The 54,452-nt window shown below is 39.3% G+C and overlaps 1 protein-coding gene and 1 long non-coding RNA gene across 4 annotated transcripts; one reads left to right on the plus strand and one right to left on the minus strand.

Moving 5' to 3' along the window:
• Positions 1–2,566: 2,566 nt before the first annotated feature.
• LRRC58 (leucine rich repeat containing 58) lies at positions 2,567–45,448 on the plus strand. Of its 2 annotated transcripts, none has more exons than XM_058731273.1 (4): positions 2,567–3,189; positions 13,705–13,833; positions 14,481–14,758; positions 44,861–45,448. In XM_058731273.1, the coding sequence occupies exons 1-4, from the start codon at positions 2,690–2,692 to the stop codon at positions 44,917–44,919; spliced, it is 966 nt and encodes a 321-aa protein (XP_058587256.1). In that variant the 5' UTR covers positions 2,567–2,689; the 3' UTR covers positions 44,920–45,448. The 2 variants fall into 2 exon arrangements, with proteins under 2 accessions (XP_058587256.1, XP_058587255.1); XM_058731272.1 differs by lacking the exon at positions 44,861–45,448 and adding an exon at positions 17,746–23,713 and having other exon boundaries at positions 2,570–3,189.
• Positions 24,211–27,672, minus strand: LOC131512492 (uncharacterized). Of its 2 annotated transcripts, none has more exons than XR_009262155.1 (3): positions 25,843–27,094; positions 25,482–25,637; positions 24,211–24,782 (listed from the first exon to the last, which is right to left on the minus strand). It is a non-coding gene; the product is annotated as an uncharacterized LOC131512492 (long non-coding RNA). The 2 variants fall into 2 exon arrangements; XR_009262154.1 differs by lacking the exon at positions 25,843–27,094 and adding an exon at positions 27,230–27,672 and having other exon boundaries at positions 24,212–24,782.
• Positions 45,449–54,452: the final 9,004 nt, after the last annotated feature.

Below are 54,452 nucleotides of genomic sequence, written 5' to 3' on the forward strand. Positions count from 1 at the left end.
ATTTAGCCTTATAATGACCCTATGAAACAGACAATGTTCTTCATAATTAGATGAAATTAAAGCTTAAAGGTATTAAGTAACAAAATCAGGATTAAATGAAAGAAATCTGATTTCCAGAGGGGGGAGATCTGAAACCTATATCTCATAATAGCCAAAGCCCATGCTTTAACTGCATCAGTATGTTGCCTCCCAGCTAGTATGGTTTACGGAAGGATCCTCCATTCAGCTGATTTCCTGGCTTTTCTGCAGTTATTTGGGCAATAGGGCCATCTTAATCAGGTATGCCAAAACCTACTCATGCTTTATTTCATTTACTATTTTTTTTAATGTTTTAATTTATTTTTGAGACACAGAGAGACAGAGCATGAGCAGGGGAGGGGCAGAGAGAGAGAGAGAAAGAGAGAGAGGGAGAGAGACAGAATCCAAAGCAGGCTCCAGGCTCTGAGCTGTCAGCACAGAGCCCAACACGGGGCTCAAACTCTGGACTGTGAGATTCTGACCTGAGCCGAAGTTGGACGCTCAACCGACTGAGCCACCCAGGTGCCCCAATTTTATTCACTATTTATTAGGCACATACTATGTCTCAGTGTGGGGTAAACAGAGTTCCTGCCCTCAGGAAACCTAGAAAGAGTGGCCAAAGAAGGAAATGCCCTTCATTTGGTTTCCCTTCTTTTTTTCAATAAAAATCCTAATCAGGAGACCTATCCTGAAATATACTCAATTTTACCCAAGAGTAGCCTGATGGTTAAGTTTTAATAAGTGGACAAATATGCCATGTACTCTCGCAATTCCTTGAAATCCATATCCCTTTCCCTAGATAATGCATTGTGCTGTGCTGTCTCCTTTTCCCTTCACACTCTCCAGTGCCCCCACTGCGTCTCTGGCATCTCCTTCAGCTAGCCACAAGACACAGCCCATCACTGTGAATGAGAACAAGCCACCAATGCTCCTTTACCTTCCACGGGGTTTTTAGAACTCTCCAGGCTGCCTGGATAGTTTTAAGGCCCACTATACTGTTGGGGGATGCTGCTTAGACTTATCTGGCCTCAAGGAAAAGAAATACAACCATGGTTGTTGAGATAGGGCTCATTATGAGCAAGAAGGGGATTCTCACATGAAACATTTCTTCAAAACTTTCTGTCAGGCAGCTTCGTTCTCTATTATTGAGGCTATCTCCATCTTTCCCCCTTTATTTTATTGATTTGTAACCTTAACTATTTCTGAATCACATTCAAATAGTTTTTTTCTCATTTTATATGACATTCCTGTCACTTAATTTTTATCACAGACATATAAACATTTTTAGAAGCATAAAACTGTATTAAGTAATTGCAATTTCCACATATAAGGGCCCTGCCAGTATGTGATCTTGATCCAAAGCAAGGTCTAATTTTTTAAGAGGACCCTTTAGAAACAGGTTTCAAAAGCAGGGACACTATAGGTTTTAAAAACATTCGATCTCTGGTTTAAACTGTCCAAGTATATCCTCCCACTATAACTCAACCAGAAATTAAAATTTGGCAGCCAGTAAGAGGCATAAAGTTTCTCACACAAATAAGTGTCAAGAAAAAAGTTACTTTATTCCTTTAGGAGGAAAGCAAATTAATGTCATTGATTATATACTAATTTTATACAATTAGTAAAAAAAAAATGCTTGATATTTTTCTCATTTCTACTCATGACTTTTCAAAATCATAAAAAGTAATTTCAGAGGAGACTGAGTTTAGGGCAAATATGTTAATTATAAGTACTAAATTAAAGCCAGCGTCAGGATTTTGCCAGTTAATTGCAGTTTTAACCTGCAGTAAAGTCTCAATGCTTGGTTCTTAAACTAATCAGTTAATTTTAGCTATCCGAAATTAACAAACCCCCTTGGCTCCCAGATTCATTTCTAGCCACTACAACTTAAAAACCACGGAAAAGCTTCTGTAGCTAAAAAATAGAAACACCATTACTTGATATACCTTATTTTTATCATGCTTAAAAAAGAAATGAATCCTGTAGGGTAAACAGAGCAAGTATTATCAATACTTTATGGATGGAGAAACGGAAATGAAATCCCTTGTCCAAGGACACATAAATTATTTAATAAGAGAACCGGAGGAAGGATCCAGGGGTTCTGATTTTCTAGTCCAGCTGTCTTTGCATTTTGAAGTCAGCTTGGTTAATCCCCGGCCTCTAAATTCCTGGGATTGCTGTACTGAAGATGACTCATCACTAAATTCCTGTGTTCTCACTGAATCCTGCAGCGTAGAGGGCCCACTCCTAACCTGGGAACCAAGGGGGCGGTGCACCATGACGCGCGAACCCTCGAGGCCAGAAAAGCAAACAGTCCTAGGTCTGTTTACCGAGGCAGTCCCTCACTCTGGGGACAGGTCATTGGGACCTCAGGGACTATAAACCCTCCGAGGTTCAAGGCTCTACCTGGCAGCCACCCGGCCCCTGCCCCCACGCCCGCGCCCTATCTCCGCGCTGCGCGCCGCGTGAAAAGCAGCCCAGCCCCCGAACGGCGCGCGCACCCCGCCGCCTAGCGTCGCGTGACCCGGCGGGGGCGCGCGGGGTTAGCGCCAGCTCGCGCCACTTCCGACGCAGCCCTCGGTTCAGGTTCCGGGGCGCGGCGGAGCTCCCGGCCTGTGGGTCGCGCGCGGCGCCCTTCGGTTCCGGGGCCACGCGCCCCGTGGCGGCCGCGATGGAGGAGGCCGGAGCGGCGGTGGTCGCCGCGGGGGAGGCTGAACTGAACATGTCCCGCCTCAACGTGTCCCCCGAGATGCTGGAGTTGGAGCTGGAGGCGCGGGGCGAGGAGCGGCGCGGCGCCAGGGAGGCGCTGCTCCGGCTGCTGCTGCCTCATAACCGTCTGGTGTCGCTGCCGCGGGCGCTGGGCAGCGGCTTTCCACACCTCCAGCTGTTGGACGTGAGCGGCAACGCGTTGACCGCGCTCGGGCCTGAGCTGCTGGCGCTGAGCAGCCTGCGCACGCTGCTGGCCAAAAACAACCGGCTCGGAGGGCCCGGCGCGCTGCCCAAGGGCCTGGCCCAGTCGCCGCTCTGCCGCAGCCTCCAGATGCTCAACCTCAGCGGGAACTGCTTCCAGGAGGTGCCCGCCTCGTTGCTGGAGCTGCGCGCGCTGCAGACCCTCAGCCTGGGCGGCAACCAACTGCAGAACATCCCGGCCGAGATCGAGAACTTGCAGAGGTGAGCTGGGCCGTGCCCCCAAGAGTCGGGGAGCCTGGGGCGTTGTCCTGGAGCCCCGGAGCGCTAGGCCTGGTCTTGGCGTCGTACAGTTGTCACGTAACCCGTCTTCTTCCAGGCCCGCTCCTTAATTCTTTGGCAGTGAGCACTGCCCGGCCATCTCAGCGAGTTTGTACGTGAATAAATAAGATCGTTGTGTGTGACAGCGTTTGGAATTGTGTTTGCCCCAAGCTGATTTTGAAAGCAGTTTTTCGTTTTTCTTTTTTCTTGGTTCCGGGGGAGTGATCCGAACTGAGTAGGTACACAAATGTAAATCTGAGGTTGTCATTTCCTTGCTTTGTCTGGTGTTTTTCCATACTTATAGATCAAAGTTTATGCCGTTTAGCATGACAAACAAGATACTCTGACCAAACCCTTGCTTTCCACTGCTCTGTATCGTTTCTCTGTAGCAACACTAGCACTCCTATCCTTTCTCTACTTTCCTTTCTCTGTCGCAATACTAGCACTACTACCTGTGAAAATAAGTGAGCCGTGCAGTTTACCAGCACCTTATGGACACTTACTAAATATGTGTTGAATGGATGCAGTGCCTCTGTACATGTGCAGTTCCCTTTGCCTGGAATGTTGCCTGCACCTGCCAAGCTCCTATTCATCCTTCAGAACCTATCTCCAGGGTTATCTATTTTTTCCTCTACTGCTTCCTGAACAACAATTAGTTATTGACTAAACTGTCCTTTTGTACCTCATTCATCCTGCCGTTGCATTTACCTTATTGATTGTAATTCTTTGTTCACAGGTCCGCCTCATGCACTACATTATTCAGTAAATAAATGTTGAATTAAATGGAAGGAGGAAGCAGAGGAAATAGGATAGCAAAAGTCTCCTAAAAGTGCTCTGCAAGGGTGTGAGAAAAAGAGCAAAAGGAAGTGTATTGTCCAAAGTGGAAAAAAAAGTATCCATCATCTGTAGAATATTTTCACATCTTGTTTTGAGTTTTCTAAGATAACAGAATATTAGAGCTAGAAAGAGTTAAATAGTGAAAAGAACATTAGCCTGAGAATAAGAACTCTTGGTGTCCCAGCCTTAGGCAGGTCACTTAACATATCCTGACCACAGCTTCTGAATCTGCAAAATAAGGCATTTGGACAAGATGTCCCTTCTTGACTCATCAACAGATATTTATGAAGTACTTGCCATGTATTAGGCACTGTCCTAGGTACTGGGGATACAAAGGTGGACATGATCCTATTCTCATGGAGCTAACACACTAACAGGAGACATTAAACAACTAACGTGTAAACCTCATTATTTAATTACAGTTGTTATAAGTTCTATGAAGACAAATGGAGTGTGTTGAAATAACAGAGGGACATGACTTAGTTTGGTTCTTGAGGAAGTAATCTGAATTGAGCTTTTGAAGGAAGAATAAGAATTAACTAGGAGAGGGTGGGGTGGGATCAGTCCAGGTAAAAGGAACAGTGCATGTAAAAGCCTGAAGGCAAGAGGGACTGAAGGCCAACATTTTGAAAGGAGGACGTTGTCCTAGAGCACAGTGAGAAAGTGGCCAAAAGGGAAAGTGGCAAATGTGAACTTGGACCATTCCCAGGCCATGTTGGATCTTCAGGCCATGGTAAAGTTTGGATTTTATTCTAAGTACCCAGTAGAGAGGTTTTTTGCTTTTGGTTTGTTTGTTTTTTAGTTTATTTATTTATTTTGAGAGACAGCAAATGCAAGCAGGGGAGGAGCAGAGAGAGAGAGGGAGAGACAGAATAGAGAATCCCAAGCAGGCTCTATGCTGTCAGTGCAGAGCCCAATATAGGGCTCATTCCCACATCCCTGAGATCATGACCTGAGCCGAAATCAAGAGTCGGATGCCCAACTGACTGAGCCACTCAGGTGCCCCCACATGAGAGAGTTTTAAGCACATCTGTCTTGATGCTGCACAGCAATGGAGTGGGGAGAGGGTGGATAAGATAAGAGACTTTGAGGGCTGGTTAGAAGGAGGTCATTCTAGGAGAATGAGAGATGATGATAGCTTACATGTTGATGATGCTAGGAGAGCTAGTACGAAGTAGAAGTGTTGGAAAGAGATTTATACATAAAATTGACAGTTCTTGGTTTCCTCATAATTTTGAAGTTCCATAATTCCAACCATCTCACTTAAGTCTTCTTGATATACTAAAAAACCAATTATTACTTCTATCACATTGGGGGAAAGGTAGGCAAAAATCATATTTATTGAGTACTTATAATGCTGTAGGCTCTGTAGTAGGGGCTCTAAATATGCTTTTTAATTCTCACAATACCTCTATGAGATGAGAGGAAGAAACTGAGGCTCTGAGAGGTTAAGTTATAAGAACCCAAAACTAATGAGTGGTGGAATTGGATTTGATCTGAGGGATCTCTGACTCCAACCCCAAGAATTTTCCACAGTGACAGAGTAGGGCTAACACCTAATCCTTCTGACTTCTATTGCATATGTAATCAGGAGGATTGGTCAAAACTGTTTGCCTGGTTGACCTGGTTTTCTGGGCTAATAAACTGTGCTTTATGGTCATTGTACCTTTGGCTCAGTTGTGTGTAGGATCTTTTTTGTCTGTGTTATCATTTTTCAGTTGTATGCTCTAATTTCTCTTTACTAATCAGAATCAGTAAAGGTTTAGGCCATGCTCCAAATTTAAATTCTAGTTGAGTGTAGGCTAAAAGGGTCATGTAGAAATACAGTCTTAGAAGTAGAAACAACCTGGGCAATGTCCTGATTCACCCCTTTTTATTATTTTTTTTTTTAATTTTTTAATTTTTTTTAATGTTTTTATTTATTTTTGAGAGAGATCAATCAGGGTAGGGGCAGAGAGAGAGAAGGGGACACAGAATCTGAAGCAGGATCCAGGCTTCGAGCTGTCAGCACAGAGTCTGACACTGGGCTCGAACCCACAAACCATGGGATCGTGACCTGACCCGAAGTCGGATGCCCAACTGACTGAGCCACCCAGGCACCTGTTTATTTTTATTTTTTAAAGTTTATTTATTTATTTTGAGAGAGAGAGAGAGAGAGAGAGCACAAGTAGGGGAGGGCAGAGAGAGAGAGAAAGAGATCACAAGCAGGCTCCATGCTGCCAGTGCAGAGCCCCATCCAGGGCTTGAACCCATGAAACCACGATATCATTACCTGAGCCGAAACCAAGAGTCAGACACTCAACCAACTGAGCCACCCAGGCACCCTACCCCTTTTTATTTGATCAGATGAGGACAATGAGATTTAGTATCAGTCACTTAGTTGAAACCAGCTAGTGACAATGAGATTTATGTGGTTCATGTATTTTAAAATAAAGCCCGTCGTGAGTGATAGTATTTGAAAATGATGCAGTATGAGGATGCCACCTCAAGAAAACTACTTTCTTTATCCACAAATGTATGGTTCTTACTTTCTTTTTTTTTAATTTTTTTTTTAACGTTTATTTTATTTTATTTTTTTTTTTGAGACAGAGAGAGACAGCATGAACGGGAGAGGGTCAGAGAGAGAGGGAGACACAGAATCTGAAACGGGCTCCAGGCTCTGAGCAGTCAGCACAGAGCCCGATGCGGGGCTCGAACTCACACACCGCGAGATCGTGACCTGAGCCAAAGTCAGATGCTTAACCAACTGAGCCACCCAGGGGCCCCAACTTTTTTTTTTAATTTTTAAAAAATGTGTATTTTTGAGAGAGAGAGAGAGAGAGAGACAGCGTGAGTGGGGGGAGGGATGGAGAGAGGGGGGAGACACAGAATCCAAAGCAACCTCCAGGCCCTGAGCTGTCAGCTCAGAGCCCGACATGGGGCTCAAACTCAAGAGCCATGAGATCGTGACCTGAGCTGAAGTTGGATGCTTAACCAACTGAGCCATCCAGGTGCCCCTGGTTCTTAATCTGTCTGTGTTTCTCTTCCGGTTTTCTGCCTTTTTGTTCAAAACTGTCTCACTATAATTCCATCTCCCTGTAACCAACCATAATGTAGAACTAATTTATATTTTTGTTATTTTTTTTTCTTTTTAACATTTGTTCATTTTTGAGAGACAGAGAGACACACAGCATGAGTGGGGGGAGGGGCAGAGAGAGAGAGGGAGACACAGAATCCAAAGCAGGCTCCAGGTCTGATCTGTCAGCACAGAGCCCGACACGGGGCTTCAATTCATGAACTGAAAAGCTGAAAGCTGAATGGGGAAAATATGCAGCCAAGAATACTTTATCCAGCAAGGCAGTCATTCAGAATAGAAGGAGAGATAAAGATTTTCCCACACAAACAAAAACAAAAGGAGTTTGTGACCACTAAACCAGCCCTGCAAGAAATATTAAAGGGAACTCTTTGAGTGGGAAAGAAAGACCAAAAGCAACAAAGACTAGAAAGGAACAGAGACCATCTCCAAAACACCAACTCTATAGGTAACACAATGGCACTAAATTCATATCTTTCAACAATCATTATGAATGTAAATGGACTAAATTCTCCAATCAAAAGACACAGGGTATCAGAATAGATTAAATCCACAAGACTGATCTACATATTGCCTACAAAAGATTCATTTTAGACATAAAGACACCTCCAGATTGAAAGTGAGGGGATGGAGAACCATCTATCCTGCTAATGGACATGAAAAGGAAGCCGGAGTAGCCATACTTAGATGAACTAGATTTTAGAACAAAGACTGTAACAAGATAGGAAGAAGGGCATTATATCATAATTAAAAGGTCTATCCAACAAGAAGATCAAACAATTGTAAATATGCCCCCAAATTGAAAACACCCAAATACATAAATCAGTTACTAACAACCATAAAGAAACTCACTGATAGTAATACAATAATAGGAGACTTTAACACAACACTTACAGGAATGGACAGATCATCTAAGCAGAAAATTGATAAGGAAACAATAGTTTTGAATTACATACTGGACCAGATGGCCTTAACAGGTATATTCAGGACATTCCATCCTAAAGCAGCAGAATGCACGTTCTTTTCAAGTGCACACAAAATTTTCTACAGAATAGCTCCATACTGAGTCACAAATCATGCCTCAACAAATACAAAAAGATCGAGATCATACCACACATATTTTTAGACCACAACACCATGAAACTTGAAGTCAGCCATAAGGAAAAATTTGGAAAGACCACAAATACATGGAGGTTAAAAAAACATCCTATTAAAGAATTGGGCTAACCTATTTCCTGGGCTAACTAGGAAATTAAAGAAGAAATTAAAAAGTATATGGAGGCAAATGAAAATGAAAACACAGTAGTCCAAAATGTTTGGGATGCAGTGATGGTGGTCCTAAGAGGGAAGTATATTGCAATTCAGGCTTATCTCAAGAAGCAAGAAAGGTCTCAAATATACAACCTAACCGTACACCTAATGGAGCTCCAAAAGGAAAAGCAAATAAAGCCTAAAGGCAACAGAAGAAGGGAAATAATAAATACTAGAATAGAAATAAATGATACGAAACAAACAAAAATTTAAAAAATGGGTGCCTGGGTGACTCAGTTGGTTGAGCATCCAGCTCTTGATCTCAGTTCAGGTCTTGATCTCAGGGTCCTGAGTTTGAGCCCCACATGGGGCTCCACACTGGGCATGGAGCCTACTTTAAAAAATAATAATAATGATAGAAGAAACCAAAAAACCCAGTAGAACAGATTACCAAAACTAAGTGCTGGTTCTTTGAAAGAATTAATAAAATTGATAAACCCCTAGCCAGACTTATCAAATAGAAAAGAGAAAGGACCCAAATAAATAAAGTCACAAGTGAAAGGTGAGAGATCACAACCAACAACTCAGAAATACAGACAATTGTGAGAGAATATTATGAAAAATTATTTGCCAACAAACTGGATAATCTGGAAGAAATGGATAAATTCCAAGAAACGTGCAAACTACCAAAACTGAAACAGGAAGAAATAGAAAATATGAATAGACCCATAACCAACAAAGAAATTAAAACAGTAATCAAAAATCTCCCAACAAACATGAGTCAAGGGCCAAATGGCTTCCCAGGAGAATTCTACTAGACATTGAAAGAAGAGTTAATACTTACTCTTCTCAAACTGTTCCAAAAAAATAGAAATGGAAGGAAAACTTCCAGACTCATTCTACGAGGCCAGCATTACCTTGATTCCAAAACAAGCAAAGACCCTACTAAAAAGGGGAATTACAAGCCAGTATCCCTGATGAACATGGATGCAAAAATTTTCAACAAGATACTGGCAAATCGAATCCAACAGTACATTAAAATACTTATTCACCACAATCAAGTGGGATTTATTTCTGGGCTGCTGGGGTGGTTCAGTGTTCTCAAATCAATCAGTGATACACCACATTTATAAAAGAAAGAGTAAGAACCATATGATCCTCTTGATAGATGCAGAAAAAGCATTTGACAAAATACAGCATCCATTCTTGATAAAAACCCTCAACTGGTAGGGTTTGATGGAACATACCTCAAGATCATAAAGGCCACATGCGAAAAACCCACAGCTAATATCATCCTCAGTGGGGAAAAACTGAGAGCCTTTCAGCTATGGTCAGGAACAAGGCAAGGATGTCCACTATTTAACATAGTACTGAAAATTTTAGTCTCAGCAATCAGACAACAAAAAGAAATAAAAGGCATCCAAATCAGTAAGGAAGAAGTCAAACTTCCACTATTTGTAGACGACATGATATGCTGTGTAGAAAACCTTAAAGACACCAAAAAATTGCTAGAACTAATATATGAATTCAGGAAAGTTGTAGGATATAAAATCAACATACAGAAATGTGTTGCATTTCTATACACCAATAATGAAGCAACAGAAAAAGATCAAGGAATTGATCTCATTTGCAGTTTAACCAAAAACCATGAGATACCTAGGAATAAACCTAACCAAAGAGGTAAAATATCTTTTCTGGAAACTATAGAACACTTACGAAAAAAATTGAAGAAAACACAAGGAAATAGAAAAGCATTCCATGCTCATGGGTTGAAAGAACAAGCATTGTTAAAATGTCTATACTACCCACAGCAATCTACATATTTAAGGCAATCCCCATCAAAATCCCCACCTGCATTTTTCACAGAGCTAGAACAATCCTAAAGTTTGTATGGAACCACAAAAGACCCTGAATAGCCAAAGCAATACTGAAAAAGAAAAACAAAAATGAAGGCATCCTGATTTCAGATTCCAGGCTAAATTATAAAACTATTGTCATTAAGGCAGTATGGTACTGGCACAAAAACAGGTACATAGATCAATGGAACAGATAGAAAACCCAGAAATGGGCCCACAACTATATGGTCAACTAATCTTCGACGAAGCAGGAAAGAATATCCAGTGGAAAAAAGTCTCTTTAACAAATGCTGTTGGGAAAACTGGACAGCGACATGCAGAAAAATGAAACTGGACTACTTTCTCACACTGTACACAAAACTAAATTCAAAATGGATGAAAGACCTAAATGTGAGCCAGGAAACCATAAAAATCCTAGAGGAGAACGCAGGCAGCAACCTCTCTGACATCAGTCATAGCAACTTCTTGCTAGACCTGTCTCTGGACGTGATTGAAACACAACAAATGAACAAAAGATATTGAGATATACTGTGGTATTAGAAAACACAAGTCTAAATATATCAACAATCAAGTTGTGTATGTTTGTAAAGAGTTCACTTGAGGGGCGCCTGGGTGGCTCAGTCGGTTAAGCGGCCGACTTCGGCTCAGGTCATGATCTCGCGGCCCGTGAGTTCGAGCCCCGCGTCAGGCTCTGTGCTGACCGCTCAGAGCCTGGAGCCTGTTTCAGATTCTGTGTCTCCCTCTCTCTCTGACCCTCCCCCGTTCATGCTCTGTCTCTCTCTGTCTCAAAAATAAATAAACGTTAAAAAAAAAAAAATTAAAAAAAAAAAAAGAGTTCACTTGAAATAACCCAATGAGTTAAAAGTAACAAGATAGAAAAAGATGTATCAAGTAAATCTCTACCATTTTGCATCTGTGCTACTGCATTAGGCTCCAGACTGTTCATCCTGCTTCCTCTCCTCCCATCATACTCCCCTCTCCCCACCACTTACCATGCTACTTTTCACACAGTAGCCAAGTGGTCTTTCTAAAGTGTAAGTTAAGTTAGACAATTAGCCTTTGTTCAAAACCCTTCCTACATAGGATAAAATCCTTACTAAGGCCCAAAGGTCCCTCTGATCTGGCCTTCCCAGGCTATCTGTCTGACCTCTGACCACCACTCTCCCACTTCTACTACACTGATGTACCCACACTGGCAACACACCAAGCATTTTTCAGCCTCAGGGATTTGTACTCATTTATTCTATTCAGATCTCCATTCACATGTCATCTAACAGAAACTTTCCTGAGCACCCTGTCTAGAATTTCACTTTAATCACCATCTGATTACCTCCCTTTTTCTTTATAACACTTAAACATATCTGTCATAATCTATATGTGTTCTCTGATTTATTTTCTATCACTAGATTGTAAGGTCAAGAACTTGGTCTTATTTGTACCATATTCCTTGGAATAGTGCCTGGCACATGGTAGGTGCCCAGTTCATATGTGTTAACTAGGTACTTTATATTATATATTACTCTATTTTGAAGAAGAAGAAATGGAGGCATAACGAGAATAAGTAATTGGTCTAACTTCTTATTCTGGTGAATGGTGGATTAAGTGAAATAAATACTAACAAATAAAAGAAGACAGTATTGATAATGAAAAGAAATAAATTTTAAGGCAAAATGGATTAAAAGGGAAAAAGAGAAATGCTTCATGTGAGTTAAGGAACAGTTTAACAAGGATTTATCTGTATTATAGCTCCTGTATTTTCAGAGGGAAAGAACAAAACTTGGTAATTATAAAGGGAAGAAGGAAAACTATGGTTCTGGTAGAAGACTAAGCAGCAGAACAAGAAGGCCAAATAATGAGATAACTGTAAAAATTTGAATTGCAGTTAATAAGCTCAATCCTAGTAGCTACACATTCATTGTACATGTGTAAAATATGAAAAAAAATAGACCATGCTCTAGGCCACAGAGAAACAAGGTTATGCAGAACATATATTTAACAACAAAGCTCCCAACAAATTAATAAGAGAAAGCCATATAACCTATGGTAAAAATGGGTAAAGGATATGAACAGGCAGTTCTCTAAAGATACACAAATGGCCAAAACATACAAAATTCACTAGTAACTAGAGAACTGCAAATTTAAAGAACAGAATTGTGTCATTTTTCATACAAATAATAACAAAAAATTAAGGGAGATGATGATAATAAGTGTTGGCAGGTTTACGTGGTAAGAAGTGCCCTTAAATGCTAATTGTGGATTTGTAATTAGCTGTAGCTCTGCAGAGTAACTTGGCTTTACCTTTTAACATTTCCCTTTTAACCTGATTTCCTAAAATCTTACCCTGGAACTCTGATTAAATTTGGACGGGGCTTCGATTTTGTAGCTTTAAAAGTACCCCAGGGAATTCTTACCCTGGAAGTTTGGGTATAGTAGGTATTTTCTCTTTAAGACACACTTAAAGGTGTCTTAAAGAATGTTAGTGTCTACTGAGTTAACAGATTTAACAGGAAGACAAAACAGTAATGAAAAAGATCTGTATGTATACATTTTAATTATATTTATATACATTGTAAGAAATGATTCTGCCACTCCCTGCCGAAATCTTTTGGAGAGAGCCTTTCTGCAATCATCACCACAAAAAGTAGCAGTACGTTTTGGTGCAATATATTTTATGTCTGAAATATTGTTAACTTGATGGAAAATAAGGTGACTGTCTGGAACTTTAATTTCATGATAGTGGTCAGTTTTACATAATTTATTTAGATAGTTCCTGAAGAATGCATTTGCAATAGTAAGAACAAAGAAGAAATGTAGAGTTCAGCCATGTTTTTCCACTGTCTTCAGAAAAAGGTTAGTAGCTTTCCCATTGCCTCACAGTGCATCAAACCCAAGCCTACCATCACAGAATTTGGGCTTCATGTAATCTGGCTTTCCTTCAGCCTTCTCTCTGGGTTCTTCAATATGAATTCTCTTCTTCTGTGTTAAAAGATGTGTTTGTTGTCCCAAAAAAGCTCTCCCCTCCAACCTAAAGTATTTTCTTTCCTGCATTTGCATGGGCTAAAGTCCAGCCAAAGTCATAACACTTTTGCAAAACCTGTCTCAGTCCCTACTACTGTGTCCTTTTCTTCTCTACTTTTAAAACTTCTCTATTATTTATGGACTGTTCTGCTTACTTTGGTATTTTAATCATGTTATTCTTATTTATGTCCTTGTTTTGTGTTTAATTATAATATTGTCTAACGATGGCATGTCTTACCTGCTTACCTGTCATATAAGCTCCTTGAAGGTTGCTTTATTTCTCTAGAGACCATATAGCACTTAGCACATCCCTAAGTAAAACATTTGCTGAATTAATAAATAAATATGTTTGTTGTAATAAAGACATTGGAATTTCTTGTCCAGTTTTTGTTTGTTTACATTTGTTTTTATTTGTTTTTACAGTTTAGAGTGTTTATATCTCGGAGGAAACTTCATCAAAGAAATCCCACCAGAATTAGCAAATCTGCCTTCTCTAAGTTACTTGGTATTATGTGACAACAAAATTCAAAGTGTGCCTCCTCAGCTTTCACAGTGAGTAGTTTCAGGCAATCTAAGTACACACAGAGATCCAGGCTTAGGAATTTTTGTCCTAAGTATTCATCCCACGTATTTTATATGTAAAAGAGAATTAGACATTCTCAAAGTAAATGATACATGAGAATTATAGTTTTGAGTTTGCTGTGAGTTGAGTTGCTTATTTTTAATACTACTTTTAAATGCCCTGGTTTATTCCTCAAAATATTTGGTTAGCCAGTTTTCTCTAATCAAAAATAGAGTAATTTGGCATAGCTTTCTTCAGGGTTTATGGAATTTTAATTGATTTTATATTTGATATGAAGCATTCCTGTTCTGATGAAATAATGTGAAAGAACTTGCTTTCTGTTGCATTTTAAATCTTTGTAGGTATCTGAATGATAAGGCATACTAAAAAAAAAATCTTTAAATCTAGCATTTGTATCAGCCTGGCACATCAGAATACTAATTCTACACTCTCTAAGATTCCATGGGCAAATGTCATTTCATGATATTTACAAGTCTGCCCTCTAGTTTTAGTTCCTTTTTATTTTACTTCATTGACCTTAATTGCTCATTCTCTTGGGGAAATCAAGCTCTTCGCTTAACTCTCTCGGTAGTTAGCTTGCTCCCTGCCATTGATTTTTATACTACCTTCATTGTAGGTTGCATTCACTTCGTTCCCTCAGTCTTCACAATAACTTGCTGACATACCTGCCTCGAGAGATCCTCAATCTTATTCATTTGGAAGAATTGAGTTTGCGAGGAAATCCATTGGTTGTTCGTTTTGTTAGAGATTTAACCTATGACCCTCCAACTCTCCTGGAATTAGCTGCACGGACCATTAAAATTCGAAATATTTCCTACACTCCCTTCGATCTTCCTGGGAATCTTCTTAGATACTTGAGTTTAGCCAGCAATTGCCCAAACCCAAAGTGTGGAGGTAAGTTCATTCAGTATATATGTTTCCTGTTCCTTGAGCTTTTTTTTTTATATTGATGACCGAAATGTTTTTAATTACTTGTCTTATTTCAGAGAAAGGCATTTAATCTGTTTCTGTTTCCTTCATCCTTTCACCCTTTTACCAAAAAGAAGACATTTCTCCCATCTCCCCCTTCCTTCCTTCCTTTTTGTTTTTCATTGGTTTTGCTTTTTTGCTTGTTTGTTTGTTTGTTTGTTTTTACAATTCATACAGAAGGAAAACACCCAGAAAGTCTCAGCATGTCTTTGAACTGTCATAGGATAGTAGAGTAAGACAGTAAAATGAGAGGAAACACAAAAGAAGCATTAAACAGTCCTGACAGTTTAAGTTTGCGTGAAAATCAAGTGAGATCATTAGTGAAACCGCTTTGAAACCTGTAGATTAAGAACCTGTGGAAATGTAAGATTATTTAAGGTTTATTTCTTTATTTTGAGAGAGAGCGTGAACAGGGGAGAGGCAGAGAGAGAAGGAGAATGAGAATCCCAGGCAGGCTCTGCACAGTCAGCACGGAGCCTGATGTGGGACTCAAACTCACAAACCGTGAGATCATGACCTGAGCTGAAACCCAAGAGTTAGACACTTAACTCACTGAGCCACCCAGGCGCCCCAATAGTCCTAACAGTTTAAAAAGAGTCTCCAAAATGTGTAGCCACCTTTCATATTTATTTGAAGGACATTTTTGTAGACCCACTGTTCTGGGTATCAGGTACCTTCATAGAACATGATTCAGGATGTAGGAGAATGGGCTGAATGTGCCAGTTTTGGAATGTACCCTGGACTTATATATTCTTGTAAATCCCTGGCTCAAAATTTCTTGAGTTTAGAATATTTGGAGAGAATTAAAGAAATGGTAGACTGTAAGGCAGAGTAAAATAGGAAATCAGAGTACTATTGGAAATCAGTGGAGGGAGAGAGTATATTTAATTGGGTCTGGAAAAGATGAGATGATTCTTGAAGTATGAGTTGAATTTTGATATGGTAAAATTGAGGATAGGAAACTTTTCAGTTGGAGAGAGCAAAATTGGAGACAAAACAGTATGGGGCACACTATGGTTTGAGTAATAATTGCTCAAATGTGCAGTTAGGGAAGTAATGAGAGAGGAGTAAAAGACACATTGAGGCCTAACTATGAAGGGCCTCAAGTGCCAGGGTATGTGGGTGGGAGCTGGTGACTGATAGCAGGTCATTTTATTTTGGCTCTCTCCTAAAAGACTTCTTTTTAAAAATCCAATATATGAGGCTACAGAAAGGTTTTTACTATTGTAGGAGAAATGTAGGTGCTAAGGAAATGGTGCATAATGATGATCAGAGCCAAATGAGATTATCCCTGAAAGTCCCATTGTGTCTTGAACTGTTTGAAGGTTAAAAGAGAAAATGATTTAGGTTCCTCAAAGAATATTAAAAAATAAAAACGACACTGTTGGTTTAAAAAGGAAAAAAAAAAAGACAATACCCTGGGCCGTTTCTGGCCACTCACTCTTAGAAATAGAAGGTGTTGTGCTGTGCCAGATTAGATGTGCTTATGCTCTTCTCTGTGGTTCTCCTTTCCCAAGTTGGCTTTGACAGTGGTAAGGGACAGTATCCTTTTAAATGCTTTTTCAAAATGACTTCTTTAGTATGTTGGTGTGTCCTTTATCTCAGAAACAAAAATACTTTAAAAATTATTAGTTTAAAAGTTAAGATTATTAATTATAAATTGAGCCTTTGATAGTTTCCCCTCAGACTCATTAACTCTTGAACCCTAAGTTAAACAAAAATAAATTTATATTTTGTGAGGGTTTTTTGTCTTTGTAGAGTCTGAGATCTCAGAAATGACAAGGTAGTATTGTACTGTTTTAGCGCATGGTAACTCTATAATGCTTTATTTTATTACTTCCATCTGTTTTCAGGATGCTAACACATTTTAGGGAATTTATTATCAATATTAACTGACCACTTTATTGCATTTATTTTTTTTCCTAAATTGTTCAAAGTAACATACCATGAAACACCCTTTTTAAACTATGAATTATTCTTATAGTATCAGAAAACTTTAAAGTTAATGGGGAAAGTATTAGGAAAAAGTTAAATAGAAATCATTATTTCTCCTTTTCTTGAACCACATCTTTTCACTTTAGTCCCTTGTGTGATATACACAGAGTAGTTGGTGCCAGAGGAATCTTAGAAAAAAGAGGTTGAGATTTGCTGCAGAAAGGTGATGGGACCCAGAGTTGTAGATGTTCCAGTTAATACTGAACCCTGAGCCACAGCAACCTCTGCTTTCCTCTCAGCTCTAGCTGTATTTTTACTTAGCTGAAAGACCCCAGATTCAGGAGCACTAAAGTAGGAATCAAAAAAGGGGAATACTAGTTTCAGTCTACCTAACAATATATAATTGCGTGAAAATCAAGTGAGATCATTAGTGAAACCGCTTTGAAACCTGTAGATTCAGAACCTGTGGAAATGTAAGATGGCATTTTGCCTTCCCAGTGTATATGAACAGGAATACCAGAAGTCATCTCCTTCCTGCACATTTTGTAAATGACAACTTAATCTTTTAAGATCATTATTAAAGCAGTTTTATGGGCTTTTTTAAAGCTTCTTGACTGAAGGGTAGTACCAAGGAGTAACTTGGGGAACAGAGGAAGAACACAACGGTGGGTATCCTGTAATTTCTCCATCAGCCACTGTCCACCAAGTCACCCAGAGAAAACAAGCTAAGTAAACAGTATCCCTTTAATGCCAGCTCCCTTTAAGTTAAATCTTATCTGGCCTTCTCTTTGCAGCCAAATTGCCATCCCTAAGACCTTCTGCTATTTCTGTAAATACCTATAGAAGCAACTACTGCTTCTGCTTAAAAGAGAAGACTGTATATGACTTTTCTTCAGAATGCTGGAGAAGGGGTTGAAAAAGAAATGGCTCTTTGCTTTGTAATGATTATTTTGTACTTAATTCCTTCTTCTTTCCAGGAGTCTACTTTGACTGCTGTGTCAGACAAATTAAATTTGTGGACTTCTGTGGGAAGTACCGCCTCCCACTGATGCACTACTTATGTTCCCCAGAGTGCTCTTCCCCTTGCAGTTCTGCCTCTCACAGCTCCACATCCCAGAGCGAATCTGACTCAGAGGATGAAGCTAGTGTTGCTGCACACAGAATGCAGAAAGTTCTTCTTGGTTGAAAAGAATGCAGGGTGGTGTGAAACACTAAAAGAACTGAGCAAATGTGGTTAGAAAAGAAAATTGAAGTTCACTGGAAACCAGATCTTCATCTTGAATGTCTGTGAAAGAGTCGGAGATGACGGAAAAGATTTTGTATTTCATCTTCTTATTCAGCAGGAATGAGTCCAGTTCCATGTTTGGATTCTTTGAATATAATTTTACTCTGAATGGCAGTTTCAAATTTAGCTGATTCTTTGCAGTTTTCACTCAAGTTTTTCATGAATCATACAGCACATTGGAGCATTCTGAAGAGCAGTGTTATAATAAACCATGAGTGGTGTGACTTGTGACAGTTGAGATGAAGAAAGAAGTGATCAGAGCTGTAATTATTACCAGAATTGTCCTTGGGTTTAGGCTGAACACTATCCCATAACAGGAACTGCCCTCCCTTCTTGTATCACCCGTGTGTCTAGATTACAGAGCCATTCAGATAAGTTCCCAGATGGTTACATAGGACCTAACCCTTTCTGACCTACTAATTGGTAAAGTAAGGAATATAACTTTTATGTGGGATTTTGAAACTCTTCAGTACTGCTCTTTTGTTCTATATGATTGTGGTTTCCCTTCTGTAATCCAGCAATGACTGTTATAGTGCCTTAATCCTAGCAAGGTTTTAGAAACTTATTCAAGGAATGATGCCAGAGTAGCCTGTATAATCTGACATACTATGCAGAACGCTTTAAAATATACTTTAACAGAACTAGGTAAACAACTATATATCTGACATCAGAACTCATGGCCACCTTAACTTGAATTTTTTGTTTAAACATGAAGTGATCCCTTGTAAGCAATCACTTTTGCATTTAATGGGAGGCAACAGTCTTGATTAATCTTTTCATTAAGACAGATAATAGCTTTTGATATAAAAATCTGTCAGATTTCTTTTGACAGAAAAGAGATGTAAGCTCAGAGAACTTCTTTGTATCTTGCATTAAAGGAGTGGGAAGATGATTTAAAAATTTTTAGCTCACCTCTGACTCCTTTGCCTGTGTGTACTGAACTGTAACTTTCTGTACATTTTAAAGAAAAACTAGAAAACTACTACAACAAGCCAAATAAAATTGTGGGCAGCACTCATTTATGTAAAGACTTTAAAGCAGTCTCGAAATCGTGTGAAATAGAGCAATTTCTAAAACTAGTTTAACCATAGAATACTTTATGAAAGTAATGTATTGATAACAAGAAATTTATTGAAGACATCTAAAGTATAGCAGAAAAATGTGTCACAAATTAATTGCTATTAGAAATGACCAAATTTTTATTAACTAGTTTAATATGCAATAAAAATTGAATGATAGTACAATTATAAGTTGATATTATAAAATGCACAACACATACTAGCAGTCATTAGATAACTGACCAATAATAATAACATGATGTTTTGTTGGTAAATGTTACCTATACAGTCGTACGCAGGTCAGAAACACATTGGAACATCAGAGGATCTCCTTTTCTGACTTCTTGGCTTTCATGACTGGGGCACACCATTTCTTAAAACCAGATTGTTGTATAATAATAATAATAATAATATGTACATATGTTATGGTTTTGTCTCATGTTATTTTTTATTTTAGAAGAAAATATACTGTAGGATAGTTCAGACTTTATTATTTTATTCATGAAACATCATGAGAGTTTCATGACTGCAGTTGTGAAACGCTGCTATAGAGTGAATCCCTTCACCTCGTTATAATGTAGTAAGATTCTTTTTCCTTTTGATTCAGAAATTGTCTATGTCTGTAGAAGTAATCTAGTATGTTTCTGCTGCCTAGCAATGTAGTACATGGGTGATTATATCATAATATGGAAGTAATGGAAAGCCTTTGTTTACTTTTCCACTTGAGCCACAGCAAGCTGCATACTACAAAATTAGGAAAGGTAAAGATGACTTAGGCAGTGCCTAAGTGGCAAACCCAAAATGTTTGTAACTGAGTTAATATCAATACATAAAATATTTTCATAGAAAATAATGTATTCATAGTAATATATCCAAATTGATAGGACCAAATTTTTCTGGCTTAAATGCCTCAGTTTACTAATTTATTACCAGCTTGACCTAAGTAACAGCTTGGGTAATCTTCTGAGAGTTAGTCTTCGTAAAATAAATGGGTAGGTATGTCAGTATAGTATTTAACCATACTTACCTCTTTCCAGCTTCCCAGAAAGAAGTTATACTGATTGGTCTTTACAGATGTAAATAGGTCCAACCAGAAATAGTTTCTGGACTTTGCTTTATATGTAGATGTATACCATAATATACAACAAAATGTTTGTTGTACGTGGACATTTGAAAATCTAAGATCAGTGTGTAGCTGTCTTTAGTGACTTTTTCAAAACTCTACATTTCAGTTGTTAGTTTTATCTTTTTTGGTTTTTTGTTGTTGTTGTTTCGTTTTTAGGAGTTAAGGTGCCAGTGTTGCAGGGGGACCTTGGGCTAGTCTTGTCCCTTGAACACAGATCAATATATTTTTTCTTTTAAATCTTTGACCTAACCTTTTATAAGAGCTGCTAATAATTTCTAAGATTTTTTGTTTCTCTCCTCTACCTTACCTTTTTTTCATAAATGGTGATTGGTAGAAATTAGAAGATGAGATGCAAGGGACTTGATAATTTAACAACCAGATAATCAATTCCCGAATCATATAGCTATGTATTTTAAATGTAGTCTCTCTCTTTAGTTGCTAAGTCATCTGTTTGTGTTTAAACTAGTTAATAAACTTTATTTTTTGAGATTTACAAAACCTGCACTAATTTTCATAGTGAAATAAGTTTTTGATACTGCTCTAATTTTAGTGACCAGAACTTCTGTGTATCAAATTACTTCACCACAGCATTAATGTGTCTAGAATGGAATTTTTCAGTGTTAATATTTGAAATGGAAATGGGTACATTGAACATTCTTAGTAATCTTTATTCTTAGAATCCAATTCTCAGCATCACCAACTCAGTTTGAATAGTCCTAGGATTTTAGGAAATAGGAAGATTAGCTGATAGAACATTTTGCTTCCATGGTGCCAGGGGTTGGCTGACCTAACGACAAGCTAGTCGAGGTTCTTAGTATTCCTTGTATTTGAGTACCAGAGGTATATCTGAGGGTTTACTGTTCATATTTTACTTCTATATGTATGCCAGAGGAGTCTCTTATTCTGAAATTTCTATTCTTTGGAATTTTAAGTAACCAAATTTAAAAATAAAGATGCATTGTAAACTGTACCTCAAATTTGAGAAATTTTTATGTTGATGTAGATAAAAGTTAAAGGCAGTCCACGCTGGTGCAGTGTAATACTGCAGACCAATTCTACCAAACATTGTAAATATCAATTTAAGCAAAGAGTAGGAAAAGGCTGTTTGCTGGAGTGTTAAATGAAAGAAATCTTTATAACAAAGGGCAGGAAAAGAGAAGTCACCAGACACCCCAGGATAGCCCTGAGCCAAGAAAGTTCTTTAAAGTAATAGTGAATTGTTTTAAAATCATGTGGCCCATTGACAACCATCTGAAAGTCTTTATCACTAAGTTTCTTTGGTTTCTGCTATTGGGAGATTATCCACATCCCTCTATGATGACAAGCCAGCAAGTAAATAGGATTTTCTTAGAGCCAACTTTGCTCTTTCCAAAGGGAGAAAGTAATACCTCATTAACCTGAAATTTATGGTACAGCCTTAGTTAGTGTTTACCTTTTCACTATGTAAAAAAAGAAAAAAAATACTAAGCAAATAATTGGTGCAAATAAAGTTTGATCTTTTAAGCATTTTAGCAGTATTTATTTATATAAAATGTTATTCTAAGTAATAAAACCCTTTGTAGGCAAAACAGCAGTTATAATATGTGTATGTAATTAGTTAAGCTGCATTTATTTAGAAATACCTAATTTTTACTTAAATGACCCTCTTCTTCTCCAAATTAGAGATTGTATTATGTTAGTATAAATATTATTCTGCATTTAGTCCAAAATAGCTTTTAAAAGTTCTGCTGGGTGTTAACAATAAAGGCTGATACGTATGTTTTTAGGCAACATGATCTGTGATACGTATTTCTGATTCTGTCTGTGTAGAAAAGAAGTACCTGTCACTGTTTCTGTATTAAGCACCATACTCTGTATAACATTAATGTGATGAATTTAATAGAATCCACTTCTGTATTTTCATTATAGCCATGATCTTTTTAAAGGCAACAGTGTCTTCATGTATGCTCAGAAAGTGTATGCCTTAAATCCTTCATTGTAGACCCAAAGTTTGGGGCACTGTCATTTAGTAAGTGGTTTATGACAGCCTAATGACCTTTTGCATTTGACTTGAGGGAGGTAGACTGTGAGTGACCTGAGGAATTCCTTCCCCTAAAACAGGGCCTAATGTCTATGAGTCTAGAGCTTCTGGAGAAAGAATCCTAATCATGCATACTATGGGAGAAGGTCAAGCCCTAAGGATCAGGGTCCTCTGAAATAAAATCAGTGAAAGGTATATTCTTTTTTATATTATTTTGTAAAGTAAATTTATCTGCTACCACTAAGGGTGACAGCATATAAAGGCTGTCATGTTAATAGCATGATGCAAAGATTTTACTGCTGTGAGGCCTAGGATATTTTGTGAGTGGTTTCTTTGTAACACTAGGTTGCAAGGGGCTATGTTTTAACATTTTTCATGTAAATATCTCCATTTTTCTGTCTCTCCGTGGTCCATATTTGTTGCGAATTGATGTATAAAATAACAGTTCACTAACAACAAACATTATTGAATTATTACTCACAGGGTAATACTGATTTAGGTGCTACTAGACTTTTACCTGGGATTTGTTAGTCTCAGTTGGTCCTAAGGTACAGTATTCAATCTAGTAAATATTAAAACTTACTAGTTTAATGAAGGTTATGTATATACCACTGTACCAGAAAGCCATGGTTGGATTGACTGTTTGCATTCACCAGAACTTACTTTCTGTGGTTGTGAATAAATGGGATAAAACTTTTATTCTAAACTGTAGTTAGAAGAAACTGGGATAAGATTGAAAATGCTGTTGCTGGTACTATAAAACATTACTAAATTGGTTAGTTCTTCTGTCTACAACTGACGTTTTAAGAGAATCCTTTTAAACTCAAATGGTTGACATTGATGTGGTCATTGATGTGATGTATGTTATTTAGAAGGAATATTAATTTCAACAATCACTTTACAACAGTTTAATCATGGAGAGACCTGTGTGCCTATAATTGGTGTTTGTTGCATTTCTGAGCCCACTTTGTATTCATGAGAAATGAAAGTATAATGGGAGAAATATTTTAAATTACCAGTGTTTTAACTTTTTATAAAGTTTGGGACTTTAAAGTATCAACAAAGGATATTGAAAATATATGTACTTTTGCTTTAGTCAGATTACTTTTTATTGTCTGATTTCTTAATTTTATCTACTTGAAATCTTGTGAATTACAAATATCTATAAATATATAGATATCTAAAACTTAATGATAACAATAAATGTAATTCAGCAACATGATTCAACAATTATATTTCCTTTTCAGAATAAGATACAGTTAAGTGCGTCAAATTTATATATTACTTGGTAATGGCAAATGCTCTAAAAATATATTTAAGCTACTTCAATTCTATACCTCCTTTTTCCCCCCACAGGACTCACAAGAGAATGTGATGTTATATTAACCCTCTGTGTGAATTTTGCCTTATTAAACATTGTGCCTTATTTTATTAAAAGTGCTTTCTTGGAATTTGATTCTGTATTCTGTAAAAGTGGCAGTATTTTAATTTAATTGAACTTTTAAAAAATCTAAAATCCTTATAATGTTGGTATTTGCCTGATTACTTGCTGTACCACTGCTCATCTATTTGTTGAACTTTTTCAGTACATGAATACATACATTAAATTAAGCATGTATTAGCATTCACTCTCTGTGCTGGATGCAAAGGATAAAAGATGAATTAGACCAGGTACCTTTCTACCACAGTTCCTTCTGCTTCCACAGTCTTATCAGACTTATGGATGCATGTTCTAATAAGAAGTTGGTGAGCCCATTTTGCTGATGAAGGTCAGGTACTCCATTTCATTTAGTCCAGAATCAAACAATCTTAACACGAAGTAGTATAATACTAACAGCACACTAATATTACGGTACTTAGTATTGTTCTTTAATGCCATTATTTTGGTGGCCCTATAACACCTGACATTTTTCTAGATTCCAAAATTGGAAAGAATATTGTGGTTGGTTATGAGTTGAGGTAAGCAGAGTGGGTAGAAAAGACACATTCTTTGCAAAACAAAACAGGTAAATGTTTCAAATTTGCTGAGATGGAAAAAGCTTACCACTTCCCTGGTTAGTATATAGGAGGGCTTCTTGGTTAAGATAGGCTCAGAAATTGAAGGGCAGAAGAGAAAAAAACATTGGGTGTGTTAGGGTCAGGCGTAAGGCAGGGTAAAGATAGGAGTCAGAGGCTAAAAAATTTTAGCGGTCAAAGGCTTTATTTGGGAACTAAGGTCTCGCGGGCGAGGTTCCGTGACTCAGGGAGAGAGAGTGAGGAGTCAGGGAAGTCGCCCCCAGGTGTGGTGGGTGAGGTTTTTAAGCTGCAGCGGTTCCAGGTTTAGGTCCAGGTGGGCCTTTTTCGCATCAGGTCATGCTGTCGCTCGGTGATTGGTTGACCTCCAATTCGTTCTGGCACGCTACTAGGGGCTTTTCATTGGGTTGCGCTGGCAAGATGGCCGTCCCCTCTACTGTGGTTCCAAGGACATCCTAACATTCCAACCTCTTATTGGTGATAATGGGCGACGGATCTGATCTGGCTGCTTCCTGCGAGTGTAAGGGCGACGTCATGGTATGTGGGGTCTGAGGTTGGAATGCAGAAATATGGCCGGACCACCATCTGGTGAAATGCAACCTGGGAAACTTCATGAATTCGTTTTCGTACGAAACGGAGAAAACAAGGTAAGAGCATAAGTATTATACAGATAGCAACTAGTGGTGTGACTATGGTGAGGAGCCAAGTTAGGAGGGGTGATTGCCACTAGGAGGTTAGGGGGTCTGAGGATCCTGGGCGGGTGGATAGAGTTTTGTGGATTTCCTTTAGGTGTTCTATATTGGTTTCAACTAAGCCTGATTCATTGAGGTAGTAGCAACATTCCTCCCTCAGGAACAGGCATGTTCCCTCTTTTTCTGCTGTCAGGAGATCTAGGGCTTGTCGGTTTTGTAGAGTGACCTGTGCTAGGGAGTTGATATGCCTTTGTAAGGCAGATAGGGAGGTTGCTGAGGCTTCTAATTTATTGAGGATGTCTCGGCCCAACAGGGGGATGGGGTAGGAGGGGATGACTAGGAAGGAGTGGGAGAAGTGGAAGCCATCCAGGCAGCAGGTGAGTACTGGTGTGCATGGGGGAATGGAGAGGGTGCCATTTATGCCCATGACCGAAACAGAGGACGGCATGGTGGGGCCGGAATAGCTCGGCAGGACGGAATAGGTAGCCCCCGTGTCCAACAGAAAGGAGATGGACTTACCCGCTACCTGGAGTTTTACCCTGGGCTCAGCGTGGGTCACCGGAGTTACTGAGTCTGGGCCTCCTCAGTCATCATCCTCCATCTCCAGCAGTTGGAAGGCAGAGTCCAATCGGGGTGAAGCCTCGCCACGTGGGGGAGTTGCTAGTCTGTTGTCCCCTGGGTTAGGACAATCGGATTCCCAATGGCCCATTTGCTGGCACAATGGGCATGGACTGGTAGGCTTTTTGGGATAGGGACACTGATGAGACCAATGGCCTTCTTGGCCACATTTAAAGCTTTGCCCCGGAGGGGGCTGTGGTCCAGAGGGCTTTATTGTGGCTGGCCTCAGGGCAGCTACCAAGGCTTGGGTCTGTAATTGTACCTTTTGTTAGAGACAGGCCTATCGCCGTTGTTCTTGAGCTTCCTCTCGGCCATTAAAAACTTTAAAAGCCATCTTTACCAGGTCGGCCATGGGGGTTTGAGGACCATCTTCGGCCTTTTTTAGGTTTTTTTTTTTAATATCAGGGGCTGATTGGGAAATAAAGTAGGTGGCCAATACTGTGGCCCCGGTGGGGGTGGTAGGGTCTAATCTGGTATACTGGGTAAGTGCCTCTGTGAGCCGGCTAAGGAAGGCTGCGGGATTTTCACTGGCGTCCTGTATTATTTCTTGAAGTTTGTTAAAATTTACTGATTTGGTTGAGGTTGCCCTCATGCCTGCTAGTAGGCACGGGATCATCTGGTCCCGGCGCCGGTGACCATTGCCTGCATGTTGGTAGTTCCAATTGGGGTTGGCCGTCGGGACAGCATCGGCCCCTACAGGCATAGTGGGGTCGGTCATGTGAGTTTGGTCTGCATGTTCCCTGGCTGCAGCCTGGATGCACTCCCTCTCCTCAGGGGTGAGGGTAGAGGTGAGGATTACATAGATTTCATACCATGTGAGACTGTAGGCTTGGGCAAGCTATTAGAATTCCTTAATGTATTGGGTGGGGTCAGACAAGAATGACCCTAGCCGCTTTTCAATGGTGGACAAGTCTTGGAGGGAGAAGGGAACGTGAAGGCGAACCAGGCCTTCAGGTCTTGCCACCTCACGGAGAGGTAAGATGGCCGCTGGGGTCTGTTCGCTGGGAGGGGCCTGAGCACGAGTTCGGGATGATATGGGAGGCGAGGGCGGACGGCTGGAGGTTGGGAGTACGGAGGGGGGCGAGGGCTGGTGCGCGATGTGGCTAGATCCTCTAACGGGTCGAAGATCGGGGAAGTTGGTGAGGTGGGGTCGTCAGGGGGTTGTGGGTGGGCAAGGAGCATGCATGCAGAGGGGCAGGAGGAACATAGGTTGGGGTGAGACCTGAGGTCCCAAGAGGCCATGACGTAGGGTATTTCTATCCATTTTCCCGGCCGATGGCAGAAATTGTCCAGATGGGTTAAGATTTGGTATTGTAAAGACCCCTTGGGTGGCCATTGAGAATCATCTAATTTGTAGAGGCCAGACTACAGTGCAAAGGTGGATGAGTCGGTTACGACGAAGTTCACCTTGTAAGCCCAGGAGCCGGAAGTTTTTTAACAGACATTGAGGGGGAGGTAAGAGATCAAGGCGGTTTAGCCTCGTTATTCGCCATTGGCGTGGCAGGGCGAGGTGTCCCTCGCGCCGTAATAAGGGGCCTATTGGCGTGCGGGCCTTGCAGCATGCGGAGGAAAGGAGACTGACTTGCGAGATGTCTCTCGTGGGTGTCAGCCGTAGTTGGAGGAGGGAAGGAGGGGTCTGTCCTACTTACCGCCTCCTGTAGGCGCTTGAGAGTAGGGTGGTTGGCCTCTGGCTTGGCAAGGAGGGAGCTCAGCCAAGGGAGGCGAGCTACTACCTCTCCCCGGGTTTCGGCACCAAATGTTAGGGTCAGGTGTAAGGCAGGGTAAAGATAGGAGTCAGAGGCTAAAAAACTTTTAGCGGTCAAAGGCTTTATTTGGGAACTAAGGTCTCGGGCGAGGTTCCATGATTCAGGGAGAGAGAGAGGAGTCAGGGGAGTCGCCCCCAGGTGTGGTGGGGTGGGGTTTTTAAGCTGCAGCAGTTCCGGGTTTAGGTCCAGGTGGGCCTTTTTCGCATCAGGTCCTGCTGTCGCTCGGTGATTGGTTGACCTCCAATTCGTTCTGGCACGCTACTAGGGGCTTTTCATTGGGTTGCGCTGGCTGGCGAGATGGCCGTCCCCTCTACTGTGGTTCCAAGGACATCCTAACAGGGTGTAACTGACCTCTTTCCTGAAGAAAAATTTTCTTTAATGGCTTATAAACTGTAGATACTAAATAGGAAGGCAGAACATTTCTGGGGATAGTAACACTTGGACATGTCCTATCCACATCAGTCACTTCCAACTTCATGAGCAATTCAATTCCATCAACATTCTCTAGAATGTTAGAGCTAGAAGAAACTTTAAAGGAATGAAATGGACTCACTTGTTTGAGAGATGAAAAAAATTTAAGCAAAGAGAGACTTGTCCAGGAATCAAAATGTCTGAATCTTGAATCCAAGCCTCTGGATTCCCACTTCACTGCTACTCACTATAACATTCTCCTTTATCTAATACCGTATTCTATGACAGGATATCATAACACTATTGGTACTGAATTGTTACTTGCCAGCCACATTCAATGTGATGCTGCTGTACTACATCTCAGAGTATTCACAATTTTAGATCTGGTAGGAAACCATAGATAATAGTAAATATCTGGGAGCTTGTTACTGTTTACAAAGCACATTCAAGAACCTACCTTAATTAGTCCTCATGACACTTGGGGTAGGGTTAGATTTGGTGAAGTTTGTTGGTGTAGTTTCCCTTCTCTGAGTTTAAAATAAATAAATTGACATGGACTTGAGAAAGGAATCTAAATGTCAGCTTTACCATACCGGAATTGAGCTTCTTACATTCTCCCTGAATCGAATGTAACCAACCAGAATCACAGACTTCCCCTGCAAGGGGCTGTCTACCCCCGGATGGCATTCCACAAGGCTGAGCAGAACATGATCCAAAGGAGGTCAGGTCAAACATAAACCCTATAGTGCTGCCCAATAGAGAAAGCTGAAAAATTATCATCAGACTTGGGCCATCTAAGCAGATGAATTAGTCTTTCTCCCACAGGGAGGAAAAAGATGCTAGAAAGCTTTCTTCTGGGCAGCTGCTCTCAATTCTCATTGCACATTAGAACCACAATGGAACCTTTCAAAATATATAAATGCATGGACCCCATCTCCAGACCAGTTGAAACATGATCACTAGAGGCAGAGTCTAGGCATCAATAGTTGTGGAGGCTCCCAAGTTGTAGGTGACTTAGTTGCCCAGCAAGGGTGATAATTCTTTTTTTTTTTAATTTAAAAAAAAATTTTTTTTAACGCTTATTCATTCTTGAGACAGAGAGAGACAGAGCATGAATGGGGGAGGGGCAGAGAGAGAGGGAGACACAGAATCAGAAGCAGGCTCCAGGCTCTGAGCCATCAGCCCAGAGCCCGACGCGGGGCTTGAACTCACGGACCGTGAGATGGTGACCTGAGCTGAAGTCAGATGCTTAACCGACTGAGCCACCCAGACGCCCAAGGGTGATAATTCTTAAGTGAAAGTCCCCTCATGATGACTTGAGTTCAGTGGACTGGGGTTTTGATAGATGAAGAAAGGGGCCCAAAGTGAGATGCGCCCAAGTTCTCTTAGATAAATAGTGACAGAGCTGGGGCTAGAATCCATTTATTTTTTTAATATGTGTGTTTCTTTTAATTGAACACCTACTTTAGACCAGGCACTGACTGCTACTCTAATGGGGTTTTTTTTGTTTTTTGTTTTTTGTTTTTTGTTTTTTTTGTTTTTTTGTTTTGTTTTTTTTTTTTTTTTTTTTCTTCTCCCCGTCAGCCACTCTCTTTTCCGAACTGAAAGTGTTTTGAGGGTGTTTAAGATGGTATATTCAAGTGGATTGGCCATATTGAAGCCAACATCAACTACATCAGAGTGTCTGCTGAATCATGGAAAACAAAAGCAGCAAACAGATCAACTTCACAAGAAACATTCATGAAAGGATGACTTGGTCAAATATTTCAGGTTATAGCCACAAGGCAAGAGATAGCCTTCCCTTTCGGTGAGGAAAACCTTATCAAGTTGTGCTCTGGTTCTTTTGACCATTGATAAAGACATGGCTAACATCTTAAGCAGCAGTGAGGAGCAGACTGACATTACCAAGAAAGATAAGAAAATGTAGGCATCTGCCTACGGTCAATCCATAAACATAGATTCCATGATAGGAAATCAAGTTCAACTAAACTACACATTTTTATAAGCACTACACATAATTTCTACAACAGTTTGTTTTTGATCTAGCTATGAGGCTGTATGATTGTTTTACTACTTAAATCTGAATAATCATGCACTCTTAATACCTTTGTAAATAGAGAAGATTTAAATGGAAAAGCAAACCTGTTCATAAATGCCATGGAAACTCATGGAAAAGAAAATATTCCATGATGCCATGGAAACTCATGGAAAAGAAAATAAAAATATGTGAAATAAGTTTAACTTTGAAATTAAGCTTAGGTTACAGCCAAAAAGCTACAATTTTAGAATTTTGTCCTTATTGTTCATTTTAACCTCTTTCAAACTTGACAGTGGTCTCCAAGTTTCTTCCTTATTTTAAGTCTAATTTTATCTGTGCTCAGAACTCTTTCTATTTTTGTAGCTCTCAAATATTTGTAAGTTCTTGCATTATTCCCTATACCCTTTTTAGTCATCTCTAGTTAGGTCTTTTCATCTTTCCTTCTAGACTGGTGCACATACAGCCAGGGGCAGAGTTAGTAATAAGAACTTTACCCCTGAATCTGCAGTTAAAATTCTACCCTTTATAAAGCCTACAAGGGTCTGTTGTAGTGAGTAACATGTCAATGAGTCTCTCTGAAACAATCTTTTTCATTTCTGCTGAGGGCAGCATGTCATATAAAAAAGACGTGTGTAATTGACTAATGGATAAGAAGGAATTAGATGAATACCAGGTGTCTATGACTTAAACTGCAGTGTAATTATAATTAATTCTTAATTCTGGCTTGCTAGAGGAATTTCTCTCTAGTTCTAAGTGATCACAGAATCAGTGAGAGTTTGAGAAGTCATCATCACACCACTTTACACAAGAGGACAATTCAACTATCCGGGTGAGAACCTATCTTATTTTTAAGTACCTCAGAGAAGATTTTACTTCTTTAGCAATTGTGAAGCTTAACAATTGTCACTGGAGGAAGTATTTCCTAAGGTTCTTGTGATTTGTGCTAGCCAGATTAGATATGGAGACAAGTTTTAAATTATTTATATCAGCAGAGAGGTGCAACGACATTAGTAATACAAAGTATATGCAAGAGTGTGTGCACGCACATATGTGTGCATGCATGCACACATGTACATGCATGCTACTCATTATATTCCTTGTGTACCTTTGGCTCCAAAATGTTGCTTCTCCCTTCCTCTCATTACATCCTCTCTGTCCTTTCTCCCAATCCAAAATTCCTCCCATCACTCTAAAAACCAATGTACACAGGAGTCACACTTCTAATAAGTGTGCAAAACCTCTTAGGAAGAGGAAAATGAGAACACAACAGGATCACAGCTCTATGCAATGGAGACCTAAATCCAATAATATAAGAACTGGACATCAACCTGGTAAGTTGAGAAAAGAGAATTCTTCACAGTGAAGCCTTCAACCTTGACACTAAGCAGCACCCAGGCTAGTGTAGCTACAGGAGCTGAGGTATCTAGGAGGAGGAAAGAAGGACAAGATGCTTCCCAGCCACTCTTGGCTGATTATTTAATGGATGCCCCAGTAAGGAAGGATGGTGATTGATAACGTGAACCACAGTGAAGTTATATATGCATATTATTTGTAAGTTTGCATATTAATCATTGTAAACTTATCCCAAAGAGAAGATTCACTCTTTTACATATTTTTGTATATCCTTATGAACTCTCAGGTAATATAATCTCTTCAAGGTGCTGTTAAGGAGAGGAACTTAAGGGGTGCCTGGGTGGCTCAGTCTGACTGGCTCAGGTCACGATCTCACAGTTCATGAGTTTGAGCGCTGCACTGGACTCTGTGCTGACAGCTCAGAACCTGGAGCCTGCTTCAGATTCTGTGTCCCCTTCTCTCTCTCTCTTTCCCTCTCTGTCTCTCTCTCTCTCAAAAATAAATAAACATTAAAAATTGTTTTTTAAAAAGGAGAAGAACTTAAGTTAGGTCAGTAATTATTAATATTGAGATAAGCCCAAATCCTTGTACAATCCCGCATATTCCCACATACACATACACACACAGGTACCCATGCATATATACATATCTCCCCAGCCAAAGATTGAAGTTTGATCACTGAGCACAGAGAGCAAATTGTGCCTGTCACTTTCACCTGACCATGTGGCCCAGAGAGGAATAAATGAGCTGCTAGGTGATCCTGCAGGCAATACTGGGCTTATTGTGTGATAGGATTGATTTTTTTCTTCTCCTTTCAAAGATGCAGTGCCAAAGCCATCTTACAGTAAAGACCAAGAAGTGGATCTGACATAAAGCAGGTGTTTTTTTTTCTCAAATCAGAATTTGAAGGGATCTGTTTATCATTAATAATCCTATTACCCTGATGAGGGTGATTTTCCTTTGCATGCCCTTTAGCCCCAAATAGCTAACATTTCATCTCTTTACTTTATGCAACCATGAGCACCAGGGCAAGATTAGGCAATCACTCATATATGAACAGATCCAGAAATACAGACCCATGGGTGCACTCCTCATAAAATTAGACAGTTAGGAAGGTGGGAAGGTCATATTAGATGCAGACATTGATTTAAGGAAATCTCTTTGTACTAAAAACCAGTCTTCAAAAGATAGCTGCATCACTAAAGAGTTTGGGCACTGGTGTCTTGCTTTTCTTCCTTTTCTTCCTCTTCATTCTCCTATTTCTCCTCCCCCTCCTTTTCTTTCTCTTCTTTGTCCTTCTCCACCTTCATTATCATGATGATGTGTAGGTCACAGAATTAGACATGAAGGTCAAAGAGGTATTCATACCTTCTAAGGGCTTACTAAGTGCCTAAGGACTAGAACACCAAGAAGATGGCAGTTTGAGTACAGTTGCCTTCTCTTCAACTAGCAACTACAATCTTTTGTCAAATGGCAGCTAAGACCTATGGGTGTATGAATAAATGTGAGGCTGTGGGCACTGTATGAGTCCTGGAGAGGGAAAGATGCCAGGATTCCCCTCCCAAGACTACAAGACAGACCATCACTGGAAGTGCTCAGGACAAAAACAAACCAACATATCCAGGGAAAACTTGGCTTTCCAAGATCTTGTGGATCCTAAGGGTAAAGGTTGATTTCAGCCCCACATGGATGTATGGCTTTTTCCGGGTCCCCAAAAGACAAGAAGGAACTGAATGGTGAGCTATGTCTTCCCTGCCTCTGAGGCTGAGAGAATCAGACCAGGGAAAAAAGGGTATCTTCCTCCCTGCTTCAATAAAAGTCTTATGAATAGTTTGTCTCTACACAATGAGCTCAAAGAGAGGAAACCACTTTGCTTTCCACCATATCTATGACTGCTGCCTGTTAAGACACCACAAATATCCCTGAGCCCCACTGATTCAACAAAGGAAATAACAACATATCCAAAGAGACTCAATAGCAGACAGGAAGATCAACCGGAACAGACAGAACAAATACCAAGAAGATACAAGTGCAAGAAAAAAGAAAGACCTTTAGCACTAAGAAGAGAAAGGGGTGGGGGAGGGAGAGAAAGAGAGAAGAAAGGTGGGAACCAGAGTGGGGAGGAAAGGAATATGGGGGAGGCAATGGGAAATGGAAGAAAAAAAAAGAAAAGATTTTTAAAATAATACTGCATAAATGAAAGGAGAGAATGATCACTGTTGAGACCTAAATTAGTGGGCTAGAAGATCAAATGGAGAAAATATCTCGAAGCACAGAGCAAAAATAAAAAGTGACTGAAATCATCAGAGAGAAGACGGGAGACTTAAGGATAGATCCAAGAGACTTAGCATACAGTATAGGAAATGTGATTGGAGAAAAAGTACATATGAAGGAAAGACAATAATTAAACATATAAAAGGAGAAAATTTTCTTGGACCAAGAAATACCTAAGTCTACAGATGGAATGAGATCTGCAGGTTCCAAGCTGAACTGATGAACACACATACACACACACACACACTTAGGAATATACTGGTAAAATTTTTGAACTCTAAGGGGAAAAATTTTTTTACAAACTTCCACATAGAAAGTTGCCTTATTATAAAGAAAACAGAATCAGATCTCTTATCTGCATCACCAGCAGTCAGAAGTTAGTGGAATACTAACGTCTACAGATGTCTGACAGAAAAGGACTGCACCTCAAGAGCTCCATGACCAGCCAAGACATAATTCAGTCTCCACAGTGAAAGAAGATTGCAGATATGTAAGAAGACAGAGTAACACCTAGGTTTTCCCACTAAATACTTTAGAAGGGGCTCTAGTCAAATAATAGAGCCCAAGATGATAAGGAAGGAAATGGTAGTGAATAACAAAACTTAGAATAAATAGGTCAATATAAAGACAGATATAGATACATAGATAAAATACATATGTAGATAACCACAGGCTGAGCAATGTGTAAGTTGTTAAAAAAACAAAGACCAACCTTGAAAATTCCCTGTGCAGATAAAACCAGGTCAGTCATACAAAGTTTAATTTAGCTTATTTTGCAATGCTAACGTGACCTGGGTCATTTCTTGCTTGTGCCTCCAGAAATCATAAGCAATAGTTAAACTGTTTCCCAAGGTTGATCTGAGGTAACCACTGATCAATTCCCTATCATATAGGAAGATTCTAATATTATAACCAATTTCTGTGAAGAATAAACAGTCACTGCTTTCTTACTACATAAGCTGCTTCAGAACAATATACCTCTGAGTCTGAGTTCATATTTTGGCAAACTGTCTCTTTGGTGTATGTGCAATAAACTTCTACTATTATTTCAATGATTCATTGGTTTTACTTCTGTTATTTCTCAACTTTTGATAGGTGTATAATCCAAACAAAATAACAGCCAAATATATAAGGCAAAAAATTAGAAGAAATACAAGAAGAATTTGATAAAATGCATTTATAGTGATAGAGTTTAATACTTTATTTCAGAATTGGGCAAATCTGGTATATAACAAATATGGGATGACATACAAGTTGAATAATACAATCAATAAACTTGATGTAATAGTTCTGTATAGAGTCTAATATCCCTTAAACAACAAAACATTTTGGAGTACCCATAGAAAATTTACAAAAATCACTCATATTTGACCACAAAGAAAGAGTTAACAGATTCTAAAAACCACATTCTCTCATCTTAATTCAATAAAGTTGACAATAAATAATGTAAGGAAGACTAAAAACCATATACAGAGGAAATCAAAACAAAATTATAAATACAGTATTCATAAAGCAATGAAAAAGAGAACGCTTTTTACCAAAACCCAAACATCACAGTGGAAACTGTACTCTGAAGAAAATATATACCTTAAGTGATTTCATTATTAAAGAAAACATAAAAAATAAAGTTTGTTTTTATCTTAAGAAATTAGAAAAAAGAGCAACAAAGTAAAAAAAATTGGGAAGAGCGAATTAATCAAGATTAGAGTTAAAATGAAAGTAATAGAAAAGAGGTAGAAAGCACAAATAAATATAAAAGCCCTCCTTTGCAAAATATCTGACCTAATTAAGAAGAACTGTGCAAAAGTAGATAAAATTATGAATTCTGTAAAAGATGACAAGTACAGGAGAAATTAAAAGTATAATAAGAAAAACATATGGCAACAAACTGGAATCCTAAGGAAAATGGGTGATTTCCAAGTAAAAATACAGATTGCCAAAATCGATCCTGAAATAAGGAAAATATAAATAGGCCATTTAGCATAGAAACGATAGAAATGTTTAAAATGGTACTTAAAAACCTTGCATTGGAAAAGCCCACAGGATTACATGAGTTCATAGCTGAGTGTTAGTTGACCTTTAGAAATTTATGATGTTATTTAAATAGTCAAAGCCTAGAGAAAAAAAATGGGACTCTTCATTTAAAGAGAAAAAAATGAGACTATTCTTTAAAGCTTGATGTTGTTGACATAGGTGCAAATGATTATAAAATTCACATTATTTTATGTACCATTAAAAAGTACTTTCTTAGCTAGCACTTACAGTTTATATTTTAAGTGTATGGAAAGCACTGCTTTAGTCCTATTTTAAAGGACTATCTTCTATCAGTCTTGTGCATTCATAAAAAAAAAAAAAGGTCTTCATGCTCATACTCAAGGTCTTCTGAATCATTTTCAATTCAAAACTGTTGATCTTTGTTTTTTTCCACACAATATTGTCCTCCATACCATCAAAAGTATTGGCAATACTGCCTTTCCCAAAAGGAGGTCTATGAGTGTCTCTGGGTTTGTTTTTTATTTTTATTTTTTCCCAAATGCTGGTGTTCACATTCACAAGTTTAATGCCATGGCTTTTTAAAAAAAATTTTTTTAATGTTTATTTATTTTTGAGACAGAGAGAGTGTTAGTGGGGGTGGGCAGCAAAGAGAGGGAGACACAGAATGTGAAGCAGGCTCCAGCCTCTGAGCTGTCAGCACAGAGCCTGATGTAGGGCTTGAACTCACAAGCAGTGAGATCATGACCTGAGCTGAAGTAAGACACCCAACTGACTGAGCCATCCAGGCACCCCAGTGCCATAGCTTTCTTATGCCTGCTGCAGATGTCAGTGGAAGGTTTCAGACAAGTTCACACAGGCACAAGCACAGAAAATGACACCTATGTCATGACTTAGGCCTTGCCAACAGCAACTGTCAGTCACATCCTTATTTCTAAGATACTAAAATATGAAAAAACATACATCCCCAAATTGGTGAAAAAGAGTAGTACAAAACCAGAAAACTATACACTAATCTCACATATGGAATGTAGGTGAAAACATTATAGATAAGGTATTAGCAACTGGAATCCTTCAGTGTTTCAAAAGAATAATGATCAAACTCCAGACCCTCAATTCTGAGGAGATGTTGGGTAATTAACAGGAAGAGGAACTGAGTGAAGATAGTCAAGCCATGAGTAGCACAGTGCTGGTGTCACTTTTTTAGAAAAACAGTACTTGACCAGGGCTGGAAGTACAATCCTAGTTCAGTCATTTAGCATCCATGCAATTTGGATCAGTTCACGTCATTCTCTGGGTCTCAGTGTCCTCAAGTAAAGGTGGACATACCCAGGGTCCTTTCAGGCTCTGATGTTCTCAGCATCCATGGGTCTAGGACAGTGTCTCATCCACCAAGAATCCAGCCCGGGTTTTGCATGGAACTCTGTGCAAGTCAAACCCTTGGTTACTCAGGTAGAAAACTGGTCACACTGCCCAATAAATCCTCCTGCTCTTTAATTTCACACAACAGTGCAGAGTCTAATCACAACTCGGATGGAAATAAAAAATTACCAGGCTGCCCTCCTCAACTTATTCCAGACAAACATGCATGTCCTGGCTCCTTTCTGAACCCCCCATAAAAGACTCAGTAGGCCTCATGTGCAATAGGCTTCAATGAGAGTCACAAGACAAGGCATTGAATTTGTTTTTACTGCCTCCTCAGAGCTCTCCCACACACTCTCTCTTCCTGCAGCTCTTTATTTTCCTCTTGATACTTCTTATATTTAAAATAAATTTACATGTATTTGTTTACTTTTTTATTGTGGAAAAATATACATAACATAAAACTTGCCATTTTGACCATTTTCAAGTGTACAGTTCAGTAACATTAAGTACATTCACCTTGTTGTACAACCTATTTACTTAATTCTTCATTAAAAAAAAAATTACCATATGCCTTTAGAAACAAACTCAAATAGCACCTAAAGTTATCAAGTGAAATATAAGTCTCCCAGTCATTCATTTCAAAAGAAATAACTCTTAAGTTTCTTTTGGATCCTTCCAGAAACATTTTTAATTTGTATACCAGCACATTGTGCTGCCCCTTGCTTTTTTCAGTTAACAAAATATCTTGGAGCTGTTTTATGTCAATTCATACAGATCTTGTTTTAAATATGAGATTATGAGACAATTGATTTAATCAGTATCCTATTGATAGCATTGTGTTGTTTCTAGTTTTTGTTGCTGTTGTTTCTCTCACAACTGTTGGTTTTGCTATTACAAATAGTGCTGCAATAACCATCCTTATATATATAACTTGTCATTTATTACCTACTACACCTGTCATCTCAACTCCTAACTGTGGAATTGCAGGATCAAAGGGAATGTGCATGTAATTGGTTTATTTTTTTAAAGACTCTCTTCTTGGTAGAGTATAAACATGAAGTAGTTTTGTTTTACCAATTGTCGCTTTTTTTTATGTTTATTTATTTTGAGAGAGAGCGAGAGCATGTGCAAGCAGGGGAGGGGCAGAGAGAGAGGAAGGAGAGAGAATGCCAAGCAGGCTCCGTGCTGTCAGCACAGAGCCTGATGTGGGGCTTTATCCCACGAACTGTGAGGGGAAACCAAGAGTTGGATGCTTAACCAACTGAGCCACCCAGGTGCCCCTGACAATCATCACTTTTAATGATGTTATACTGAATACACTTCAGGATCTTAAGGGTGTCTTGAGAAAATTCCATACATTTCCAGTCCATTTAAAACTTCAAAGCTGATTCAAAGCTCTACCTTCCCTTGAGAGACCTAGGAGCTCCTTCAATAATAGAAATGGAATGGAGGCAAGGTAAAAGGCAAACGCCTCTTGACTTTAAATATCTTGGCTGTGCTGCTTCTCTGGTTAAGCCAGGCAGATAGTTGATGTTATTTGTGTGGCAGGCATCAAAATGTTGAGTTCTTTGAAGGGGTCTGGTGAAGCCTCCCTCTCTGCTGCATAGCTCCCCTGACAAAGATGATCTGGCTCCAGCTCAACCTTCTATTCATTCCCCACCTTAGCTTCTAATACAGGGCCACTGGGGTCCTTCACTCCACGACTATTGCTCTCCAAATAGGTAACCTTCTTGGATGGAGTACTGGCTAGATAATTCAAGCACAGATACTTTCTGTAGGATCCTCTCAATACGTAGGACAAACAAGTGTCCTTGCCACACTACATCATGGAAAGCCAGCTGCTATATGCTTTCTCCAATTCTTTTTCCCATATTAGGTAGGCACAGGGGAAAATAGACCTGTATATGCCTAAGCAGACCTCATTTGGAAATGAAATGTTTATCTCCCTTTCTTTCTGGTGTCCCTAATTTCTATTAATGATTCTCTTGGCATGCCCACTCACTTGGATTCGGGGAAGGGAAAGCACTCATCCTTCTGTCACCCAAGGAAAGGCAAAACCTCTCACCATGATCACTGTAGTCTATTATCAGAAGACCACTATTGACCATTTCTCCCATTCCTCCTGTCTTCTTAAATAGACTCAGAATGCTGTTGAGGTGGTTGTGGTGGTGGTGGTGGTGGTGCCACTTTTCCTTCCTTCCAGAAGCTCTACGGAGGTGTTTGACCCCATCTCAAAGTGATCAGTTGATGGTTCTCTGGAAAATGTATACATATCTAGTTTTTCTTACCTAGTGTCTTGTGGTGTCAACTTTCAGTTTTAAATGCGATTTATGAACAGAAGTCCCTCTCAATTTATTGTTACATTCATTTAGCAACTTACAAATTACTCTCTAAAAAGTAATGCCATCAACAGCATATGGGAATGCCTGGTTTGCCCAAGCTCTCCCTAACATTCCCTTAACATTTCTGAAGACAAAACTTTTTTTTTTTTTTTAATTTTTTTTCAACGTTTTTTATTTATTTTTGGGACAGAGAGAGACAGAGCATGACCGGGGGAGGGGCAGAGAGAGAGGGAGACACAGAATCGGAAACAGGCTCCAGGCTCCGAGCCATCAGCCCAGAGCCTGACGCGGGGCTCGAACTCACGGACCGCGAGATCGTGACCTGGCTGAAGTCGGACGCTTAACCGACTGCGCCACCCAGGCGCCCCAATGAAGACAAAACTTTTTAGCAAAACCAAACCTCACAACTTTCTTTGTCTTCTACAAAAGGAGGAAGAAAAAGAAGCCAGATTGGAAATGCAGAATACTGATCCCCCTGCTATCATATGAGTATTTCCTGTGTAGATGTTGGACTATTTTGTGTGGATTTGCTTGACCTCTAATAATTAGCTACAGAGTAATGTCTTAGTTCTGCCAGCCTGAGAGCAGGTACTACCAGAAGGCAGTGCACCTGTTGTGAACATAGGGCCTGCAGGGTAGAGGAGAAACCATGACTCCTTGAGGCCAATGTTGAGGTGCTTAGGGAAAGACCTCAAGGGGACTGTGTAATAAAAAATTTGGCTGGCCTTTGCCGCTGGGTCCTGGGAGGTAATCTCTAAATCCCTGGAATTTTTGGAGTAATAGGAGAGACTTTCTTATTCATGGTCAGTCCCTCAGACCATACGTGATAGTTTTTGTTAGCAAGGTGACTCATGATGGGCCCCTAGATCATTTATGCTAATGAGATGGCTCAGGATGGAGGCTAACTATGCCAGATGGTTGGGGTTTTAAGTGATGTGATATCAATTCAACTTCTAGAAAAGGGAGAGGTCTGGAGATTGAGTTCAGCTACATGGTAATGATTCAATCACGGCTATATAGTGAAATACCAGTTAAAACTCTGGACGCCAAAGCTCAAGTAAGCTTTCCTCTGCTGTGTGTATTATCACACATAGACGTGTTGTCCAGGAAGGCAATATGTCCTTGAGGATGATGGGAGCTTGAGATCTTCCCAACCTGCCCTACATGTCTCTTCTTTTGGCTGATTTTGCTTTGTATCCTTTTACTATAATAAAAACTATAAGTATAGCACTTTCTTGAATTCTCTAAGTCATCCTAGAATATTATCAAACCTGAGAGGATAGTGGGAATGCCAAAATTTGTAGCCATCAGGTTAAAAGTTGGCCTGAGCACCCCTGAACTTACAGCTGGTATCTAAAGTGAAGGCAGTCTTGTGGAGGACTATGCCATTAACCTGTAAAGTTTAGCCTAATTCTGGGTAGTTGGTGTCAGAACTCATTATAGGGAGGTAGAATCTAGGCAAAAGCTGGAAACTTGAAGTTCACTCACCCTTATTCTTGTGGAGAATCTATTTCCATGACACAAAGAATTAAAGAAATTAACTTCCATCAGTTCTTCTCTTCATTACTGAAGAGTCAAACATCCCTGTGGCTTAGCGAATAGATTGTCCACCTGCAATGTCCTGTCCTATCTCCACTCCAAAAACTTGGCCCAATGGGCTAATTCTGTAGGCCAAGGTAAGAGAATAGTAGGTTCATAAGGAACCATAAGTTATTCAACTTTGTGTCCCTCTCTGAGAACCTACAACAGTTCTTCCCTATGATAGTTACTCAAAATAATAATAGTAGTAATAATAATAACTTAATGAAACTCAGGAAGGTCCACATAGAGTGGCCAAAGGGCTTGAGAATAATACATTTTACGGGTTAAAAAAAGAATAGACCAGGCCAAAACAATTATGACTAAAAGGAGATGCGATAAAAGTTTATGAAATAATGAGGGTTTGGATGAGCTAACCAGAGAGTGCTTATTCTCTGTTAAATTTCACAGTATTTAAATCTTGAAGCAGGAAAATTTAATACAAGCACTATACACAGTGGGTAATGGACAAAGAAAACCCATTACTCAGAGAAATAGTGCAAGTTGAAAATAATCAAAAGGGCTTAGAGGAAACTCAAGAGGAATCAACCAAAATAGATTATTTCCTAAGAAAAAAATTAAAATTTTGAATATTTGGGGCACCTGAGTAGCTCAGTCAGTTAAGTGTCTGACTCTTGATCTTGACTCAGGTCATTATCTCACAGTTCATGAGTTCAAGCCCCATGTTGGGCTCTGCTCTGACAGAGTGGAGTGTGCTTGGGATTCTCTCTCTCTCTCTCTCTCTCTCTCTCTCTCTCTCTCTCTCTCTCCCTCCCTCCCTCCCTCCCTCCCTCCCTCTCTCTCTCCCTCCCCTCTCTATCTTTCTCTCTGTCCCTCTCTCACTTGTGCTCTCTCTCTCTGTCCTCTCTCAAATAAGTAAACTTTAAACAAAATTTAGAAGATTTATCATAACTTTCTGAGGTCATGGAGCAGAGCCAAGCATTCACATGATATGTGCTTAGGATTCACTCTAAAAGTAGAGCCCTCAGTCTAGTGGATATGGAGATGACTCAGTCACATCTCCCAAAAGGAGGGGACCCATTACATCAGATCCTGGCTTAGCCTATTTAGGATTCTCTGGGGCTCATTCAGTTGCCCAGTCATGCTGAACTCTGTGTCTTGCCCTCAGAAGTCAGTTTATATATCCCAGAAGAAATCTTTTCAGTCCTCCCTACTGAGTCCCTGACAAACTTCCATTTCAACTGTCACTCTCACATACTCTAGTGGGAAGGGATATGGGACAAATTTTGGCAATTTGTCATCATGTACTGAGGAATCCAGCCCCAGGCCAAAATCCTATGTGTGATATTTCAGACCCGATCATAAGAAGTTATAAGGCTTTGCCTGTCTGGCTACATAGGTAGAAGCTGCCTTCCCCACACCAGACTTGATGCATTGCCAAAGCATGGCAATTTTCTGGCAGAAGTCACAGTCAAGGACTCAGCCCTCTTTCTCCCCACCCAAACCAGCCATGCTCATGTACATATCTATATTCCTAACCAAAAAGCCTCCAGATAGAGCCCTCTTTATTGGGCTTGGTTGAGACACTTTACTCCACTTTGACTCCATACCTTTCCATTACTATCCCTTCCCTCCCTCTCCCTCCCCCTGGCCCACAGGTCCATAAAAAGGCGGGAGCCTTTTGTTCAGGTATTCTTGACAGTAAGATGATTCCCCTCATATGTACTGCATTCACCTGAAAAGCTTTTTAAATATGTTCATTAACAAGCTAAATGCCAAGCAATAAGAATTATGAAACTAAATTTTGGTGCATCTATAAAATGTTTCAATAGCTTTACAATAAACATCTCTAATTTTTATAATCATAAAAATATGTAAAAACATTTTAATACAATAAATTATATGTATATGTGAGAGTATTATATGCATAGCAAAAAGTCTGAAAGAATATTAAAACACTGACTGTGAGTGGTGCCTGGGTGATTCAGTCGGTTGTCTGACTCTTGATTCTGGCTGAGGTCATGATTTCATGGTTCGTGGGATCAAGTTCTGCATGGGGCTCTGCACTGAGAGTGTGGAGCCTGGTTGGGATTCTCTCTCTCTCCCTCTCTCTCTGCCCCTCCCCTGCTCACGTTCTCTTTCTCGCTCCCAAAATAAATAAATAAACTTTTAAAAAAATTGTTGATGGTTATTTCTGGGTGTTGTGAGTAGAGCTGATTTTTATTTTGCTATTTTTTCTATTCAATATTCTTTGAGATTTTTACAATAAATATATGATTTTATAATAAGAAAAACTTTTAAAACTGCTTTAATTTTAGGACTTTCAGTTTCATTCTTAATCCCAAATGCCCTGCCCAGGGCTTGCCTACAGCTCCAGGGTTCCCACCATGGAAATGCAGTGTTTCACAATCAGAGGCAGCTTAGTTAAAGGCAAAAAAGACAAAAAATCCCATTCACAAAAGACCACACATTTTATGATTTCATTCATAAGGAATCCCAGAATAGGGAAATCTCTAGAGAGAGAAAGTATATTAATGGTTTCTTCAGGTGAAGGGTTGGTGGGGAGGGGAAATGAGGACTAGGCGGTGATAGACAGCTAAAGAGTATGGGATTTCTTCCATTGTTTTTACTTATATATTTTCTTTTATGTTTTATACCATTTATGTTGGTGAGTATATACTATAGTGGTCTAAAGGAATTTTACATTTCAAGAAAGTTCAATAACTATCAGAGCCATGCTGCTTCATTATTCCCATTTCCCAGATAAGGAAACATGCTAGGGAGCAAGTAGTGTGTTGGTTGCACGGCTCACAAGTAGAGGCAAGAAGCCTCTCTGTTGCTGCAGCTCACCCTCTCTCTGCACGTGAACTTTAGTTGTGCTGGAGATGGGCTAGAAACGCTTTTTCTCTCAAGGGCCTCTTCATGATGGCCCCATCTTTAAAAAAAATTGTGGTAAAATGTACACAACAAAATTTACCACTTTAGCCATTTTTAAGTTATACGATTCTGTAGCATTAAGCACACTCACACTTTTGTGCATCCATCACCATCATCCCTCTCCAGAACTTTTTCATCTTCCCCAATTGAAACTCAATACCCATTAAACAATAACTCCTTATTCTTCTCTCCCTTTCCCACAACGCCTGGTAACCACCATTCTACTTCTGTCTCTATGAGTTTGACTACTCTAGGTCACTCACATGAGTGGAATCACACAATATTTGTCATTTCATGATTAGCTTCTTTCACTTAGCATGATATCTTCAAGGTTCATCCATGTTGTACCATGAGTCAGTTTTTCATCCCTTTATAAGGCTGATTAATATTCCATCGTATGCATACACCATGTTTGTTTATATCTGGTGATGGACTCTTGAGTTGCTTCTACCTTTTGCCTGCTATGAACATGAGGATACAAATAATGGGTTCAGGTCCCTAAGTTCAATTCTTTGGGGCATATACACAGAATTGGAATTGCTGGATCAGATGATAAGTCTACATTTCATTCTCACCAGATGTTTTTTTTCCCCCCTGAGGTAATAAAATTACCCTAAAATTGGTGATGCTGCACATATCTGTGAATATATTAAAAATTACTGAATTATAAAGTTTAAGTGGGTGAATTGTATGTTATTGAATAAATAAATAAACCTGGGGTTTTTTTTACATTTTTTTTACATTTATTTATTTTTGAGAGACAGAGAGACAGAGCACAAGTGGGGGAGAGGCAGAGAGAGAGAAGGAGACAGAATCTGAAGCAGGCTTCAGGCTCTGAGCTGTCAGCACGGAGCCCGATGCTAGGCTCAAAGTCACAAACCGCAAGATCATGACCTGAGCCGAAGTCAGATGCTTAACTGACTGAGCCACCCAGGCGCCCCAAACCTGTTTTTCTTAAGGCAAAAAAAAAAAAAAACCCAACACATTTGCTTAAGAATGCCAAGGTTGACCTCTTCTCAACTTTCATCCCCCAAAAAGGCTGCACAAGCAGCAGTCTTCCCAACCTCAAAGGACTGGCACTTTACATCGACTGTGTTGGATTCAGGACATCTAGTTTCGGGGAGTCTGGTGCTTATTAAAACTCTCCCTCTGGCTGCGTGGGGCCACGGTGCATTAAACATTTGGTGACTAAGGTGGGTTGGAGAATGTCCATTTTATTAATTTAATTATTCTTAATACAATGTTTACTTTTGTTTCCCACAGGTGTTCCCCTCTACATCTTGTTCCTGCCTGTCCCATGGAACTCACTGTCTGACAAGTAAGGCCTAGGAGACAGGTTCCCTGCTAAGACTCATAATGGCAATGCTTTCCATTGGTCTCCCATCATTCCAGTAAGCACTAACAAAAGACGTCTCTTACCTTTTAAAGGCTAGTTGGGGGTTGAAAATTTAACCTAAAAGTCATTTAAGTGCATGACTGTAACATGAAAAAAAAAAACAAACACCAAAACCCTTTACAATAATCTAGTAATTACTGTGACTCAGTCCCCCTGGTTCATACAAGACCAGTATCCATACATGTAAAGACCAGAAAGCTTCCCACTCACTTTATAGGAAATTATTTAATTTGGGTTCCTGAAACTGTTCTTACTCATTGTGTTATTGGAATTCTGGAGAGACTCTGCCTTTCTTGGTCAAAGATGATCCTGTTGCTGCTTTTATTTCTTAGGATGATTTCTCACTCTGGCATCATCTTTAAGTATTTTTTAGGTATGCTTCCAGTGTTCATACAAATATTCATTTCATCTCTCTGAACTTTTCTTCATTTTTAAAATAAAGAATTTGAACTAGAGTTTCTCTAAAAGCTTTGCCAGTTTTGATATTCTGTGCTTACATACCAAGTAAATTTTGGGGAAAGTATTTATTTGGTGGACATTTTTTTTCTCTTAAGGACTTTAGCGTCCATTGGGACCCTTTTTTTCCTACCCAGGGTCATAGATACTTACCCATAGGCTCTATTACCTCTGATTAGCCAGCAATCAGGAAACCACACAATTGGTTCCAATATACCTGTCCAGTTATCTCCCAGTGTTCTCCTTAAAGATCTCCCCAGTTCTCTCAAAGTGGACTGCTTGTCTTCATTCCTGCCTCCAAGTTCATGATCATGTTGTTCCCTCTACTTGGACTATCTTCTCCTATCTCTGCCTTTTAAGATTCTACCCTTCTTAGACTAGGTCAGTTTCCCTTTCTCTGTGAAAATTTCTTTTTATGGTCCTTGAGAGCAGAAACCATGAAGATATATCTTTGTATCTTCAGCATCTGTCACCTTAAGCCAGAAAAAAATTTCAAAATATTGGATGATAGTATCTCCTTTGAATTGTTGTTATTTGTGTGAATGTCTTACACTACAAAACTACAAATTTCTTGAGGGCAGGGACCATGTACATAATCCTCTGACCTCTTCATAGCTCTTAGCAGGATATTGTACAGAATGAACACCACTAAATAGAGTCTGAGAATGAGAATAATATGAGAATTATTCCCTCTTACTTCCGAGTTCTGAACAACAAAAATATCACTCCAGGAATCATATAATAATCCAAATATCAGTTTTTATGGTAATGCTAGATTAAAGAACACAGCCTGGATTAGAAGCCAAAATGAGTTTCATACTCCTCCTTCCCAAATTGCACTTAACCATATTGAACCAAGCATAGGCAGAATTTGTACAACCACAGGCTATCTACAGAAGGAGGGTCTTCCCCAGTTAGTCTACCATACAAAGAAAAGAAGAATGCATATATCCTATGGGAAACATCATTAAAAAAAAAAAAAAAAAGCCAAGCAGGGATTTGGCCATGTGAATGCAGTGATCCTTTTTCTAAAACAATCATACAAACCAATCTACCTCCCATGAGAGACAACAGGTGGGAAGTGAATATAGGAAGGATTGTAGACTTCTCCCTAACACTTCCAAGAAATTAGAAGGACTATGTAAGAAAACATGGAAAGGGAGAGGTTGGTATCTCTTACACTTGATAAATATTTATTGAAAAAACAACAAAAGAATAAATGCCATTCTGACAGGAGTCCATTCTTAGAATGTAGCATTCACAAACTACCCACAGCCTTCTAAGTACCAGTGCAAGCTGGAGACAGCCTTTGGAGGTCAGTTTGAGGCCAGGCAGGGAGCATCTCAAGAACTTGAGCTGGGTGCTGAGTCTCAATGCCTGTTGCTACTAATTGGCTAAAAAGGATGAGGCCTGGGGATTCTATGACTTTCAGGTGAATTTCAAGGTAAAAATTCTGGAGACTTATTTTAATTTTCAAATGAAACAAAACGAAAAGGGAGTTAAGATGAGGAATCAGGAAGGTGAAAAATAGAAGTTACCTTTTTCATGAGAAGGGTTAGCATGGGGGACAGGAAGAGGGGATCTTTAGGGCTTAATCTAGTCAGAGTTCCACTGCTAATTCCAGTTCATTGATTCAGTGTTCTGGGTTTCAAGTAATACCAGGAGAGTCTACAGCAAGAACAATGACTCTGCCTATCCCAAACACATCTGCCAGTCTGATGCAGGATGTCTTTCTTTCTGATCTACCTTGAATCCCCCCATTCCAATTAAGTAGAACCCTTAATGTCACAAATCATTCTGACAGAAATTTTATCTTCAGAAAGTTTCCATTAAAACATGCATGGGTGTGTTCTCTAGCCTCTTCAAGGTCTCTGTAGTAACATCTCAATTTATAATTCAGTTGGGTGCCCAAGTAATTCCAGGTTATGAGATGGATATTTCACAAGTTACCTTTAAGCAATAGCCCAGAGTAACATTAAGACTTAAATTTAGGGGCGCCTGGGTGGCTCAGTTGATTAAGTGTCCAACTTCGGCTCAGGTCATGATCTCACAGTTTGCGAGTTGGAGCTCCACGTTGGGCTCTGTGCTGGCAGAGCTGGCAGAAGCTGGAGCCTGCTTCAGATTCTGTGCCTCCCTCTCTCTCTGCCCCTTCTCCCGCTCGCGCTCTGTCTCACTCTCTCTCAAAAATAAGTAAACATGGGGCGCCTGGGTGGCGTAGTCGGTTAAGCGTCCGACTTCAGCCAGGTCACGATCTCGCGGTCCGTGAGTTCGAGCCCCGCGTCGGCTCTGGGCTGATGGCTGGGAGCCTGGAGCCTGTGTCCGATTCTGTGTTTCCCTCTCTCTCTGCCCCTCCCCCGTTCATGCTCTGTCTCTCTCTGTCCCAAAAATAAGTTAAAAAAAAAAAAGTTGAAAAAAAAATAAGTAAACATTTTTTAAAAGTTTAAATTTCCCCAAAACCTTGTGAAATTGAAGTTCAATTCAACATTCATTGTTGGAAGAAGAAAAGTATTAAATATGATAGAAACATTCAATAAAAAGTAATATCAATTACTCTAAACATGGAAACTATTAAGCGTTTCTGTTAAAATTGGTAATGAAACAGGAAATTTCCCATCATTGCTGTTCACTATTGTTTTGTAGAGTTGGAAAATGCAAAAAAATGAGAAAAAATGTTAAATTATTGTAAATACTGGGAAAATACTAAATTATTTGGTTTTGATATGATTGTTTATCTAGAATTTTTGAAAGACTCTATTAAAAAACATAATGGAGTTAAAATAAAGTTGGATAAGATGGCTGGACATCAAATAACTTTTTAAACCTAATTTTTCATATATAAGCCAACTATGTAAATGGGAAAAATATTACCCTCAAAATAGTGACAAAACTATAAAATACTTAGCGATAAGTTAACTAGAATGCGAGAAGCATTCCAGAATAGTGGAAAAGGGCCTCCAAAAATCCACATCTTCATAAAAGCAACAAGAACACTTACAAAAAATTGCCAAAATCAACGTTTTCAGAACTGTGGAAATTAATTTTAAAAACCTGCAACAATCCAAAGAATATTTATTCAAATAGAGTGGCTGAATCTCAATAAGAACAATAAGCTTTCTAGCATCTTAACTTGTTCTATTCCCAGTTGCCTCACCACAGTCCTGCAGTAGATTGAAAGACCAACAGCCTTACAACTATGATAGCTGTGGAAAGCAGCAGTCTAGCAGCCAATGGAGGGTGTATAATGGAGCTGGAGCTCTCCCCAAAGCCCCATCCAAACAGCCCATAATCACAGAACTGTCATTATGTGACCATCTGATACCTCCCAGAAAAAGTCCCATTCATAGGGCTTATCTTTATCTGACCTGGCTCAGACCTTAGTCACTGAGAGAAGCTCTATCCCCAGGGTGTTTGTCAAAAATGATCAGTGACAATTTTTTAATATCACAGCCTCTTGACATAGCAGAACGAGTTGAGGAGAATAAGAGACTGGCCTAAAAAAAAAAAAACTTAAAAGAAAAATCTGGAGAATGAAACGTTTTTTAGGGGGATTTGAAGAGTTCTCACATGTTTCTGGAGATGTAGAAGGCCAAATATATATGCAGAGCTGTGTGCATACCCAGAAAAGACCTGAGGAGACCCTTCCACTTTCACTTCTGGGTGACCTGGAGACTCTGAAATGCAGGAGGTGAAGGCTAAATCAGACTTGTAAACTGATAGAGCATTAAAGTCTTGCCCCAACACACACACACACACACACACACACACACACACACACACACCTCTTCACCAAAGGATGGAAAACTTATTGTTTCAAAGCATTGAAGGAAATCTCTATTTAATCAGCTGACTACTGAGCTAACTGAGCAGAAACTTCAGTGACATCACAGGACAAAAAACACAGACTTCACAAAATAAGCCAAGGAAGTCACTAAACAAGCAAACAAACAACAGCAATAGTTACAGCAACAACAACAACAACAAAAAAAAACCAAAAAATAAAACAACAACAACCCTTGAAGCTGGGGAAGGAAATCAGATTTACAGAGTTGTTACAATATATAATTTAATGTGCCCAATTTTTCAACAAAAAAATTATGAGACACACAAAGAAATAGGAAAGTATGGCCCATACACAGGGAGAGGAAAAGCAGTCAAAAGAAACTATTCCTGAGGAAGTCCAGATTTTAAACTTACTAGACAAAGTTTTCAAGTCAGCTTTACAGATACAGTCAAAGAATAAAAGGAAATTGTATGTAAAGAATTAAAAGAAAGAATGAGAATAATGTCTCACAAAATAGAGAATATGAATAAAGAGACAGAAATTATTAAAAAGAACCAAGTAGAAATTCTGGAGTTGAAAATTACAATAATTGAAATGACAAATTCACAAGAGAAGTTTAACAGGTAGAAGAAGGAATCTGCAAACTTGAAGATAAATCAATTGAGATAATCCAGTCTGAAGAACAAAAAGAAGGAAAAAAAATGAACAAAGCCTCAAAGACTTTGTGTGACACAATCAAATGTACCAACATAAGCATCTTGGGACTCTCAGAAGAACAGAGGAAAGGAAGGGCAAAAACAATGTTTGAGGAAACAATGGCTTAAAACTTCCCAAATTTGAAAAGAAGCTCAACACACTCTAAGTACAATAAGTACAAAATAATCCATACCTGAACACATCATAGTCAAACTGTAGAAAAGCAGACAGATTCTTTAAAGCATAAAGAGAAAAATGGTTCTTCAAATACAAGGAAGCCTCAACAAGATAACAGATGACTTTTCACCAGAAACTATGGAGGTTAGAAGGCAGTGGGGTGATAAATCAAAGTGCAGAAAGAAAAAACCATCAACCAAGAATTCTGCATCTAGCAATCATGTCCTTCAAAAATGAAGGAGAGTCAATCATTCCAAGAAAACAAAACCAGACAGTTTGTGGTTTGCAGACCTGACCCACAACAAATGCTAAAAGGAGTCCTTAGGTTAAAATAAAAGGTTACTTACTAGACAGTAACTAGAATCCACATGAAGAAAATTATAAAACTGTGTTGATGGGCTTATAATGTATAAAATAACACAAATAATATTTTGTAAAAATAATAGTACAAAAGAGAGAGGAGGGAATGGAGCTTTGTTGGAGCAAGATATTGTATGCTATGAAAATGAATTTGGTATTACTCCAAATAGATTAAGTTCACATGTTAATTACAATACCCAGAGCAACCACTAAGAAAATATTCAAATATATAAAATTAAAAACAACAGGGTATATCTGAGGATTTTAGTGCCGGAATTAAGGACAATCATTTTAAGATAATGCCAACCTAAAATTCAGTATTCAAATTCCTGCAACGGAGAGACCATTTGTTCTAGTATGGGTTATTACCACTATTGTGGTCAAAAAAGAGTGGAGTTCCAAGATTGGCAGACCTCTAGAATTTCATGGGAGGGACTGCAGGAGAAATTTTCCCAAAGGAGTGAATTTGGGGCAGAAAAAAATAAACAATAACCACTAAATGTGTTAACACTTTGCTAAACACAATTTTGATGATCAAAATAGTCTATTTAATGTGACTCTGACAGATAACAATATATAGAAAATTTGTGCTATAATATAAACACAAACACATTTGTGAATGGGGCAAAGTGGATTAGTAGTGACTGAGTATGGCATATAACATATAACAATTCTGGAATAAATTATGAAATACTGAAATAGAAGATTGGTTTCCCAAGGAAGTTGCAAAATCCATTTGGTTTCCTAAGTAATGTATTGTCTCTAATCCTAAGGCATGTGAAATTAATTTGATGTCAACTTGAATAAGTTGTAGTTGATTTTTAAAATTCCAAATAAAGTTAAAAGATAAACAAGAGATTGGGGAAAGTACATGCAACACATACAACATATTAAAGAGTTACCATCTGTAATGTATAAGCAATTCTTACACTTTGAAAAGACAAAGACCAGTAACTCAAGAAGAAAAATGAATTAAGGTATATGAAAAAGCAATTACAGAACAGAAAATCCAAAGCGGGAGAAAATAGCTTCACTAGTAATCAGTGAAATACAAATAATGGAACAACAAACTACCTCTATTCACTTATCAGGTTGGCTAAAGCTATACAGAGCAAATTGTTACAGCCTTTTAGAAGGCAACCTATTTAACATTTTAAATAGACAGATCTCATATTTAGGAATTAATCCCTCAGAAATTAAAGTATCAAGCCATTTGGATATACTTATACAGATGTTTATTGAAACATTCATGGCAGTGGCAATTTTTTTTAAAGAATTTGAATGCCATGAATAGAGGAACTTGTAAACAAATTTTGGTATATCTTAAACACTATGCAGCCTTTAAAATAAAAGAGTGAATTCAAGTAATACTAGTTGAATTGGAGGGATTTTAAGACTCCTTATTTACTGAGAAAAGCAAGAAGCACGGAAGTCTATGACACCTTATTCTGTAAAATAAATAAAAAGAACAACAAAAAACAACTCTCTATATAGGAAGGAAGTTATGTTGGCATGCTTAACTTTTTCAATAATTTGAGAGTGAGGGAGAGTAGTAAGGGGGAGAGTCAGGTAAGAAAAGATTAGAAAAGAGTGTATATGAAAGAAAATACAGCACACACAAAATAATTCCATGTGGGCCTATATAGATGAACATGTGCATAAAGAGATGCATGAATATATGATCACTGAAATATTAACAGTGGTTCTTTCAGGGCGTGGGGTTTTATTTCCTTTCTTATACTTTTATGTACTTGAATTTTTATAATAAGCACACAGCTTATATACAACCAAAGAATAGTTATTTATTTTAAAATGTGTGTGTGGCCAATTGCCATGGGGGATGAAGATGAGTCAGAAACACACCCTGCCTTGCAGGCCCTGACAGTGAGGAAACAGGAGGACACAACCAGCTATAACATACAGCTGAACTTAGTGTTGTAACAGAAACACAGGGTGCTGGGAAAGAGACATTCATTGATCTCACAGATCTGACTGGGAAGATCTGGAAGAACTTCATTAAAGTAGAAGGCATTTGAGTTGGATCTTGAAGGTCTGGGAGCAATTCAACAGGCAAAGATGGGGATAAAGGGAAATCCAGGATAAGGGGAGAGTGAGCAAAATAAACAGTGGCATTAAAAATCCAGGGGGAATTCACAGAGGAGCAATTGACAATGAGAAAGAATGAAATCCTGGGGCACCTGGGTGGCTCAGTCGGTTAAGCGACTTTGGCTCAGGTCATGATCTCACGGTTTGTGAGTTAGAGCCCCACGTAGGGCTCTGTGCTGACAGCTGAGAGCCTGGAGCCTGCTTCAGATTCTGTGTCTCTCCATCCCTCGGCCCCCTCCTCTGCTCATGGTTTGTGTCTCTCTGTCTCTCAATAATAAATAATTGTTAAAAAAAAAAAAAAAGAATGAAATCCTGCCATTTGCAACACTGTAAATCGAATTGGAGGGTATTATGCTAAGTGAAACAAGCCAGTCAGAGAAAGACAGATATATGTTTTCACTCATATGTGGAACTTGAGAAACTTAACAGAAGACCATGGGGGAAGGGAAGGGGAAAAATAGTTTCAAACAGAGAGGGAGGCAAACCATAAAAGACTCTTAAATACAGAGCACAAACTGAGGGTTGATGGGAGGCGGAGAGGGGGAAATGGGTGATGGGCATTGAGGAGGGCACTTCTTGGGATGAGTGGGTATTGTATGTAAGTGATGGATCACAGGAATCTACCCCCAAAACCAAAACCAAGAGCGCACTGTATACACTGCATGTTAGTTAACTTGACAAATATATATATATATATATATATATATATATATATATATATATATATACACACACACACACACACATACAAAGAGGAGCAATTGACTCAGCTTCATATAACTGGAACACAGGTGTTAAGTAAACAGAAGGTAGGAAGCTCGTTCACAGTTGTAAAAGTAGTTTAGTTTAGACTCTATTCCAATTGCAGAGGGGAGTTACTGCAAGTTTGGCAACAGTGGGATGGGGTGGGCAGTAAGTAGGAGGAATGTTTTGTTTGTTTTATTAGGAGAGTGACATTCTTAGGTCTGTGTCGGGGGTGAGGAGAGACAGGAGGCAAGAAAACCAGTTAGGAAACTATTAAAGTGATTCAGCCCAAGGTAATAAAAGTCTAACAAGAGCAGCAACATGGGTATGTGGAGGAGGGGAAAGACTCCAGAATCATTTCTGAGGTAAGTAGTGCAGTCCTTGGTGAAAGATGGAAAACCTTCTGTGTCTGGCAAGTGAGGAGTTGGGAATACTCCCATCCAAGAAAGAGAACGCTGGAACTCCAGGTGGGAACCACATTCAAAGAAAGATTCCAGTATCTTGCAGAATGCAGAGGGGATGGTGAGAATAATGAGCTTACAAGCATAGAGAAGTTCTGAGGTAAAATAAAAACTCCACAGAGACCAAAAAGACAAATCCTCAGTGTAGAACCACGGAGCCAAAGATGTGGTTCTGCTCTCTGCAGTCAGCTGTCCTAAGGAAAAGAGGAACCCCAAAACCTTCTTAACTATAGCAACACCAAGGAGGAGGATCAGATGGGTCCTCCTCAGTTTCTTCATGTTCCAAATGAAAGTATCTGGGGGCATAGAATGAGAGCTCTGGAAAGAGTCCTGAATACAACTTTAGACCCAATTCTTGCTCTTGGGCAAGAGATAACTCTTGGCATTCCCCTTTTCCTCTTATTTCCCCCCTTAGTAAAACCCCTCCTGTGAAAAGAATTCTGGTTAAGTAACACTGTGTATGAGACATCTAGGAATGTCACCGCGGACTTGTTGGGGTGGGAGTGGCCCCAGCTGGCTTTCCTCCCTGACTCCGTGGCCAGCCAAGGGTTTCCTCAAGGCAGTGGTAAAAATGTGGCATTTCCCAACCAGCATAAATACGTCTGAGATTTTAAAATAAAACGAAAATATGAAAAGTCTAAACAGTTTCCAGAGACCCTTTCCTGATCTCTCACCCTA

Source organism: Neofelis nebulosa, chromosome 5 (genome assembly GCF_028018385.1).
Source record: "Neofelis nebulosa isolate mNeoNeb1 chromosome 5, mNeoNeb1.pri, whole genome shotgun sequence".
Lineage (NCBI taxonomy): Eukaryota > Metazoa > Chordata > Mammalia > Carnivora > Felidae > Neofelis > Neofelis nebulosa.

Coding starts and splice junctions, on each gene's coding strand:
- LRRC58 (XM_058731272.1), top strand. CDS start 2,690: ATGGAGGAGGCCGGAGCGGCGGTGGTCGCCGCGGGGGAGGCTGAACTG. Junction 3,190..13,704: donor GAGATCGAGAACTTGCAGAG/GTGAGCTGGGCC, acceptor TTGTTTTTACAG/TTTAGAGTGTTTATATCTCG. Junction 13,834..14,480: donor GTGCCTCCTCAGCTTTCACA/GTGAGTAGTTTC, acceptor CCTTCATTGTAG/GTTGCATTCACTTCGTTCCC.